Raw genomic sequence first — 71,879 nt, forward strand, 5'->3', positions numbered from 1 at the left:
GAAGGCAAAAAGTAAAATGATAGTGGCGAAAAGAATCTTGGCCAGGGGTGAGCAATTTCAGAAGTGAAAAATTGAATTCATTATATGCCTGTACAATTGCTAGCTTTATAAACAGGGTATGGGAGAGATGGTTTTAGATTGACTACCTTTTTATGATACAAAAAATGAATAATTTTAGCCGAGAAATTTTTCGTTGTAGAGCAGAAATCCAATGGAATGAAATTTAAAGATGTTCTTTTAAAAATAAAAACTCTGTTTACAGAACTCATAAAGGTCATTCAGAAATATTAGAGATTTGATTATACTTTACAAAATACCTAATGTATAACGGAGAGCTTTGAGAGAAAAGCAATCAACTAATGGTCACAAATATTAATGTAGAATAAATTATATTAAAATATTTTGTTCTTTTAATAAATAAGATATCGATATTTTACTCGAGTTCAGAAAAATATATTTCAATAGATTTTTAACAATGGATTGATGAAATAATTTTTAGTGTTATTTGTGTGTAATTTATAATGTTAAGTATTTGTTCTACTATAATTCGTTTAATCTTTCATTACTTGAGCTGCGTACTAGAGATTCATAGAGAATCATCGTAAGATTTTTAGTCCGTAAAGCTTGACTTCATGCTTACTTTTCATACATGTTTTAATACTGAGATTTTTGTTGTTTGATTTAATTTATTCAATTCCAAAAGGGCTCTGCGTTCATTGGCACTGAGCATATCGCCAAAAAGCATATATTTCGTCTGCAAATAAATTCCGCTCTCGTGTCCCAACCAGTGACACCGATAAATCCGCACAGCCCAAAAACCTGGTTGCGTAACCCTGGCACAGACTCCCGACTCGTAAAGCTCCGGAACGTGGCATATGGGACAGCCAGTTCGATGCTCGCCGGTGTTCAAATAATGGGCTACAAACATTCGGCCCAGGCAGCAAACACACACAAACACACACGAGCCCGGGAGCCGCCTCCGGGTGGGTTGCATTCGCCCGGATCGGCTAAAAAGCACAGAACGGGTAGTTTGGAAAAGTCTCTTAAAATATGTATTACATGCTTTCAGCGCGAACAGCCTCGCAAAACCCAGGCAACGGCGCTTCCAGGACGTCCACGGATCGGCTCACGTGCGGCGAGCGAAGTAAATGCGGCTGCACCTCCGCAACAATGGTTGCAACCAGCCCGGCAACTGCACTTTCGTGTAAGTGTGCGTGTATGTGTGTCTTTTCCTGCTTCTTCTGAGCGGGAGTTTCCATTTTGGGGCAGAACTGGCTTCGTTTTTGCCGGCACGCTGCAGCCTGAGGATGGACGATTCCTAGACTTCGGCATTTCCAATGGCTGGTGAGTTGGATCCTTGCTTTTTTTTTCGCTTCCTCGTGTGTTGCTTGCCAGGTTCCTGACTGGCAAATGGCTTGCGAGTGCAATGCCACGGCTTGGGGCAATACCTGGGAGGTCCGTCCCCCGTGGGTTGGGTACATTCGCCGTACTCCGACAGCTCGTACGTCGCCCCGGGTCAGGCTTGTTTGCTCATTCTCAGCTGGTTTGGCTCACGGGCAGGGCAGGCCTTCTTCCTATTGGCGTCATTAAAATGATATAAATGAGGTTCACGAGCGCCGGGCATAAAGCATTATTATTGCATCGCAAAAAAGTGGCGCTGGAGCAGGCGCGAAGCAAGCGTGTGTGCCAAACGTTCCGGGATATTCTGAAATGTATGTGGGGGTTTGCAAGATGAGGGAAGAAAAAACGTGGAAGATGTCCAACACGAGCCGGATCTGGCACTCAGAGGTATTCGCCTTTATGAAGCGGTGCATAGTTGGAGCTAAAATGTCAAAGCATTGGCTGGTTGGAGCTTCAACCCGTTGCAGTTTGAGCTGATGTAAGGGTATTACGAGATTCTGATGTCCACTTGAAGGTCAAATGTCAATTCTGCTGTTATCATCGTCTATTAGACCAGCATTTCGTTAGATCTAGCATTGCTCAGTCATAACCTATTGGAGGATAGCCATTCTGTCAAAGATCCAAGCGTTCCAGGAACTTCCAAGCTTCTGGAAGTTCCCCACTATGGAGCATTTTGTGGAATTGATACAATTTCCACTGTCATCAGTTCAATACAGCTAACATTGCTACTTTGATGCTACCCAACGTTCACCACCATAGGAATCCCATCTGTCACGACGCAACCGATGGCAAGACCTAACCGCTAATCCAATTGCCGGCCAAAGATTCGTCCCTTCCTGACGGCTCTCAGAGCTGCTGGTCGCGTGCGCGACACATTGCACATTATTTCGGTTTAATTAAGTTGCTACGTGGCGCATCGGGCCGATACTTCGCAATTAGCCACCACCAAACCCACGCTACCCGTGGCAACCCTCAGAAGAGACCAGACGAACGCAATGGAAATGGGCCATAAATCAAGGAAGCCCACGGTGGCGAAGCAAAACGGCATACTGGTCAGGGTGGCGTTCGGTTGCTCAGTAATTAATCAACCGCAAAGTGGTGCTAAAGGAGCCCACTGCCTTACACCGCTGGTGGGCTCGAAATTCCATAATTATATTCGTACGCGAAGGCTCTAATCAGCCGTGTTGTGCGGCTTGTAAAACATGCTTGCTGGAGCAGCAGCTCGCACCTGTGGTGCGGTATTGGCTATTATTAGGCGTCAACAATAGTGCTTAATGCTGCAAGGGTGCGTATTCGTCTCCAAGGTCCTGTAATTCCACACTTCAGTTGTTTTGTATGACAACCATCATTAGATTGATTCTCCGGTGACAGCTACGGCACAGAAACTCACGCGTTAAGGTTTCGTTTTATCGCCATTAGCTAATTCATGCTTACTGGTCTCCCATTATTATGAAGAAGCGCCGACACGCAATCTCGCCGTCTTCACCCTTAGAACACAATTTTGACGTCCTCAAGAGCACCCACACTTCCATAGTGCTTCAGGATCACCGCGAAACCGGCCGTTGCGTGCAAAATTAGAAGCCATAACGGCGCATTTGTATTCACGATTTCGCGCGCGACCATGAATGTTTAATTACATTTGCAATGCCGACATTGTTTGAGCTAATAATAATGGTCGCGTTGTTTACTCCCGGTCACACAAACATTCGCTCGACTTGATCCTGTAGCGCACGGGCTTCTTGTGTGCGTTGTCCTGCCGCAGGATCTAAAGAACCGAAGGACTAAACTCTTCGATAATGGTTCCTTCCATTGCCCGTTTGAAGTCAACCCTTTTTTGGTAGGAGTCACCCAACGATGCTCGCTAATTAATCGACAGGTGAAAAAATGCCCCACCAGAGGTCAAAAAGAAGCGTCTGCAGGATCTCATTACTTCAGCTGGGAGGTCCTGAGTTTTAATGCACCTCCTGATGCTCTCGCGGTGAACGTGGGTTTATTGAAAGTTGTTCAGTGTGATTTAGTTTTTACCCTTTTTAGTTGGGTCCTGGGATTTGGGAGATGTCCTAAAGCCGGACGAAGAGCCCCTCGATCCTTGCCCAATCGCCTCGCTGGTGAGCGGTCCATTTTCGGTTTCTAATTTATTTCCGCCACCGCCGAGCAATCATCGGTCAGCGGCAGCTTTCCACCGCTGGAGCGCGTGATTCTTATGAACACCGAGCGGAAGAGAGAGAGAGCGAGATAAAGAGGGATCGGTATGGTGGTACACGAAGGACGAAAAAAAGCGTACCCCCCCAGCGAACGGGCGCTTTTCCGCAAATGAAAATTTCGCCTCCCAAACCACGGAAACGTGGGGGAAAATGCGCCCTGAAAGCGGACGCCTCGCGCGGCACTTTGATCCGTAATCGGTTCAAATCAATAGCCAGGCATGTTGTCGCGACCATGGTGGGGAGTGGGGGATGGGAAAAGGGTGCTTGGGGGTGGTTTCCGGCCCTGCTCTCCCGCCGGTTTCGCTCGCAAAACCGCAAGCCATTTATGGGGCGCGACCAGCAATTGGCGAACCCGTGGACGTTGCGTTTCGAAATCACTTTCCCGGTGACGAGAGCCACGAGCGATACCGAGAGAAAGAGAGAGAGAGAGAGAGAGAGAGAGAGAGAGAGAGAGAGAGTGATAGAATCACCGGGAGAGTGACCGTGTTAGGTTACTTTCGTGCGGTTTTCGATCGGGTGTTGGAAATTGACCGTAGGATGAATAAAACATCGGCTCCACCTTTTCCGGATCTTGGTGAAATCCCCCCCCCCCTCCCATCCCGACCCTCGCTCAACCACCCTTCTTCAGAACGGACTCGGGAATTTCCAATCATCCGCCGGTCCGCCGGTGAGCTGGGGGCTTTCAGCTCCACTTTTCCCTCCGGGGTCGCGTCCTTCGCCAGCCTTTCGCTAACCCTTTTTCCCGGGCTTCATTTTGATGTCCCATCTGCCCTGGGACGGATTTTCCCGACTGCCCGCCACACCCCCCCGTTTTCCCTCCACCGAAGGGGGGTTAGTTTTTCCTTCGTTGTCGTTGCTCGAGCGTTTGTTATCGGTTTCCCGATTCCGAGGAAACGGGGCCGGGGCGAACCGAAATTGGGGGAAATCCTTTTTGGAAAAACGCAACCCCTATTCCGGCGGTGGTCAGCATTACGTTTTGGTGGAAATCTCGCGAGAAACCCCTCGTCACGTGGCGTATGACGAGAATGTGGTCCTTCGCTGCCTTCGTCCTTCGTGGCTTTTCCACTCTAAGTCGCGAATGGCACGAGTTCGCGGCTCGAACAAGTCAATAGCTGCATTCCAGCGCTCCCGAAGGGGCATACCGGTGTTGGTTGTAGCGAGCTTCACAGAAGCTGCAGAGAAGCAGGCGTTGCAGAATGGGACAAATTTTAATGGTTTGCTTCCACGGTTGGCCTCACCTCAGCGTCGCACGTCGTGGATTGCGCTTGGAAGGCGGCGATTTGAGCGGTTGGGTGGCTCCACCGAAAGGGTGGGGAGGGTGAGAAAACTAGAAAGGAAAACCAACCGTGAACGTGAAGTAAAAATGAAGCAGCCCACCAGCGACATCAAACTCCAACCCAACCACACTAGCTTAGCTAATGATCGAAAAAGGATCAAGCAGGACATGGGTGTAACAAACAAAAAAAAAAAAAAAAAGGGTGGGTAACTTTAGGGGTTGGGAAAGCGATGGACTCAAGCTCGCTGCCGGTTCGAAATGAAGCCATGCCGTGACAGCGATGCACCCGCTCGAGTAATCCTTGCCGACAGCGAACCCTTGCCCAAGCGCACCCGCCGGGATCCGAGGTTGAACGGCAAAATGTGCCAAATACATGTGGTGGAAGGGGGGGAGAGGGGGTGGTGTGCGGGTGGGGAAGAACGAGGAGCCCCACTAATCCTTTTGCCACGTCCCCAACGGCCAGCTGAAGCCAGAACGGTGCCGTAGGTCTCGCTCTTTCGTTGATTTCGGTTGAAGCGCTTTTTTTGCAATTGCTCCCCTGGCTTCAAGTTGTTTTCCGTACCACCCCTTCCGATGGGGTGGGTTGCGCGCCTGCCTATCAATGCGCGGCCGGATCTTACAACGGGTTAGCAGATCATCGACCAGTTCGGTGCACAACCCTCGTTTTTGCGCGCCTCCGAAAATTTATATGTATGAATTGCATTACGCCGTGACCCGTTAATAATTTCAAATAAATTGCATTTCCCCACCCTTATTCCCTTTCTCGCTCGCTTGCTCGCACCCTCTCTTTCTCTCTTCTTGCTGTGCCATCTCTAGCCACCCACGGATTGACTGAAAGCCACTTCCTCGTTGCGAAATCGCTTCGGCTGACTTTTGCTCGCTCGCTCGCTCACTCGCACTCGGGGTTTCACTCAAACTCTTGGCCCTTTTTGGCCCTCTTTCGAAACCCAGTATCCTGGTGACTTCGGGAAACCCTTTCGGTGCTGGTGGGTGTTTTTTTACCCCTCCCCCCCCCCCCCCAAACCACTATCCCCGCTTGCATCTTCGCGCGCCACGCCGTCTGTCGTTATTTTTCTATAATCGCCGTTCTCTTTCCCGTTTGTTCAATTTTCCCCCCTCCCCTCGGTGTTGTCGTTTTTCCGAGCCGGTCATGGTTGCACCGTGCCTCCCGGATCGCGAAGGGCTTTCGGTGTGCTTAGGCGTTTAAAAGTAAGCCCACACGGGAGCCCGGGGATGAGCCGACCGGTGTGGTTGTAAAAATTGATTTGACACAAATGGAAGGCGAAAGAAACAGGGAAAAGCGGCGACAGCGAGACGGGAAACTAGCACGGTGGAAAACATCCCCACCCCAACTCGATCGAGCCAGTTTTTGGGGTCGGGGGGGAGTTTGTATGGGCCGTTTTTCCCTGTTTTACCGAGAGCAACCGGAAAAATTCACACTCCCAACTGCGCAAGTTGTTCAGTCCATCGGAATGGAGGGTACTGTTATTGCTTTTAAATCCCTCCACGTGCAGACTCGTTTTCGTAATCGGACCATATTTGTTCGCGACCCGTGCAGGAGGCCGGAAAGAAATGGCAGGAGCGCAAAAAGCGAGGAATTGGTTGAAAAAGATCATAATTATAAACGTCATTACCATCAGCGATCGGATTTATTTCTCCGTAATCGGGGTGTTTTTCTTGCGTTTTCCACTCCATTGCAGCTTCCGTTAAATCTTGATATCCTGCTGGTGTTTAGAAAGCGTTGGATGTGAAGTTAGTTTAGTTTTTGAGCTATTTTATTCTCATTTTGTTCTTTATTGCTGCTAAAGGTTAAGCTCACAAATAACCCACTCTTCGATTGGAAAACGTAACATCCCTGTGTTATATCTCCGAAATGTTTTACAAATACAATTCATCCTTTTCGGGATTCAGTAAGCTCAAAGGGATTCAAATTGATTTTCTAGTTTGGACGCTTTTTTGATGTTTTTTTAATTTAAAATAATTATCTTTGAGCATGGAATAACTGACAAATTGAAGAAAAAAAAACTTGTTTGAAAGTATTATTATTCATCCTTTTTGTTTTATACTATTTTTTTCTCTCTCTTTTAGCCAAGACCATACTGATTGGAAGTAGCTCCAGCAGAGTAACCTGCTTAACATGCGAATCTTAGTACTAAATCTATCACAATCGAACCAGCGCACCGAGAACGCCAGCTCTGATCCTTGGAAACCCTCGCCGGCAATCGCTGGTTGCGCTCAATTCGCTCGAATCGCATGCTTCCTCCTGGTCCAACGACACCGGGAAAAACGCGTCCTGCCGCTGCACTTGCCGGGCGAAACGGTTTTATTGAAATGAGCCTTGCGGTTAGAGCCGGGCCGCCCCGAACGCTCGGTAGTAAAATATTTCACCGACCGCTCAATCTCACTCGCTCGCTCGTTCGGTTGCCATTTCAGGTGGAAAAACCCCCCCCCCCCCGGTGGCTGTTGGAGGAAAAACCGCGCGCGCCAGCCATTCCGAGCCGTGCCGTGCCGTAAAACCGGTCGGTCGATTAAGGAAATCCTTAATCGTTTTATAAATAATTTAAGACTCTAATCGAACAGGCCACCACCGGCGGGGCGATGTTAAAAGAAAAAATGGAACCACCGGTGTGCGAGGGATGCTGTTTTTTTTCTCTCTCTCTCTCTTCTGCCGAATGGGAAAAAAAAACCAGCACTTTGCTCGAAAAGGGGCATTATATAAAAGTGCCACCCTGCCCGGCCTTCCCCGGTGATGGGAATTCACTCCCGAAACGCCCTCCAGCCATCGAAACCCAAAACCGAACCAACGCAATAACGATAATCGATTAAATGAAATTGTTTCAATTGTGTGCGCGCCGCGATCCTCCCTCTCTCTCTCGGGGGGTGGGTTGGGCAAAAGGGCAATAAAATTTTCACACCTACCCGGCCACCGGCAAGCAACCAGGACGAACTGTGACACCGAAGGACGAAAGCACCGATTGGCCGATGAAACAATGCTCCTGGTGAGGGTGAGCATGGAAAAAAAGGGACAAAAAAGCAAAAAAACTGAAGCGAAATCGCCCCCTTCGAATTGCTTGGAGATCCGCAAGAGGGTGGCTTTCCACCCCCCCTCCCCTCCCCCTCCCCCGGGCTCCTCGGATGCGGGCAATTCCATTTTATTTCCTGGCCATCTTGGTTGGTGAAAAACCACGAGAAATTCCTCCGCAAAGGCCCCGGCCCCGGCACGGTGTCAAACGTTCGTGATCGCGATGAATAATAAACACGCTCACGTCAGCGCCGTACTGCATCAGGCTGCCGTGTGCTTTAGAACGGGCTCATAAGCCACACAGACTTTTCAGCGTCCCATCAAGCTGGGTTAGAGCCGCTAGCCGTCCCTTCGATGGCTTCAGTTGGTCTGCATTTCCTTTCGTTTGTGCCGCTCGTCGGTGGAGTTTTGCGGAAACACGCAGCAAAACAATCAAATTGCGGGTTTTGCGTGTGGTTGGGGTGCACGTGCGGGAGGTTTAAGGACATTTAAGGACAACGAAAGCAAGGCGAGCGAGCGAGCGCGTTTCGAGAAGTTGTCAACAATATTGTTGAAAAAAAAAAAGAAAACGAAGGGAAAATCCAACCCCTTTATGACAAGCAAGCGGTTGCATGTGTGTGTGTGTGTTGTTTTCTTCTATTTTGTTTTGTTTTTATCAACCCGTGTGGGTTTTGCGCGGAACTGCAATCCAACATGGCGTGGTTGGTTTCATCGTCACAATTCCCCACCGAAAACGAGCCGTTCTTTTTGTTTTCTCGAACCGTGCGTTTGATTCGCCTTTCGACGTCGTTTCTGACGTACGCTGCGTCAATCGACGCAGTTGACGGGCGTGATCGAGATCGCCAGAAGCGACCCTACGCGGACGTACAGACTCCCAGAACAAAAAAACGAGGAAAAAAGAAAAGAAAATGAACGCAGGGTTTAATGCGGATTAGATTCGCGTTTTGCGGGATCCAACGCGCACCGGAAATGCGGTCCCGGGCGGGTTTTATGACCCAGGCCGCAGGTGATTCGTCGACCAGAACCCGTCGGTGGAATGCTTCCGGGCACGGTGTGCACTTGCACTCCAAACCAGTGGCCAGGATTCGCCCGAAACCCAGCGGTTGGCCCCCCGAAGGTTGGTATATATTTGATTTTATTACTGCTATAAAATTGACTGCATTTCGCTTTCCGTCCCGCCGGTGTTCGGGGTTCAGGATGTTCTTTTTTTTGCTTCTCTTTCTCCTCCCAAAAAAGCTTCACAGAAGACGCTTCGGCGATTGCACCGACATTGCGTGGGGGAGGGAAACCGGCTGGACGGGGGAGGTTTTCCCAAACCCCAACGCGGCATAAAGTGGAAAATGGAACGCCTTTACGTGCGGCGGTTTTTGCCTGCTGGTTCGGCCCTAAAGGCTGGTAAGCGAACAATATGCCGGCACGCCGGTTGGGTGTGAATGATCCCGAGTCCTTGCAAGCGGAAAACCCCGCACAGGATCCTCAAGAGCGCAAAGGAGAGTGAGAGAGAGAGCGAGAGACACACACAAAAAAGGTGACAATGATGAAAATCGAGCGGAAATTGACGGGCAGTAACAATTTTTCGGAAATTACACTGTCAAATGGCGATAAAAGGCGGCTCGGTGGCGTGCTGTATTTAATGCGTTTAGCACCACCTTCCGTTTCGGGGGAGAAAAAGGAAGCGATGGGCGGAAATGGGGAGAGGGGATTAAATGGAGAGAGAGAGATTTTGATTTGGGGTGAAGCAAGGCGTCTGTTCCTTCGCCGGTTTCGTCGGGGGTGTACAAATGGGACATTACCGCGTTATGCGTGATGCGGCTCGATAGCAACGATCGTGGGATGAGATGGACCCGAAGAGGGAGATGGAGGGGGATGCAAATAAAAACAAAATGGCTGGAAGATCCGGTGCGCGTAGTACCGAAAATGGTGGAACGCTGTGCGATATAATGACGGTCGCAACACCTCGTATTGGATGGGGTTGCGTGATCGAAGTACGGAATTAGTGTGCGAAGTCGCATAGTGCGGTGTTGGTGGTCGAGAATAAATCCCTGTTTATGCTTGGTAGTTGCAAACTTGGCATGAGAACGCACGACGAGCGTGGAATCGCAATGGCCGTTATCAGCGGCTGTTTAGTTCCTCTGGAGGTACTCGGTAGTCTCAGAATGTGTGGTAACATTTTTGTGATGTTCATTCTTCTTTGGGTTGACTTTTTTTTGTGATTTATGGTCTAGCGGTGAGGGGTCACTTAACAACTTGGTGTCCTGAACGCAGCTGACGTATGACACTTGCTCGACGGGGAATCTTTTCTAGTATCTACAATAGTGATCATTTTTCTGATAAATGTTATAGAAAAACTGGCAAGCAGGTTGGGAAATGTAGACATTCCTGCTGAGGAGTGATACAAGGAAAAATATCCCATGGTCAAAGAATTTTATTTCAGAAGAAATATACAGCTCAACCTCTCTCATTCCAAGAGTAACTAGATTGGATAGGTTTTGGGCGTAATTAGTCACATAGGTACTCCGAATTGTTCTCAATTTGCTGAATATGTTCAAAAGCCTCCAAATATACTACTTGATTGAATTGACAACTGATGTTATTGAAAAAACAAACTCATTTCAGCGTAATTTAGCATTGAAAAAGCAAGAATTGATTTCTTAAAATTACCCGTTATTGCTGCCTCAAATTTCTACGTTCTACGCCAACGACACACAACACGCCAATTGACATGATAGTTATAATTGACGTGTAATTCACTGCAATAAGCTTTCGATTAAGCTCTCTCGATGGAAGGAACGTATTTGCTGACCACCAGGCGAGGTTTTCTTTCAGAGCTCAGCTTCAACGGTATAAATTACCAAAGTCGTTCAGCACGCGAAGCAGATACGAGCGCCAGCGGCATTGGTTATTTTGATAAAATCGAATGCCATGATGGATGACTTCTCAAATTAAATGGAAAGCAATAAATTAAATTATGCACCGTGCACAAAGGCGCCCAGTCTGGGAATGGTGCATGTCGCCTGGACAGTAGCCTGTGGGCAGTCGACCGAAATGGATCTGTTTCCAAGCATCAGGCATGGTTGGCATGAAAACGCATTTTAATTTGTTAACTGTTACAGCGGGGCTTCGATGTGCCACTGGCAAAGGGTGAATTACGATTTTTTTTAGTTCTCCGACGAAAGATATGCAACACGCACTGTAGTACAGAGCCGCGTATAAAAGGACACCTTTCCGATGAAGTGAACAAAATACAAACTGGTTTTTTCGTTTTTAAAAACATCATTTATTTTTAATTGTACCAAGAAATTCCATCGCTTTCCGCAGGGAAACAACACACGGGAAATAAATTCATTGCGCGCGTGCCATTACTATTATTACATTTGTACCAACTCATTAACAGACACGAGAAGAAACATAATATTCTCGCTCCCAGCCTGACGGCAAGCCCCGCCGAAACGCATCGACCAAATGATGCACAAAAGAACTCAAAAATCATAATTAAACTCCGGCAGCTGCATCACGCTCGGGATGGGATTCCGCACGTGCAATGAAACCGACACGATGCATCCATCGGTCCACGTTGCTCCACGGCAACAGACCGGCAATTGTTGGAAACTAGCTGCTTTTTTTTTATTCCACCCCAGTTCGAGATTTTCCCGCTTTTGTCTTCGCAATCGAAACTCAACACCACCGGTAAAAGATTCGATTGCGAGCCGTGGAAAATAAAAACGAGAACTGAATTCTGTCAGAGAGGACGAACAAAAAATCGCATTGCGTCCATCGAAGACTGGCGCGTGTAATTTGCCGTACCATGGTTACCATCGTTGGCATTTGGTGCGTTCGCCAATGGATGGATTTTTTAGTGCGTGCAATTAGCTGAGTCGTGTCTAATCGACGCTTGCCACCGAAACCGGTTAGGCTTCCGCATCGTAACGCACTAATGCCGGTGGAGGTCCTTTGCTGAGCCGGGGAAAGGATGCACGACCAAACGGACCATGGGCTGTGAAATGAGTGGGTTCGCTTTCGAAATCATACCGATTATTAATTGACAGGCTGTGTGGCTGCGAGTGCGCACTACTGCTGCTATACCGCATCAGAATGGGCCGTTCAATTGGCTGGTTTTGTCATCGAGTGCGCTGGGTGGATTCGTTTCTCCCAAGCGTGAAGTTAACCGAGGTGGATAAAGTACTGCTTTGCCGGGTTGGAGTGGCAAAAAATGGATTTAAATGAAATTGAAAAAGTTTTTTTTTCTTTAAAAATTTTTAACGTTTGATTGACTGGCCGGATGGACGTTAGCAGACGTTGTTGGCAGCTGAATGTGTTGTAACATTGGACATTCTAATAGGATGACTTGAAAATGTGACGTGCGTTGTATCCTTTTTGATGACTGCTGGAAAAAACCCGGTAATGCATCGCTTCAAAATGTAACAAAATCATCATATATCATAAAATCATTGAAATCTGCACGCATCTGACAGCCAACATGGAGTGTAGCTAGAAAGAAGCAGCATGCACTTTTACAGAGCAGATTACACGTTCGTTAAAAAGTTATGCGGGTGCTTCGTTCGCCGAACGGCAACTCCCATTAAACGTAAGGGTTAATTTCAGATCGTGAGCTCTTTTAATGCACCAAGTGCATTGTTGCCATGACGTTTTCAGCTTGTTACTGTCAGCTCGTTTCACCCGACGGTACATCGCACATGGTTAGTAGTGAATCATAATTCCTGTAAGCTGTTTATGGTGCAGATAAGGTTTTCCGAGATGCGAGAAACAGGTATCATATGAAAATTACATACCAGCAATTAATGAAGCAGATTTCTGTGTAATGCGTAATAATTGACTTTGTTTCCAGCGCTTGTAACATTTTATTATGCTTCAATCAATCAATATTATGAGTTGATGCGGTACATGGATGCTCCTTGATGGTTCGGTATAATTGGATTATTTTTGAACATTTTATTCAAATAAAAGAAACATTTTACTAATTTTCGCTTTGTTCCATGACTGTACTTGATCTTCTTTTCATTTTAATCATTTCTGCTCATCACTGTTTATAATGTACTGTTAAACAATTCCTATTAACATTCCTATTATTGTTTAAATAGCTCTCAAGGCTCTCGTTGACAAGGATAATTAAATTGCGTTATTTTCAAATGAAATGTTTAAACAATTATCCAAAAGATTCTGAGCTATAGTGTTTTGGATTTTCAAACAATACAATTTTATAACTTAATTTGGTCGAAAACCCAGCGATAATTTTATACAAACTTTCGATAATAACTTGAACATAGATTTCGGATACGAAAAATAATTCAATGGTTAACGTAGTTTTCATTACAATTATATGGCTACGATGTATTTTCCTTGTATGATGAGTATAAATAATTCTAAGTAGCTTTGTTTTATTTTTATATTAATTCAATTAAGTTGACCATGATAAATATTTTCCATTAGCTAGGATGTATAGGCCGATGGCTTTTCTGATAATTATATTTTATCTTTGTGATGTGGAATTATTTTTTTATTTTATTTGTTATCTCAAATAAGTTTTTTTGCAAGAAATACACAGCTTATTTGCTGCAGCTGTACATTACTGCTCGTTAACTAAGCTGCAAAGAGCCCTGAGTTTGACACATCAGCCCAACGGTTTCGTCACACATTATAAGCACTTCTCAGCGTGTTTGTCCACCAACCTTCCAAACAGCCACGCTCACAAATCCACACTGCATCTGTTGCACCCCAGCTCGCGATTCGAAAACCGAATCGAAAAGTTTCTGGCCCCTGCGGAGCGGTCATTTGGCACCGCGTAGCTGTGCATCATGAAGTCGATTAATTTAAACTTTCCGCGCGTTAAATCATCCCCATCGGCAGGGGCACACGGGGGCTCCATCCTGTCAGCGGGCCAACTGCAATCGATGCCCCGGGTTCTTCCCGGGTAGCCGTTTGGCCCTGTTTTTTCTTTTCTTTTTTTTTTTTGCCCGCCCGAAGCCTGGCAGTCAAGCAGCAAATCCCATGTTGCCGCTCAACGAAACGTGAGAATTTAATAACGCATGAAAACCGCAACCCAGCGGAACGCTTGCGGGGGGGGAGGGTGAGAGTCGAAGGGTGGAAGGGGTCACCGGAGGAGATCGGGGGGGGGTTTTGGAATTGAAAAATATGGTACACAAACAATTTTTCGCCATCCCCTTTTTTCCCTGACGTCATCGTGCTTCGGTGCTTCCGCTTCGTTATGCTGGCGCTGTCTGCCCTTCCCGTATTTATGTGTCAGGCCCCCGCGCGCCCTTCCCCACCACCCACAACCTCCCCCCCCCGCCACTGCCACACCCTCCCACCTCAGACAACGGTCTGAGGTTTTGCTTCGTGCTTAAAATATTTCATGCATCCTCTCGCCGAGGCTCCCTTTTCTGGGAGGGGCTGACGATTTTCCTTTTTCTTCTTCTTCTTCTTCTTCCTCCGCTGCGCCGGGAAGGGCTTTCTTGGCTCACCGAAGGGCCGCGTGGTAGCCGCGGCCCCCCTTTCTAATGAATGCCTTGGCTTGGTGAAGACGAATAAAGCAGGCGAGTTTATGAAGTTTGGCGGACACTCGACTAGCCGGTAGACTTGCGTGTGTGTGTGTGCGCGTTTTCTTTTTCACCCCCCGGATTGGGGAATCGAGCTGAAGTCTAATAACTGGCTGCATTGTTGAGGAAGCGCACGGGGGCGTGCGAAAAACGCTGGGTATAGTTGAAGAAACGAAAAAACAATCTCAAATTGCGAGAAGATGCGCCCGTGAGAAGACACCGTAGGTGAGCACAGGGTGACGCACGCAAGTGAGGTGTCAAAATTCCGGCACTTATCGTTCTCAAACGGCACCACGGGTGCCTCACGCAAGCACAACCTCCCAGCACGATGGGGCTTGTTAAAAAATTAAAATCGATTTAACTCGTCCACAAGCGCCGGGGCAAGAGAATCACCCGCACAGGGTGTTGCCGACAGACGGGTACTTTGTTTCAATAATTGACACATGACAGCTACAAATATGCACTCCACCCCCAACATGGCCGGCAGGCGATTCTTCGAAACCCGGCCGTTGTAAGCTGCCGGCTTGCAACGAAGCGGATGCGGAAGTTGTTTGGCCAATTTGCTGCCGGGAAATTCCGATGGATGCCGGGTGCAGCAGTTCCAGAGCAGAACCAGCAGAGGGTTGCACTCTTCGCCTGCCATGGCAGGTGGAGCGCCGTAGGCAATTTGTGTGAATACCATTCGGTGTTCCTGATTGGGTCGGACGGCATCTTGTGCAGGTTCTCCGTTTGACTTCTCAGCCTTGCGGTGTTGGATGCTGCAAGCGGACGCAGAGGCCTGTCTCCGGCAAGGCCGTCTTCGTTGCAAGGAGAAGCGATTGCAGCTTACGGAGCGGTCGGGCTGAAATGCGAACGAGCTCCAATGCCCACTTGGGCATTGTCCACGTTGGTGGCGTCGCAACAGGACGCCCAGGAACTGAGGCACGGGCGAATCGGAAAAAGCTTTCAAGAATCATCAGTTGATCAACTGGGGCTGGGATTTTTACGACTACACCTTGGGGGCGATGTTGCCTTCGTTTCGTGCCCAAGGTCGTCGTTGGGTGTTTTGGGCGAGTTGTCAGTACTCCTGGACGTTTAGCGTCCCGGGAAAGCGCTCTTTGATGTCGCGGACGTACGAGAACGTCGTCTTCCAGCTGCAGCCTGACGTCGGCTGCATTCAGCTAGCACCCGGGAGTAACTCCCACATGCTAGAACATCCAAACTTTAACGTTTTAACTCAGTGCGTGCCAAACCCCACCACAGGCTACTGTGGATCCTAGAAGTTGCGTTCGAGAGCACACAAAATGGACGATGTCTGAAGTCCCCCGGTCGCAAGGGCAAGTGGGGTTTTTGGTTTCGGAAATAAATTGGCCCTAGCAGGAGTTGGGTGGACCTGAGGTGTGACACACGCTCTCTTCTCTATTCGATCGAACGTTTTCAAGCGTTCGAGGTACGGAGAAGCACAAAAGTGGCCCATCGAATGCGTCGACCTCGCTGCAATTAGATTCGGTCGCCTTGAGCTGCATTTTGGGAGTCACTGTAGTCTGTTTTTTTTTTCGTGTGTGTGTTGGGACTTTAGTCCGCAGTCCTTTCACGTGTGGTTGTAAGAGCCGGTGGAAAAGTTTACCGACGCTTCATCGCTCCCGGTACGGTCGGGTTGGGCTTTGAGGATGAGTCTCGTGCCGTAAGATATGAACCGAGAGCCAGACATACAAAAAAACGAAATCGAAAGGACTCGCTCGTTTCCACACGGCCAGGCATACGTGAGGCAGGAACTCACTCACCCTCACCGGTGGATGACAAACACTGGGAGGTGTTCGGAACAAAAAGCAAAAAAAAAAAGAAACTCCCAACCTCAAGGATTCGGTGCGCAAACTATGACATCGCTTAGGCGTCCTTCGGTGGAGGAGTCACCACCACACGACCGGTGAGCAGGAAATTCGATAAGAAAATAACATAAATTTCCAATGCCAGTTGACTAGTCTAATGCATTACGACATCCATATTTTTTTGTCGCTCGCCTCCTCGCTGGCGTTTTTACTCCATTGGCTCCGATTACTGTCTCGCACCTCGCTGCCCGGCAGGTTCGACCTTTCCGCCGGTTGGTTCGCTGCCGTAACCAAGCCGTATCAGTGTGGTTCCTTCTCGTTCTGCTGGTGGCATCTTTCGCAACCCGGCGGCTTATCACGGAAGCCCACGAAATGCAACCCCCCCACCGGTGGTTGCTGAGGACGTTCTGGATCTCACTCCCACCGATCGGCTAAATACCAGCATCCGGGCTCTGTCAGCATGTCTGGTGAACACTTATCACCGGCCGCACCAGGACGGCGGCTTAATGGTTCTGCACTGGTTGCAGTTTGCGTCGTGGTTTGTAGCGCGTGTTGTAAAATTTATTGGCCACCGGAAACTCCGAAACTGAGCGTTCGTGTCCATTTGCAACATATTAACCGGCCGCGGATGGAAAGCGTGGCCATGCGTGCGCAGATAAGGAAATGGAGCGTCGGTCGATTTTCGTATCTTATCATGGAGTTGGAGGTTTTTGTAGACCTTTCGGGGCCTTTTTTTTAGGAGAGTCGTTAGCACTTTGTGGTCGCTTCCGGGAAGGCAGCTGTCAGCGGTCGATTGAAGATGGCTGCTTTTGTGCGGCGGCTGATGCATGTGTACGACGCTGGAGATCGAAATGTTTGATCGGCTGCAATGATCTGTGGGTTGGTTGAGGATGGGCTAGTTTGATCACATGATGGAGTGGCTGCAGTAATCGTTGTAGATATAGCTATATAATTTATTATTTTTCGTTAAATAATTTAAATCAGAAGGAAAAATCCGACTTCCTTATACGTTTTAGAAGTTTAGGATGAAGTATCTCTGCTTCTTCGGTTTTTTCAAGACTTAGTCGATATTAAAAAAAAACATTTGTTTGACTTGGTATTCGGAGATGGGTACATTGAACTAAAATGATAGTTTGTTTTGCCCAGTATAGTTTGTTTTATCTCAATAAAGTATTATTTGTAGTTTAACTACTTTTAAGGTAATCAGCATCGGTCATTTAAAGACATCATTTCATACCTGATGTAAAACTAACGATTCGTTATCACTACGCATATGTGAAAAAGATGGGCAAATGAGATTTATTTCATCTTTTAATAATACTTCAGATATGAAGTGTGTTGAATCGAAATTCATTCTGCACTGGTTTGTTCTCTTTTTTATCTCAATTTAATTATTTGGAAACTCCTCTTGGCTAGATATAATCACTGATTAGAGCAGGTGCATTCCAGATTTGACAAAATAGTTCAAAGAAGTCTTTTGTAGCTGTATTTCGAGACAATGCCATAATATCGTGATGATTCTTTATCACAGACGGCCCGTTGCATTCAATGTGTTTATTTAAATGATTTCTGGCAATAAAATTATAAATTTTATACTTGTTACTCTCAGAACATTATTTATTCCCTAGAACAGTCTCCACGGAACATTGCGGAGTTGTGAAAAATGTCGCACTTAAGAAGATCTTTTGTGAAAAGCGATTCACTTAGTGCATTGTGCACCAAAAAACAATTAGTATTTTTATTTACTCGTGTTCTATGGGAGAACAATTGATCATCGAAATAGCATGTTTTAGGCTGGCGTAATAGAGGTTAATATTGAGAAAAAGTTCATTTGCCCTGTAGTCTGTCAAGGTTGTAGAAAAAAACAGCATCAATTAAAAAATAAAATAAATTTTAAGTAGCGCTTCAAAAGCATTCTTCTAAATTTTCTGAGAGGAACGCTAACCTCAATATTCGAGAGTCTTGAAGCCGTTATTGGATCTGTCAAAAGTACACTACAAGCTATCTCAAGAGACGAACGAGTTCAAAAGAATTAAAATAAAACCATTCTTGGACCATACCTTAGAAAACACCGTCGACATGCTATCCAGCTCCACAGTCTCGCCGTTTCGAGGTGCCATTCGGCTCAATTATTCGCTCGTAAAAATAGGAGTGGCACATTTTTTCCATCAACCACCCGAAACCCATGTTTATCTACATACCCGCCACGGCACCCGGAGCGCGGAGAAAACAAATGGGCCACCATAAATCCTGTTGAAAAATATTTAATTGGATGATGAAGTAGCCCCGGCTTCCGAGCACCGTCACTTCGAAACGTAACGAAGTTGGACACGGTGGGTTTTGTTCGCTCGCGTGCTTATTTTTCGTCTGTTGCCAGTGAGCTGAAGCTCGCCTGCTTTGGCGAACCTGACCGTGAGACCCATTCGAGAGGTCTCAGAAGAATACCGAAATTTAGAGAAATGAAGCACGGCTAAGAGGTGCTCTGCGAGGTCGGAGACAAATCGTGTGAACATACCTCACGGACGTCAGTGCATTGTCCGGTTTTCATGTTTCATTCCCAGGCTGAGTCGTTATGACGTTTCAGTGGGAAGTTGTATGAGATCCTTACCTGTTATGTCAACATCTTTTACCGGGAGGGTGTGTTCTTGTATGATTGTTGCAGAATTTTAAGGGTTTTAAGGTTTTTTTTTAAAATCAAACGAACTTTCTTTTAGTAAAACGTCAAGTAATAGTTATTATTGATATGTCAAATTTGTCACATTGACAGACCAAAGGGTTGACACATTGACGTGAAGAAAAATGTATAAAAGAAATATTATTTACATGAATACTTGCACATGAGTTAGGAATTTCAGTGTGAAGAATGAAAATTGACTGCATACAACGGGAGTCGGCACGACGATTTTCCTCCGGCAGAGTGTTCAAAAGGACACATGGTAACCACTCCTTCACAGGATCGTCTTCTGCCGGTGGCACGCATCCGTCGCGGTCGTGATTGTCACGATTGTGACGGCAACCTTCGTGTCGGAAATGAACCGTTCTCGTCCTTGCTCGAGCTACCCCTTCATATAACTTCTCGTTGGAAGGTGAAAACCGTTAGAAAAAAAAAAGAGAAACCCCCCACGGCTGACACGCACACACGGGAAGCCGATGATAAATGTCCACCAGTCGCTCCCCTCCCCGGCATCAATCATGGGAGGAAAATTTCATCATTATTTCCCACCCCCCACGAGTCCCGTACGATGGGTGAGTGGCCCATTTCCGTTCCGTTTCCGGTTCCGTGGCACCCGGTGGGTGGAAATTTCTCACTCTAACGAACTCCCGTTTCCGGTGATCTCATTTTATTTCATTTTCACCACCAAGCCCTCGAGCTGCCGCACCCTGAAGGTGTTGTCGGTGTGACGTGAGGACGAGTTCACTCGTGGCAGGGCTCGAAATCAACGCACTTGAGCGTCAGGTTTTGCCATGGAAACGGAAAGAAATCGGATAGTCGCGATGAAGCGTCGGTTCAATACTCACCTTCTCGGGTAGGGAGCGAGTCCTTCTTTCCTTTTTTTTTGTTGCTACCCTCTTCCCGGAAACCAATCGGGCAGTGTGACCGCGTCGTCGAGGCCGTTTTAGTGCCGACCTTTTCCGTGTTTGGGTCGCCTTTGTTGCCTTAATTAAAATTGACTTATGACAAGGGTCAGGGTAATTAATTTTCTCCCCTCACTTTCGGGAGGCGTTGATCATGTTCTGTCAAGTAGCTGTCGGGATGTTGTGCAACTTTCCGACCTCCGCGTCCTTGCGCCGGTGCTGGTCGCGCATGGGCAACTTCTGCCGAAGGTCCTGCCGTGGTGGAGCGCGTTTATTAATGTGTTCGGGTGTGCATGTGTGTGGCTGGGGTGTTCCTGGAAGTGCTGCAACACCGCCCAACATCCCCACGCTCGTGCGCTTAATCCGAAAAGGACCTGAACGGAGGGACGTTTTCCCGCGGAACGCGCGAGTTCGGAAGCGCACCGAAAGGATCATTATTACGATTATCAACTTTCACACCTCGCTGCACTTGGCAGCACTGGCGAACTTCTGTTTGCCGGCGCACATATCTTCTGCTGCCCCCTGGGAACCGGAAAAAGGCGCACAAGGAAAGGCTCCTGACGCCAGTCGCGACGGAATGCGATTTTCCTCCCGCTCGGGTGGCTCGCTCCGGTTTAAGGAGCAAGATTTAGTCCGAGATTTCCGCGAGGTTTCCGCGCCGATGACCAACCGTGTCGATGGTGTCTACACCGTTGCGCTGAAGTAGGCCTGGAAGCGTTCCAAATGTCCTCCACCGCTCCCTTCTCCTAGGGTTGGTTCCACCTCCACTCCACCCCGCTCTCCACCACGGACCATCGAGCGTCACCGTCGCACGAGAAAATGCGGCGAGGCTGGCAGCCAAAAATGCGCCGAACCGGTCAACCGTGACGAATGGAGAAATTTACGATGCAAATAAATCGCCGATGCGACCGAGGGCTGCCGATGGGTTCGGCCTTTTTTTGCGTCCTACCCGCCTTGGAGGCCGTCGGGAAGTCTGGCGTGCATGGTGGGGGGGCGATTTTTACGACCCCTTTTTTCTCCCGGGGCCGTACACGGGAAATGAGGGAAAGCCCTCCCAAAACCGGACCCGAGCAGCTTAATTGCGACCGTCAAACGGAGCGGCTCTGAACCATGATAGGCCGCGACAGTCGAGGTGGTCTTACGCAAGACCTGGTTTTTACTTCACTCGCAGCCTTCTGGAAGTTGGAAGGTCCGTTTCGCGGGTCCAGTAACTTCTATGCAGACGACGCTGAGAGAGAGAGAGAGAGAGAGAGAGCTAGTGAAAGAGCGCGATGGGCTAGCACACCTGTACCTGTCAAGGAGGCATTTTCAATTTACGACGCTTGCCCGTGGGCACTGGCGTTTACTTTGGCTCAATTAAAATGCGGTAAAACTTCACCACACAACCGGAAGCGGAAGCGTACAGCCCTCGAGCGGGATGCATAGTGCACGAGCGCGAGAGCTGGATGAAAGAAAGAGACACAAAAAAGTCGTCGTCGTCGTCGTGCAGTGGAAGGGATAATCGTGACGAATAGGGGAAGAAAACATTCGTGGAAAATCACACCCCCAAGGGTGTGACAATCACTTCACCGTTTCGTCCTCGTTCAGGTGGTCGAGGTCCTTCATCTATCCTGCGATACACAAACCCACCTGCCTGCTGCTCGCCAGGTAGCTTGAGTGGAAGTAGTTTTCACGGAATTAATCTCCGCCTCGCTCCATTTCGCTCCACCGCCGCCATTTGCCGATGTGGATAATAAATTCTGCCCGCATGATGGATGCGCGCCCGCCGGGTTTATAGTGCCTGGTTCGCGCGTGCTAAGATCGATATGGAGATGAAAGGCGCTGCCGCTGGGAAATGCGTCCATTTCCCGGGCTGCAAGGTAGCCGGCACGAGAGCGTTGTATCGATAATGGAAATATTTGCTTCTGTGGTGGGGTGCGGTCAGTGCGTCGTCGAGGTGTTGAGCCACGGGGTTCTTTAGGGAAATTGTTGAGAAGGACTGTTCGGCCACTCCTTCGTGGTTGCTGCTGGCGGCAAGAAGGGTGCTTTGGAGTTGAATCTGGCTGCACTCGATCGGCGGAGAGATTGCAAAGCTTATCGGAAGCAGCTGAGTATGCTTTGGTCAGAAAGATGTAAACGGAATCAATACATTTCCAGCTACTATCAGAGTTGAAAGCATAAATTATGTTGGTGCATTGATTCGAAAACCACTTTACATTAGTGACTGGAAGTAATATTTTTCTCGTGGTTATAAATTCGATTGCTCTCAATATTATGCAACGAGATTATTCAACATCATTTCTTTTCATAGCTTTGTTTGGTGGACTGCTTCGTTCTTGATAGATTTAGATTTTATAGCAGATTCTTGGAGATATTAGCTTGAGTGGTATACTAGATAGAGAAGGCTGTTGAAATCTGATTATCCAACAATTTATCTGTAACATTAGCTTTAGTTATGGTTTTACGTTGAGTAACGAGGATATTTTTGCGTTGAGTTCTTGATTGATATTAAAATCTTTGTTTAGAAATAATTTACAGATGTGAGATCTAATTAACAGTTTATCCAAAACTTCATCTTTTCTTGATTGTTGCTCTTTGCTGCAAAATACCCATAAATTCGGTTAAAAAGGTTGTTAAAATTTGGTCTTGGTGTTTCCAGACAAAATGAAAAAAATAATGGTTTGAAAAGTTCTTCAACTCACACGAGTATCTTCGCACCCCGCGACAAACCTACTCCACTTCAAGGTGTCGTGTTATCCCGTGCATTCGACTATCGGTGATTCGGTGTAATCCAATTTCGATTATTTTCCCTCACGTCCTTAGCACGGCCCTTATCTCCACAACTCCTTCACCACCGGCAATCGATTGTTTTCTTTTTCCGGCGACATATTCGTGGGCTATATTTTTGCCTCACTTCGGTTCGTCACCCCTGGTTGCGAAAATCAACACCGGCCTGGTGGCTCCTGCGCGTGGCGGAAGCTGTTGTTGTTTTGTGGCGTAACCGTCTGCCATCACCGTGAATTGGGAGACAAAAATCTAGACCAGTTGAGCGTCGTGCCGGCGCGTAACGCCACGGCATAACGTCAATTTATTGTCGATAAAGTAAACGCGTACGATGTTGGCGTCGTAAGGGCGCTCACCGGTCGGTTCCGTTTAGATGCTACGTTGACTTTTGTTTTTGCTGGTGATGGGAAAATTGCATCGCTCTCTCGTGCGTACGGAAAACAGACACTTATAGGGGTTTGTATCAGGCGGTGTCCTTCGCATGTCCTTCAGGTTAAGCGCGACTTTTGGCGCGCAAACCTTGCACGGTTTGTTTAGTTTGGTGATCACTGTTTTGGTTCTTGAGCATTCTGCTTCTGATGTATGAGATGGTTAAAATAAATCTATGTTGCCGGAGACTAGTTTTAATCAAAATCATTTGTAATACATTGAAACATCCTACTTTTATTTACAGTACATTAAATACCGTATATTACAGTTTGTCAAGACTAATATTTATAAAATACATTCTAGAAAGAGATTCTATTCTTCATCTTTACATGACGTTCATATGAGATAGTTTTTGTTTTTTTAAGTCACATCATTGGTGTTGATTTTCTGCATCACTCATATTTTTCCGATAAGATAAAAAGAATCGTTTCTATCTATAAAGAAGCACTTTTTGAAATATACAAAATTAAAGTAAAAATTGAACCTTTTTTGTGGGTTATATTACTCAGATAACTTTGGAAGCTTGTAAAGAAAGTTGTGCTGTATTATGTAATCGAAAAAAACACATATTGACAAAGGAATATTGTATACTAAAGATTGTAACGCTTCATGAGGAGTAACCGACTTTGTAGTAATGTCTGTCAGTTTGTATTGGTGCCACCGGTTTATTAAATCAGATAAAAAAAACTGATGCCCAACTTTGCATCGTAGTTAAACATTTTCCATTCTCCTACTCCACCCAACATCTTCAAGTTCACAAACGTCTCCCGACCTTGACGTCCCGGAACCTCCCGAAGTGTCCGAGCAGGATTGGCTTAGCAAGTGCGTAAGTTAAGCTTTCGCGAGTAGGAAGCGGTCATCCGCGAGAGGACACTCGGCGTTTCAAGTGTTTCGCCCACGCCTTCGCCTCGTAATAGTTGTAACGGAAGCCTGCCCGTGGTTGCCCGCACGGTCCCTGGGTATCTCAGCGGTGACATCGTCCGCCTGTCAAACATTCCGGCCTTGTATCTGAGTGCCGTAAAGTGCGCCCCCACGAGGATCCAAACCACGGTTACTGATCGTCCCCCCATTCCGAGCACTCAATCCTGCCGATCCTGGTCGTGTTGGTTTTTCTGTTATTATCCAACGGCGTTTAGTAGAGCGAGCAGGCAAACCATCAGTAAGCTCGTGCTTTCTCGTCCGTCGATGACAGATGAGCTACTGAGAGGTTCGGTGAGTGGCAAAAGCCCCAAGATGGGGATAAATCGGCCCCAGCAGCAGCATCCGGGAGGCACTCGTTGGTCCGATTCGGGTGGCGTTCGGGAGCCAGCTTCGGGTGCGGTGTGCGTGCTCGGGTTCGGGCGGAAGCTGTACCGAGATGGGCTTGTCGTAGTTGTCAGGCTTCAGTTTGCACCGAATCCTGCCAGTGTAAGGACACGCGGCGCGTACGGTTTTTTTTCCTTCCAACCCCGTGTAGCGCTGGCCGTACTCCTGCCAGAGAGCTCGTCGCCGCAACGTCTGTTCGCATCCAGCAGCAACCTCTCGTGGTAGCTGGTGCGTTTGTGGAACAACTACGGCTTCTTTGTGAGGTGTGTGATACGAGCCTATCAAGGGTGATGAGTGTGTATGTGTGCGGGTTTGTGTGTTGTTGCGTGTAAAGTGACCGGAAAGCGAAGGCTAGTGGGTGGTTGGACAGTAAAACGCCTACAAAAACGAAATAAAAGAACGAGATCCTCGTTCCTAGCAGGCACGAAGCCCACTAGGGATGATCTCTTCATCCCATCGCAAGGGAAACCACACTCTTGCCAGCCACGTCCGAAGATCTCGAGTGCAGATACCGCTCGCTAGGGCTCATAGGGACTAGGATCTGAGTTTTTTGTCTTGTGGCAGCAGTAATTCCAGCAACATTGCGCCCAATGGTACAATTTGGGGTAATGGTTTCGTCCAGGTCAATGGCGTCAGCATGACTTGGAACTGCTTATATCTTGAGCAGCTCATGTACTGCTGCCAAAGTAATTAAGTTTTGAACCACGGAAGATGCGTCAAACAGATGTTCGAGTAGGGATCGATTGGTTTCAAATGGTGGACTTGAAATGGTATGCCAACACCGGTGACCTTCGCTTGCAAAACACGATCGAGTCGACTTTCTACTTCATTTTCATGAAGCAGGTACCTGATACCCACTGCAGCGTTAAGTCTGCTATTGCGCCATCTACATGTATTAAGTCCACCTCAGGTGTTTCACTTAGAGACGACCGAAAGTTCCCAAACCCCGTAACCGGTTATCGGTTGGCACGTTGCAAGGGATTTTCCCAGCCGTGCTGTGGGTTTTCCACCGTGGGAAGGAAAAGTGAGATTGCGAGTGTCGTGTACGGTTGGTTGGGAGGATGCCTGAAACATAACCTAACAAACACAGTGACCCATTATGATGGTAGAGCATCGAGATGATGAGACATTAACAACGGTTGAAAATTGAAAGGAAAAAGAAGGTGTGCTTATGAACGAACGAGAGAGAGAAAGAAAGAGAGAGAGAGAGAGATAACGTGAGCATGGAGCCATAAAATGTACAGTGCCCGCCAAGAGAAAGCCACCGAGCGAAAGCGAAAAGCTGCAAGAAAGCAGAACGGTGAGCGGCACGAGCTTACAAACAAAAAAAGGACAACGCAGGCTCGGCCACATAAAACCAACAACGCAATGAATGTCGTTGTCAGTGGCAGGATGACAGTTGTCGGCAAAAAAGCGAACCCTCGGGTGGGCTGTCAGTGGCGCGTTTTGGGGATGGTAGGTGAGGGGCAAACAAAGAAACAACAGCAAACCTTCCCGTTTCGCAAAACAAGGGGAAAAAAGCACAAAAAGGCACGAGAAACACGCAACGAGTGAAGACAAAAAAAAAGGAAGCGTACAAATTCAAGCCAAAAAATGAAAAGGCCACGGACCACTTTTCGCCGTTCATGCGCCCGAGGGTGGTCGGAAAATCGGGGTCGTAGGACGTCCCGGGCAGATGTCCGGCAGGTCTCAAGAGTGCACGGGACGGCGAACCACTCGAATCCAAGCAACGCCTCTACAATCAAACCTGAACCAGAACCTTGGATCTGTCACATCGCGAAGTGCTTCAAAAAGCCTCGAAAAGCCTCGACGATTTCAGTCTCCCGTTAAGTCTTGTGTAGGTGTACCTCCAGGATCTTCCAGACTTGATGTGGTTTGGGGTTTAAACGTCCATTTTGTGCTCAGCGTCCAGCCTCCAGTCGTGGGAGTCGACAACACGCTGATTCGACAAGGCAACGCACGTTTTGGGATCCCTGTGATGCCCCAGGGAGAAATGTGGATGTTGGAGGTGAAGAACAAGGGCTGAGTGAGCAAAACATGGCGGCCAACTGACAGCCCACGGAGTCGACCAGGCTTGGGGCTACTAATTAGCGGCTCCAGTTGGAATGGTTTGAGCTCCCAAACACGGCTTTTTGGACCATTTATTTAGGGTTGTCCACTCAGAATAGGCGAAATTATTTCGATGTGGAAAATAAAAGAGAGAAAAAAATAAGCCTGACGTTAGTAAAACGTTCTCCAATGCAGTGGAGTGTTGGGAAGTCTGCACAAACGTCAAAGTGTGTTGTTTAGGTCAGGTCAAAGAAGAATTCCTGCTAGCTTCAAGCTTCATTGGCCTGCACGGAGCATTGTTTCAAGCAGCTCCATCCAGTCGCCCATTTATTCTCTTTCCACTACCCTTCTTCCCTATCCCCACCCATCTCCCCTCCTCTCTCCACTCCTTGAGCTAGAGCGTGCCTTGGGATATTAATTCCAACGACCGCAAGAGATTAGAATTTTAGCTTCGGATAATGATTATGCATTGAGTGCGGCTAAAGTTCTCGTCCGTGGGGTGTTTTATCTGGAAAAAGTTTGCCTAATACCCCAACCGTATCGTATCGCCCCATCTCGCTCGTGTTGGGGCTGTTGTTTTCTCTCTTTCTCTCCAGCAACCGACACTTGAAGTGTGAGAAACCGAGGAAAAGCAAAAAAGAAATCCCCACTGTAGCTCGCAGTGAACGAATCCCCTCGGCCCTTTTCGAAGGGGGAAGGGCGCGCAAAATTCCCGTAGTGAGCCTCAAAAAACCAAGGAGCGTGCCAGTGAATGAAGTAGTGTGCCCTTTTTCCTGGAGTGTGCTTTAAGGACCTCATTGCAGCGAGCAAAACCAACGATGAGCACCAGACTGGACCGTGGTAACGAGTGACACGAAACGAACGCGCACCTGTTCGCCCTTTTTAGGGCTGCCCTAGTGCCGGTTTACGCCCTGTGTTACGAGTGCTGAGTGGTCGTATCCTCGCAACCTTTCGAACCTTCGACGTAGTCCGCGGTTTTCGGCAGCAACACGACGCGATGGGACGCACGTTGCGCCTGAATGGTAGGCTAACCGCAGCCGTTCTGTTACTGCAGGGTAAGTGCATGCCGACCAGGGGGCCCCCTTGCAGGGCCCTTTCCCGCTCCCCTTTCGTTCCTGCTCGAGCGCCCTCTACAGGTGATTGATTGGAAATAACCGATTTGATTGATATTGACGTTCTGCTTCACCGCGCACGGTGCAGGAGGCTGATTGTGCGGCCGTTCAATTTAGGCTCGGTAAACAAGGACCCCGCGAAGGTGGGGTGGGTGGGTGGAAGAGGGGTGAAATGATCGCGAAATTAAGTGGAATCGCTTCTGCCGCCGCGCGGAAAGCTCGCTTGAAGGTGTCATAAATCAAAATTACATTCTGTCTCAATGCACTCACTCGTGCACTCTCTCCATCTCTCTTTCTCACCACGTATAGGTGCTTTATGGTGATAAAATTAAACCAGATGAGCAAATTTGTCAACCCCAACATTCGGCAATCAGGTGTGAATTCACACCACCAGCCCAACGTTGAGCGAAAAGCTCACCTGCGCGCTAAAGGGGGGCAATTATTTTGCCAAACACCCTCTGCGGGTAGCCCGCTAATGTTTCACTTCACGCCAGAAAAAAAAAGGATAAGCGTGTTTTGTGTGCCCTTCCTAAGTGGTAGTTCATAAATCCATCCGGACCTCATTTACATGAGCTGTGGGCCGAGACGGTCCTTGGCGCAATTCTACCGACGTAAACGTTTCATAAACCGAAAGATGAGCAGCTCGTTTGGAGGGCTTTCATAATTATTTCCCTCCCGCACTGCTCTGGGGGCGCCTCGCTGAATGGGAATGCGAGTGAGTGGCTTGAAGTGATGCGATTTCCAACCTTCCCGCATCCAAACAACCCCTAAATTCCACCCCCAGCGAGCGCTTTCCTGTCGGTGGGTTTTAGGTTGAAACAAACGCGTTCCCTCAACGGTGTGGCTCAAATTTGAAAGGGGCGACCAAACAACACCGACAAAGGTTCATGGGAGCTGGGAGAGAGAGAGAGAGAGAACGAGAAGGAGAGGGAGAGGCAAAAAAAAAATGAAGGCAAAAACAACATGTCTGCGCTCGCTAGCGCTTTCCACGTGGCTCACACGCCCGAGCCACTTGAAATTAGTCCCCACTCGAGAGAAGGTAGCACATTCAGAGCATAAAGTAAGCAGATAACAGATCTTCTCATGGAGGGGTCGCGCACCACCAACTTCCACCCCTCCCCCCCTCACCCCTCTCAAGGGTGGGCGCGTTTTTGGGAAAAACCAACCCCAACTAGTGGCGATGAGCGACGGCCACTTAGCCAGTTGGCATCATTTCTGCTCACAATCCCGCCAGTACCTGAGCTGCGTAGGGCGCTCAGTTTGCGGCCATTAGCGGAATCTTTTTAGCGTTGGTTTTTTTTATTATGCTGCGATTTTTTTTCTTTCCCTTTTTTTGTGATTTGCCCTTGGTGTAACTTCCCCAATTTGCCTGCTTGTGGTGGAGGTTTTGGGCTCTCAATTTTAGTTTTTCTCATTCAAGCTGACCGCTTTTGCTCTTTTTTCATTTTTTCTCTTCTTAAGGGTTTTCCACTCCTTACTGCTGACAGAGAGGTTGTGTGTGTATGTGTGGGGGTACTTTTTTCGACGTCCTCTCACGTCTCTTTCTCCCTCGAGTCGCAACTGCCGGCGTGCCATAAATCATGCTAACAAATTACTGAGTGACAGTTTTATTTTCCTGTCGCAATTAGCAAAAATATCTTCAAGATGGCCGACCACGGGGAAGCTTTGCCACCGACAAGGGGGGTTTGAAAAGCGTGTTTCCCGTCACCGGGAAAACCTGCGTTCCGTAGCGCGCGTACCAACGGCAGGAAGTGCACCAGTGAGTGATTTATCTTGGCACCATGTGTGGGCGCGCGTTGTCTGTGTCGTGGGGTGGGTTTTTGTTTGTCTGTATGCGGAACGTGACATGGCGCGTGGCGCGTTTCGTGGAGGGCATGAATTGAATCATCAGAATGGACTGCCGAACGATTAACGCACGTGGGAGGGTGAATGTTTGCGGGCGAGTTATTTCAAGCAACGTACAAGCTAATGGTGGAGTCGAGCAATATATCATGCCGCTCTTGGTGTGGGTGAGGATTTGCACATTTCTAAATTAAAAAGGATTTTAATAAAATCCGTGACAACGAAAAGTGGAAAATGCTTTGCCTTTCTGTGGTGTAGAATCGTTGTAAGGAAGAATGAAAAAAAAAAAACTCCACTATACGTAGGAAAAACTCACCCAACCTAGAGCCATTTTTCGAACCTCAACTAATCGCGTCCGCGCGACGAAATGAGTTCCAAGCGATGAATCAAATTAATTGTCAAAGTTTTGCCTATTTTTGTCCAACCGTGCGGCATGTTTATCCTCTCTTTCGTGCGGCTTTAACCTCCCCGGAATGTGAGGCGCGAAAAACGCCACCGAAAGCCAGCGCGTGTCATCGGGCGGGATGGCGTCGAGGAAATTGATTTCATTTTTCGCCATACCGCTATCGTGCGGAACCGTTGTCGAGGTGCCATTTCGAAGCTGCTGCACTACGGGGTAAGCGTGGTTTTCGGGTCGGTTTTTGGGTGAAAAGCAAAGGCTCAGGCGCAAGGTTAGAGAGCATCGCGCGCGCGACAAAATGATCACCAACGGCGGGAATATGTCGATGATTGATGGTCGCCACGCTGCTGGGTTAACGAGAGAGTGAAAGAGAGAGAGAGAGAGAGAGAGAGAGAGAGGGGGATGAAAAATACGAAAGAGAGCACTGAAGGAGCATTTTAATGGAATAAGGAAAAAAAAACGGAACTGATCCGGTGCTGGTTTGCGAACCGTTCGACGCGACTACGCTGCCATTCGAATTTTATTTGCAGCTCGTGTCTGTGTGAGTGTGTCACGTGCTTGTTTTTGTGTTGAGTTGCACAACGGTGAGGCTTAATTTGTCTACTCGCACAACCCGGTCGGTGGTGCAGGCTCGGTTTCACAAATTTTAAAATGCACCCAACAGCGCCCAAACCAGCAATGGAGGCGCCCAGTCGCTCGTTCGCCACATCTGGCTGCGTTTCTGATCGGTACTGCCTTTTGTTTTATCCCATCGCGCTCGTTTTACCCACCCAATGGCACCCTTCACCCCTCTCCCCTCCCTTTCCTCCCTCCTCCCCTCCCCATCCCACCCATCCTGTCGCAATCGATTGTTTATTCTCGTTGCTTTCGCTCGCGTTATTTTCGCTCCCTTTTCCCGCGGATTTGCTTCTTCATTTAAATCCGCACACCGCGGCGCGGGTGGATGGAATTGTGTTTTGTTTACTTATTTTCCGAGCCCTGTGAGGCGCTTGCCGCGCCCGGCGAAGGGCTGCGGCCAAATCCGCGCCCCCGGTGCGCCTCCCATTGGCATTGCAAATTGCAAATTCAGTGCCCGAAAATCGAATGTTAATGGCATTTTGGCATGCGGCGAAGGAAACCGCCCCGCTTATGTAGCTGGAAGCGGCCAGCTGTGACCTCGGATTGAGAGCTGCCGGTGGGGTGAGCGTGCGGGAGGGGAAAATTCGTTCGCACGCCCGTACGAAAAGCTCGGTCAAATAAATTCCGGCCAGCAGTTGAAGAGCGCCACCAAAACGAGACGAACCCAAACGGTTTTTTGGGACGCAAGAAATTTTAGGGGGGATGTTTTGTTGCCTCTAAAAAAGAAACCGAACGCCGAGGGGAAAAGTACAAGAAAACGGCTTTGGAATTATAAACGCGAGCGTTAGTGGGTGAAGGAGCAAAAGGAAAAAGCACAAAAAATCGCAACAAACTTGATGTTGGAAAAACAAAATGAAAAAAAAAACCGGTGGAATATATCTCTTCGACCGTACATCATCGGCACGTGTGAGGTGATTGAACAATAAAAAAAGCGCACCCTCGCTGGTTCACACCAGCGGTGTTTCATTCCCTTCTTTTTCACACCCCCATCGCTTCATCCCTCGACGCGGGGTTCAACGGACACTCGCACATTCGAGCAAATTGGATTAATATGTTTTCCAGTCTGTTGCACGCGGGGTTGTTGTTCGAATTCGATTTTTAAGGATTATTGTAGAGTCAACGCTCAAGTTAGCTCGATCGTGGGTGTCCTGAGAAGGACGAAAAACGGAGAAATACTTGTTGTTTCTTTTTCTTCGGTTTCTCGCCCGGTTTCGGTGGCTACCACCGCAAAGGGATTGGGCTAGCCGTGGGAATTCGTTGCTCTAAAGGGCATGAGCGAGATGCGTTGTTGGAGAGTTTTTTTTCTTCATTTTCTCCCCTAGATTTTCTCTTGATTTGTTACAACCAGTGGAAAGTCTTAAGTTTTTTCCTGTTCTCCCAAACCCGTTTGAGTGTAATCTTGTGAGTTTAGAGCATCGATTCAACTGCTGATCCAATTTGAGTGTTTAAAATCGAGCACAAGCGCGTTAGATCACCCGCAATACGCAATCCCTACACTAGAATAACCACCCCCCCCCGGACCAATTTCCAATGATGAATGTGAGCTAATCCACTGCTTTTACCGCCCAATTGCAGCACTCACCCTAGCCCGGTGCCTGCAGCTGACGGAAATCACCGTCCCGGAAATGGTGGACGTTCGGGACACGGTCACACTCTCCTGCAGCTACGACATGGGCACGCACAAGCTCAACTCCGTCAAATGGTACAAGGACGAGCGGGAGTTCTTCAGGTGAGTGTGCCGGGCACCGGGGGTATGTTTGCTTCATTTTTACGTAATGGTGCCATTTTTCTCCACTCTCCGGTGTGCTCTGGCACAATCCCCCCCCCCTTTCCCCGGACAGGTACTCGCCGCTGATGCCCAAGAGCCTGATGTTCTTCGACGTGGAGGGCGTGACGGTGCTGCAAAACTCGACGGTGCAGATATGCAACCAGTTCATGTGCAGCATCCAGCTGCACAAGCTCAACATCCGCTCGAGCGGTTCGTACCGGTGCGAGATCTCTGGCGACGCGCCAGAGTTCAAGCTGGCACACGGCGTTGGCAACATGACGGTGGCTGGTGAGTTGATGGTGTGCGAGAGAGTGTGTGAGTGAGCGAGAGTGGGGTTGGGTTAATTTAACGCTATGACAGCGAAGTAGCCGAGGAACGGTGAAAGGACATCTGCGTTTGGGTCGCCATGTTTACTGCGTGTTCTTTTTTTTATTATGCAAGTATACGTTCTGTAGCATGTTTAAAGCTCAAAGTTGTTGGGAACAGCAGAATGGGTTAGGTTATTGGTACTCTATTTGCATAAAAAACCTTGCTTATCGATGACAATTTCATCTGCAACAAATACTGATAAAAATGGCTTTTCTACACGTTAACGTCTTCAACCAAACTCAATAGTATAGTTTTATGTTGCTTGAAATATTAAATAAATCAAACTAGTTATGTTAATTTCATTCACTTGTTGGTGACCTGAAAAATAAATGGCTTAAAACATTATTATATAACGTTTAGATTGCCCTTAGAAAAGATGTTTGAGTAAAATCCGCATAACAGCGTGTATTTACTATGATTTTGAAGCAAGTAAGTTTCATCCACATACACTTATAGTCGCTGTATAAAAAGCAAAAGCATTTCCTCTTGCAAACTGACCATTTTATCCTCAACACACTACTGTGAGCTTAGATCCGTTACTTGACAGCTGTCAGTGGTCAAATCCATCTCAATCCAGCAAACATGTTTAGTCTTTCTGGATTATTTTTCTACAAACCGATACATTTTTACGGTATTACACGTGCATTAGTGCGCTCTTTACAAGTTGTGGTATCTCTTTGGTCGACTTATTACTTTGCTCGTGACGGAAAAACGTCGAGAACTCTCCTAGACACAGCTACGAGATGGCACGATACCCCGAATGGAAACAATTTAAAACCCGCATATAAAATTCACCCTCCATCTCTCGGTGCACCCCGAACTGCTGGTGTTTTCGTGCCTCTTCCCAGCACCACACCACCTCACACCTGACCAGCTTCCCATCGCAATGATTTTATTACTTCCCCAAGCCCAACCACCACAGTAGATTAAAGCTAAGCATTCGAGCTCGTTACTCGCACTCCCCGGGCGCGGTTTTCCAAACGCCAGCCAAACCGAGAGACTCTACCCAACCCGAGCCGCTATCCGGACGCCGATCTCCCAAATCCCAGTAAGGCAATAGATTATCGCCTCAATGACATGTGTTGAACCGTTTTTCATTCGGCTGCGGCATTGCGTGCCACTATTTACAGGCGCTCTGGGGGCCAGAGACCGGGCTCCGTAATCCCAGCTCTAATGCATAGCTGGGCAGGCAATTTGCTGCGTCCAGGCTCAGGATGAGCTCGAGAGCTCGAGGGGTAAGGCGACCGCTTCTTGCCTGCGAGCCCGAGAACCTCGGGGCCAGGTTCAAGTGCGCCTGTAAGCCGATAATTCGCACTGCAATGGAATTGTGGGGATCGTCGGTTGGGTTGCATCCGGTTCTCGGGTGCTTACGGTGGTATAATGCTAGCGTAAAAGAACGGACACAGATAGCGTGTGGTCGCCATCCTTTTGGCTCGAATTTTCCCTCCTCATTCAGGTGAGCTAATCAGCGTCGCTCGCGAGGGGTCGCATTTTCATCGTGAGAGCGGTTTTTCGCCGTTATTTTCCCTTTCTGCGACTAATAAAATTAAAATGAATGATTTCTCAATGGGCGAGTGGTAACAAACGAAAGAAAAAGAAAAACACTCTCGAAACCATCACGAACGAGCTTATGGAGATTAATTTGTTCCCGAAAAAACAGGCACGGAAAAACCACCCCCCAAAAAAACCACCCCACCGTTACAGCATCAAAAGAAGCGACTTTTTGCGGGCGCCTTCCTTGGTTCGGGCTTTTGTTTTCGATTCGTTGGCAGCCGCCGGTGGCTGCTGGTGGCGGAAGCAGGCAGTCCATTAATTATTGAAAATGATACGCTGGAGCCTTCTTTTTTTTTTCTCTCTCTCCCGTTCGCCCCTTGCTGGGAACCGCCACCGCCGGGTTCGACACCGCAGCGCATTCTTCGCGTGACCGACATTCGGTGAACGGTGGGAAAATGGATGGTTTGGAAATGGGCGGTGAGGGAAACCTTATGGCTGGAGCTGGTGCGGAAAAGTTGTGCGTCACACCAGAGCCGTCGTTGGATGGGTGAGCTGTGGGTGGCGCGTTGGTGGCCCGCTGTCATCTGCATGTTCGTTTGCCATGGGAGCCGGTGATGGGTTTTCTTGGAAAGTGCGGCAAAATTCCATTCATCGTTGTTGAGCGCACTGTGCTTGGGGATTGCCAAGCTGCTTGGCACGAATGTTGCCGTAGATTCAAGGAAATAACAAAGCTCTTGTGCTTATGTGCATTAATACCATAAAATTGCAGTTCTTACGCAATCCAGGAAAATGGGCACAAAGATTCAGATGGGAAACGCAACGGCTGCTTGGGAAACGTTTAAGTACTCTGACGATTAGTCAGGAAGAAGCCTAGTTAAATAAGCATCTAGAGAGACAATTTCATCAAAAGCGAGCTCTCCTTATTTACATTAATTTAATAAATCCAACAGAACACTCCCAACCAGTGAACCTGCATAAACGTTCAGCGCTTTAAAAAGAGCTTTAAACAAAGCCTTCTCACCCAAACGAACGGATCGGCATCGGCCGGAACGCAACACAAATAAAACACATCATTGCATCCGGGGCCGCTGTTATGGGTTTTTTCCTTTTTTCGTCCTGCACTGTAACAACCCTTCCGGGTGTTTGGAATTTATATACAGCGTTGCTTTCGCTTCACTTTCGGCAACCAGCGGGAAGCGCGTGTACGATAACCACTTTGCAGGCCATTTACCGAGCTCCCAGGCAAACCGGGCGAACCCGTAAGGTCCTGCGTCCTGTGTGCAGTAGTTTTGTACCTTTCCGTTCGGTTGGTATGCAGCCAGGCCGCAGCGTCCTGGCTCGAGATGCGAACGCGCAACAAAACACACAATAGCGTCGCGCGCGCGCGAAACGAAATCGAAACGAGCGCAAGGAAGTGACAACGCGACCAAAAGCGGAGCCAATATGCTGGTTTGGCCGGAGGGTAAAATATGCTTTACGATTCCGGGCTCGCGTGCCGGCGGGGCCGAAATTTGGCCGATCGGCGCAAAAGAAGAAAAAAAAAAAACGGACACAAACAAAGTAACAATAAAGTGTGCCGGCATGGACCGTGGACCGAGCGAGAAAGGGAAAACGATTTAGAATGGCGAACGGGCGGGGGGGAAACGGGCAGGAGATGGGTGGTGGGGGGGGGGGTGCAGCCGGGAAAACGGATTTCAATGGGAATCGTTTGAATCGGCCAGGAAGCCGACAAATGCGAAGGCATCCGATGAGGGAGAAGTGAAAGAGACAGCGCAAGTGAAGCGAGCAGACGTGGAAAAGCCGAGGCTGGAAAAGCGAAATGCAGGACGACGGTGGGGAGGATAATTTTAAATCTTCGAATTATTCCATAACACTCCGCTGAAAGGCACGGCCACGGTGGGTGGAAGCGAGACACAAAAATGTCCTTGCGAATCGACAGCGAATCCTTAAAAGATCACCATCGATGGTCGAGCTTTTTTTCTTCTCTCTCTCTCTCTCTCCCGGTTCTAGTTTCACCCCCACGGCAGGGGCAAGCGACAGCGTCGTCCTTCGGCACGAATGGGACGCAACGAGCAGGCAGGATGCATGTCCTGAATGGTCGTTGAATGTTTGGCGAGCGAGGCTTTTTAGCATTTGATGATCCCCGTGGAGCTCGGGAGCCGTGGCTGGCTTCGGGATGAGATTTGATTATTATTATCACATTCTCGAGACCCACCCAGTGCCAGATTGAGCCAGATTTCCTGCATTCTCACGACCGCCCGAAGGGGGCTTGATCTTCCCTTCCCTTCCCCCCCCCCCGCGCTCTCCGAGTGTCCATCCTTCGTCATGCGCCTTTATGGTCGTGCTTTTTATGGCCTGAAGCCTTGGCTCGGCTCGTGGAAACATTAAGGCCACAATGGGGCCACCCCGGGGTGGGCCGAATCGCTTCCTTCCTCCCTGTGCCCTCCCACCCCCCCACCACCACCATGCAAAAAAAAGAGGGGGAGGGGGGTTGTTCTCCTCTTCGAAGGATACGACTTGGCGAAGGATTCGTCTCGCGGCACTCCAGCGTCTGGCGGAACGTCGCTCCGGGGGATCACCGCCATTTCAGGGCGCCCAGCTCGTTTCGTCCCGCTTTTCTCCTCCCGCCACCCCTCACCTGCGCCTCCTCACCAAACCCTGTACGCTGGGTGGAATCTTTTATCATTCGAAAGCTTAATGTAGTGGAAAATTTATTGTTTCTTTACGGTGACAAGGCAGATTTTGGATTTGGCAGGAAAATCACTTTTTCCTCGGTTAATTTCATTTCGCTACGCCAATCGTTTCATTTGCCTCCCACCCGCTCGCCCGTGCGGGTAAATGTCCCACCCTCGCTGCTCGCTCGCTTTGCTTTCCTCATTTTTCCCTCCTGGCAATCGAATCAATCCAGCTATCCAGCGCTCATTTGGGTGGTCGCGTGCACACCATCGCTGCGGCCTTCAACGATTGTTGTCAGGAAGGGAGAGAGCGAGTGGGTGACCAGAAGAGAGGGGGAAATTTTCTGCTCCCTCACCAGGCTCATCTTTAATTTCATCAATTCATCATTTCTTATTATATTCCGGCACACGGTTCGGTTCCGTTTCGCTTTCGTGCCGTCTGCTTTTTGACGCTTCGATCGGGTTCTAGCTTAGATTTGGGCGGAAAATCTAATGCGATGCGCATTTTCCGGGCATGTGCCACTTTCTACCAGAGGTGTTCGGGGGTGTGTGGGGATGGTATCAAAATTTTCTCCCCTCTTACGGGTAAAGAAAAAAAAATACACAAGCCGGGAAAATTACGCCCGAAGCTTAATTAACGCCCCGGGCCATTTGGGGCCGCTTTTCCGAAGCAAAATACTTTCCGAAGTGGGAATTAACGGCGGCTGCGGTTCGGTTTTTCGGGACGGCCCGCCAAAGATTGCACGCCTCCGTTTGCAGTGTAATAAAAAGGAAATTAATCAGCGAGATGGGGCTGGAAGACGAGCTTCTGGGCAATTTCGATTCGCGTGACAAGCTGGTGGCGATGACGAGGGAATTCAACGCGCACCGCTAATAAATGCCACCAAACATTGGAGCTGTTTTTCCGGGAATATTTTTCTATAAAGTGCTTAGGGAAATGTTTCCCACGCCATGGGTGGTTGAGTGATGAAACGAATGTATTGTTATTTCAGTGCATCAGAAAGGTTGAGCTGTTTTTCGGAAATCACATCAAACAGGAATGCTGCATAAAATCTCATCATGATTTAAGTCCGACCTACATTAACACCAATATTTTTGATGAGATTAATAAAAATAACCTTCTTTATGGATCCGATTAAGAAGAAAAAATATTGCGTATTGTTTTCAAATAGTTTATCTAACCATTATATGTCGTGCGTATAGTTTTATCTTTTATTTCACCTTATTAAACCTTTTATAAAATTTTGGGATGTTATACGCCTGTTTTTAAATTGTTTTTGGTTTAAATTTATCGCACCACCACGTGATGTTCGTTATGCACTCCTCCATCAATTCCTCTAAGTGTTGTGTCACTTACAGGCTTGGAAGTTTTCCACCATTTTCCTCATCGGAAAAAAGTTCTGCCTATCTTTTTGAAACTTCCATTGATTCGATCCATTTTCCGGTTACAGCTATTGCATCCCCTAAGCTTAAGCCTATTTTATAAACCCCCTTTCGAACAGGCTTCAGAAAACCCTTCGGAGCCAAGAGAATTCCACCCACCCAGCTGCTTAGATCCTCGTGACATGGCTCAAGATTTATCCTGCCAAGCAGCCGCACAATAAAACCCCAATCGCCTTAAACTGCACGCGCCCCTGTTCCCCTTCGCAACCCGATCGATTTTCCATCCGCATCGCGTGTTCCGTGTCACTTTCACTCTTCTTCACTCTTTCGCTTCACCTACACCCTACACCGGGCGTGATTTATAGATGTGTGAAACAATTCCGGAACCCTCCAGGATCGGCCATCGAGAAGGCCCTCTCAAGTGTCCAGCTGGGGAGGGAAACTTGGGAAACCGGGAAAATGCCGGCAGCGTTAGCGGAAAATCCGATTCCGGCACCACGCGCAATAACTCCACCGCTCTGTCACGGGTGTCGACGCGTGGTGGAAAATTTATGGTGCCGAAAATTCCCCCGAACCCGGAATCGGGGTGAAAATGGGTCGGAAACCGGCTGCTAGTGGGGCTTAATAAAGCCAGTTGGAAAGGCCGCTCCTCACCAGCATTGCTCCTCCACCCGGTCTCTCATCAACCACAAATCGTGTGTAATCTAAAGATTGATTTAAAGTGAATTTCAATAATTTATCGCATTATCATACGGAACGCAGCCGGTGCGCTTGTTTTGAAGTGAAGAGAACAAGCGAGAGAGAGAGAGAGAGAGTGAGAGAAAAACTCCAACAACTGGCATCCTGCGGGATGGGACGGAGTTGGGAAAAAAAGCAAAAAAAAAAGCGAAAACTATTAATAAATCAACGAAACGGGCTCCCGGGCTGGTTGAAATCAAATTAACTGCCACGGGCTGGCCGTCGATTTGTTTGGAGTATTATCCATCCAATATGGGGCTGGTTTGAATTAATTAGCATGCGTAATTCACTCCCGCCTGCTGCCGCGGTGATCCTCGCTGGTGCAGTGTAATTGGTGGATGTTAAATAAATTCCGCAACACACGCACCATCGCGCCAACTAGCTGGAGTTTTTCTTCGCACCCGCTGTTTGCTCAACTATGTTGCGGATGGTGCCGGCTAACTGTTAGCGAACGAATTATGTTTGTCACGTAGAGTCGCGAGCATAAATAGAGAGCAAATAGGGATGAGTGGCTGGTGGCAGATTTTGCGCGCTGTAGCGGGATGAAAAGAGGAACGGCTGTTTGATCGCTGCAGAGTTGTTATGCTGTCAACATCTGCTCGAAAAAATGCACCATATAGTTCTTTCTATTGCAAAAATGATATGAAATGTCTATTGTAGTTTAAAGTTAAATGTAAAAATGAAGAATAAAAATTCTAAATCATTCAGATGAATTTTGAATGTTCCTATGTAATCTTGTATGATTTAGATGAAATAATGTGACTCAATTTTATTTAAGAAAAATACTTTAAAATATTAGCTGCATGTACAAAATTAGCCATACGCCATGACCTTACAATGATATTGTAATATTTCCAGAGTTATGTACTGTTTAAATAATTTAAAAAGGTGGGAATGAGGCATGTTTTAATACTGGCTTTGATAAATGTTAAATATTCGATTTTAGTCACCTTTTTATAGCACAAGCAATTCAGGCTGGAGTGGGAATAAAGAGGGGTAGAATTTTTGATTTTCTTTGTAGTTTACGAAAATATAAACGTTTTGGGCTTATTTTCGAATCGGTTAAAAGGCATGCTGCAATGTAAAGCGTCTATTTTAAACGGTGATATGAGATGTCTTGATAAAGAATAATAGTAATCTCTTGCATTGGGTGTTTAAAAAATTAAAATTTCCCTACTGCTAGTCTATTGGTAAAATACAAAAAATGCATACAAAATGTGAATTTTCCAACACCACATTTGAACCAAAAAACACACCAATACAAGCACAGTTACGGCAAAGATGCGAAATTGTTATCGTGTGACAAATTGACTAAATTCGTCCCCATTTCCCGAACTGCCTGAACTCCTACTGGTCACCTAATAAACTGCCCACAGCTCAATCAGGCTCAAAGGGGCGACATTTGGTTCCTCGGGGCCTATCGAAACCATTCCTCAAAATCAGAACGCACCCCGCCAAGTAATCCTCGTCACGAACACACCAATACCAGGGCTTCACGTTCGCTTTCGGGAGCGCTCTAGGGGCGAACTAGCGTGCTCTAAACTAATGAACGCCATACATCAATGCCCATATCCGATCCACGGATTCGCCTTTCGATATCACGAGCGCTTACGCACGCCCGAAAGTCACGTTTTCGAGCTCGTTTCGTCCGGAAATCGGCCACCAGCCCGAATTGGTGTGCCTTCAACGAACGCTCGGCTCACTTTTTCCCTCGGAAAAGAAAAATTAGTCATTGTTGAGCGATTCATTATCCGCAGCGCTCTCGAAACGTGGCGGAAGGTGCTGTCATCCGATGGCCGCTTCCCGATGGGCACCACCCGGATGTAGCTGATAAGTTTTCACCCACCACCACCCCACCTTCTCCCATCACGGGTAAACAAAGGAAGCCCCGGGAAAGTTTGTCTTGAAAACCCGAAACCCAACGCAAGCGGGTTGCCTGCCGGCGGGCGTACTTTGTGGGTGGAAAACACCGTTGGAAAAAGAACATACCGGTGCTGGTGAGCTGGCGAGAGTGTCGGAAACGACGAGGAAAGTTCTTTCGCACTTAGCTGAAGGAACGCCCAGGAAACCGGAAACGCAACCTGATCGAAAGCCACGCTAGAAACGGCCAACGTTTCCACCCACGTTCCCAAAACCACGGCTTTTCCAGCTGGTTCGCGTTTTATTTCACGCCACGAACGCTCGCGGGCATCACCATCGCCCGTTGCTTGGCTTTCGAACACCGATGGGTGAAACTAAACCCACTCCCTTTCCCTTATTTTACACCCTACCAACCCCCACCGAAAGGGCGCGTTGTAAGCGAGACGATGGCCAACCGGAGGGTGCGAGATAATTATGAAAAATTAGAAACTTTCCGGCGTATTCTTAATTACGCCAAAAGCAACATTAATTAGCCATCAATTTGCACTTTTATCGCAACCCCCTCCCGGCAAGTGGTTTCCTTTTCTTTTTTTTTCGGGGGTGCGTTTTCTTTCGCAGAGATAGTGCCCCACTATCCCGACCGGGTGGCTGCTAATAGTTGTAACAGAATCGCTCCGGCAGCGGCTAATTGGCGGACTTAAGGCACCCTGGTGCACGTGCCGCTCGATCCTTGCGGATTCCGGAGCAATTCACGAACACCGTGGCACGTCCTTGGCGATCGAGCAGCAAGGTTTTCGACTTAATTCGATCCATTAGGGTGCCACAAACGGCAGGTGTTCGGTTAGCGAGGGCGTTCCATCCACCTGGGGGTCGGTTGCGTTCGGAGTCGTTGCCCCATTAGCAAAATGGGTGAGATTAATTGGCGCCCGAGAACAGCTGAGACTCGGCTGCTTTTAGATGGAGGGGTGGAAAAAAGACAGAGAGCGCGACAGGACGTAGACGCGGCTTGATTGATCTGAGCCGTGCTCCATTAGCTCTATCGCCGCGGAAACATTCCGCGCCATTAATTAATAATCGTAATCAATTTGCGCTCGCTCGTGCGCAGGCACGTCCTGCTGTCTTTGCGAGTCCTAGCACCGGAAGGATCTCCAGCATTAATTAGTCTACCATTCTTTATCTCACCAACAGTCTATCCACAGTTCGATCCCATCATTAACGGGTTGCAGCTGAACGGTGTCTTGCATAACTACGCCCTCGGTGACTTCGTGGTTGCGAACTGTACGTCCGATATGTCGAGTCCACCAGCTCGACTCTACTGGTTCATCAACGATCGCAACGTGAGTATGATGACTACAGATCTCAAACGGGTTACTTCTATCTCACGATCCTCTGATCCCTATCGCTTTTCTCTCCAACTCAGGTCCCTTCAGAATATCTGCAGCCGCAGTATGAATCGGAGGTTGAAAATGATGGGTTTAACCTGCGGTGTCGCACGCTCGAGATCCGGTTCTACATCGACGAGAAGCGGCTCGGTAAGCTGAAGGGTAAGCTGGTGCTGAAGTGCCTCGCCCGGATTGACTCCATCCCACAGGCGACACGCGAGTCGACGCAGATCATCTACATCCCGACGACGGATGAGTTGCGCAACCAGAAGTTGATCAACTGGCGTGGATCTGATGGTGAGTGACGGCTCGGGACAGGGATATAAACCTATAAGGGGAAGCCTTTTTTGTGCAGGGGTACTTTGACTTCTTTTTCCCGAAATGATAGGCAATCATATACAGCTCTGGCTCGCTTTCCTTCCCTTTCAGCCGCTAACCGCACAATCAACCCACCGTCCATCAATTTTACGCTCGAGTACGCGGATTGGCCCGCCTACGATGACCGCCTACCTTGAAGCGGTTTGAGCTGAAGAAGGAGTGGGTGTTGTGTAGGAGTGGCACCCTCTCCGTTCGCGGCGAGGGAGTCAGATATAGAGACTTTACTTGTGAGCTTTTGTGCAGATCTATAAGAGCACCAGGATAAGCCTCAAAGTTTGATTTAGCATTTTGAAGATTCTTGGGAGATGTTGGGAATGTCAACTGCCATCATAAATGTCAAATAGATGATGTTGAGGTTCTTGTCATAAGAAATGACTGCAAATATACTCATACGATGCAAGATCTTGAAAGTATATACGTCTTATGACTACTTCTACTGAGTAGATAAAGCCATTTTAATGGTTTTAAGCATCAAAAGACCTATCAGAAAAATAATGTTCTTTTGTCGTAATTTCCAAATGCGAATGTTTGTATTTTTCAAGAAAGTCCCCAAACCACGTGATGAATTCTTGCCGATGAAGCAATAACGCAACACAACCTTACAATCTTCTTACAGCATCGTCACCTCATCATCCCGAGATGGGCCTGTGCAGTAGGATCCTTGCCGTGCTCTGCATCGCTCTCACCGTCGCCATAGCTCGGTTAGCATAAGCCTCGCGTCCACCCGGAAAGCAAGTGATGCCAGCGAATGTAAGTTACACAAACCACAAACACTGTCAGCCATCCGAAACGGGGTTGGCACCGCAGAATGGGAAAGGGGGTTTTCGCGAGCGGTGATCAGTTCCAAAAAAAGGGAGCCTGAATTAGGGCTGACAAACAGCGGCAAAGAAGAGTAACATTAACATCAAACCAACTATGATTAAGCATACACACAAATACAAAAACCGGAACATTCCTAATCCTGTTAGTACGTTACGTCTCAGTTGTTGAGTGATCGTTGAGTTTCGATAAGTTGTGCCAACTGTACCACTGAAGGTCGCCACGTACTGCTAGGGACAGCTACGAGGCGATTGGCCCTAGAAGTCAGTGGATTCAATGCTCAAAGCAGATTAGTGTAACGAACCCCGCGTGAAGAGGTGAATGTGGCAATGTAAATACTTATTTCGCTCCGGTTTGAGCAATCGAACCGCTGGCGTAAACGGGGGATGCTTGTGGATTGCTTAAAAAACTCCTTTCCCTTCGAGGCGAGCTTGGGAAAAGCGTCGAGGAATCGATAAGTGTGGAAATGAAGAAGAGAGAGAAAAACACTCATACTCATCAAAATCCGAACATCAAATTACACACAAACCCGACCGTTCGCTTTGCACACTTAAGCAGGCAAAAAGGGGAGAAATAAGCGATTGCAAAAAATCAAGTATTAACACACCTCAGTTTTCTGAAACCAGATGGAACAGGGGGAAAAATCAAAAAAAGGAAAGTAAAACAGAAAAATGATATATTACAAACCAGTCCGAAATCAAAACCAAGTGTGGTGGGGATGTCTGCAAAAAAAAGAAACACCTACACAAAGGACAAGCAAACAAGATAACGAAACGAGAAAGCGAACAGCTTGCTTCCTGTGAACGTTCCAGGATGAAGCGTTACGCTCACATGCACGAACACCGCCACGGGCGTGAGCAAGCTACTAGACAAATTGATCAAATATACGAAACCGGTGTTAGATAGTTTTCATAGATATTTTTCTACAGTTTAGTTAATGACAAATGTTGACGGTTAGGTTAGGCGAGCGAGCCCATTTGCCCGGTGTGGCTGCTCATAAAACAAAATGGTGCATCGGAGGCCCGCGCCGACGAGATAAAAATCACCCATAGCCTTTTTTTTGTTCCGTTTCCGTTTCCGTCCCGGGCGCTTAGAGCTGCGCTCGATGTTCGGAAGGTTCGATCGCCCGCGGGCTGTGCAATGGCGGCGATTCTGAAATATGGCTCCACAATGATGGATGGGTAGATGTGGCTTTCGGGTGCTTTGGAGCTGCATTGGGTATTGTGTTTGTTTTTGCTCTAGTGTGGGTTTGGTCGCGATCATTAGTCGCGTGTGAGAATGGGGATGTTTGGAAGTTGTGGAAGTTTTAGAGGAAAAAAGAAGCCTCACAGCTCGAGATGCAGCATTGGTGGTGAGCCGGTAAATGATCTATCGCTTTGGAATTGTTGAATCCTGGAGTCAATGCGTTTCATGAACCGTTGCAAGCGTTAGCGACAGAGCAAGCCGGAAGCTCAGCTCGCCAAAGGTTGACGTAGCCCCAGGGAGGAAAAGAGTAGCCCATTTCGGTGGCTAGTGTTTTGTAAAAAAAAGGAAAACGCACAAACGAGCACACAACGTCGAGCGGCACGGTTCTCGGTGCACGAAACGGCACGAAATGTCACTGGCAGAACCGACCGGTTCACTTGTCGGCAGCTGTCAACGTGTCAGCGTGTTCACTCCCTCCGGGCGGAAACGGCAGCAGGCGTCACACCAAATGCGACCGAAAATGGCCGGGGAAATGAGTCCCGGTGCCGGTTCTGCGGCTCGTGCGAGTGTGCGGCCACCTTTCCAGTCCCGTTTTGACAAGTGGAACCCGCCCAATGCCGCTCGCTCGTTCTTTCATTGCGCCGAGCGTCCGAGCGGCGAAACTGGGGTGGTAAACGAGTTTTATTTACGCAACCACGACACGGCGCACCGGGGAGGATTTCGGAATGTCGGGCCGCATCCTACCATGCGGGCTCCCCGGTGTGCCACTGGGAGCTGCCAGGTCGGCTTCTAGATGAGACGTCACCAGGCCGTGCAGCCGGGCAGATCAAAGCTCGAGTTATGAATATTAAATTGCCAGTGTTGGGACGACCGAGGCCAGGCTCGGTTCGAGGGTGTTGCTTGGGTTTAAAGCCGATGGGTCTTTTGGAGGCTGGGCGATGACTGCTTGGCTGATTGAGCGCCCAGGTAGCTAGTATTCCTACGCATAGTTCCGCCAAAATCACGGGTCACTTGCGCTTTAGACGCCCTAAGAGGACGCGGACACGCACCGGGCGGGCACGTTCGCGAAACGCACTACTACTGATGGAACGGAGAATGGTGCACATGGTGGTTCAGGAAGAGGAATACGAGGCCTTATAATTTGTATATTTAGTACGACACACTGTGAACACCCTGGAGCAGAACGCACCACCAGCTGCACCGTATTATGGCTCTGACCGCACTGGATGCAGTCTTTGGGGTGAAATGGCACCCTTGAGTCGGTTCAACTGGTCCAGCCGGGTGTAGTTAACTGGGCAAAAAAAGAGAAGTAGCGAGACGGTGACAAAACATAACGTAACAACGTGAGAAGACAGAAGAAGGACGATGAAAATGAAGTAAAAAAGCCAAAAACCCTTCGTGCAAAATATGTCAAATTAACATTTTCATTGCTAAGTATCTACCGCGGTTTGTATCGGAAAAGCTAGGGGGTCGGTGTGGAAGTGGCACCGGAAGGAGGAGTATGATAGGAGAGAAGAGCGCATTTGGAGGATGTTTTCTTATACTAATAAGCAATGCTACTTTATCAAATACCTAAACCTAATGAAGCTGGCACAGCGATGGCGAAGCAAAAGATAAAAAAAAACAAAACAAAAAAACAAAAAACGCTAATAAGCACAGGATGTTGATTAATTAAGATAAACATTAAAGGAAAACAAATATGAAATGAAAGTGGGATGGAATATCGTGTAAGCTAAAATAAAAGCGAGAGGAGAAAACAGAGAAGCAAACCGAACGCAACACAGAAGGGAAAACTGAAAAACCATGCAGCATCCTCATGATAAACCAAATGCGAAAAAAAAAACGTTTAGTGCACAGGTATAAAGGATTTTGTAATATAGTGTTAAATGACGTAAAATTGCGAAGCAAACAAAAAAATGGAGAAGAATTCGGAGCGAATGGAACTAAATCAAACAAACACATACAGACACATGAAATCACACCACAAAAACACACGTACGCCCACAAAAGCGAATTGTAAACGAACAAACAAGAGAAAACAGTCAACGTGTTATCATCTAACAAGTAAGTACCAGCTGAATGTAAATCTTAACGTATCGTAAAATGGCGACGCGCAGCATTATACATTAAAATTAAACTTCGAGTGAGTGTAGCCGGCGATCGCTCATTTGTGTGATGGGGAATGAAATTGGTAGTATTAAAAACCGCTCGACTTCTAGGGATGGAGATAAAGTGTGAAAGCGTGTGCAAGAGGGAAAGAAAGAGAGAGAGAGAGAAAAGGATGAATTCGATGCCATAGCTCTCTTCCAGCTGCTTTGAAGCTGCTACGCTGACGGGTTATTGCCTCGCAGTTCTAGAGGAACGATCGGCTCGAGGAACGTACGGATCCTTCCCCCATATCCCTATCCCAGCACTCCTCGCTCCCCCCCACAAAATGGCTCCGGGCGCCTCGCGAACGGAACCGGGCGAGCTATATTATCTGTAAATGTAATTAAACATATCACTGGTCGCAGCGAGCTAGCCAGCGATGCGGGGATTGAGCATCGTTCGGACGGGTGTAGCGTGCGCTGCGGTTGTCTCCGTACGGTCGTCCTTTTTGGCGGTGGTTGTTGGCAGGGAACGAGGGTCCTTTGCGGGGGAATGGTTTGATTGTTTGACATTTTCGAGGCACTTCACGGGTGTTTTTTTCCCCCCCCGTGGTTTTTGATGACTTTTTTTCGGGCATTATTTTCGCCTCACTTTTGAAAGCTCCAACCATTTTGTGCTGCCATTTTGTGCTTTATGGTTTCCGCCCACCATGCGGAAGGTCGGTGACAGAGGGAGGGGGGGGCAAGGGGGGGGGGGGGGAAGCGGAAGCGGAAAAGTCCTTCCGCATCTCGTCTGCCACCGTTACCGTGCGTTTTAATTCTCTTGTTTGCATTTAAGCCCCTTTTCCGGTTCCGGCCATCCTTCATACGTCCTAGCGACCACGCGTCCTTTTTTTATCTTTCTCGCTCCCTCTCTTTCTCTTCTCTGTCTTTATCGCTCTCTCTCGCTTTCTCTCTTTTCCTCTCATTTTATCTCGTCGAGCCGACGTATCGGAACGCGACATGATGGCATTAATGGATACCGATAGTGCTGCGCTTTCACGTGTTTCTTCCGTCCGGCGCTTGGGATGCATTTCACTGCAACCCGATGCGAAACCTGCGTTTGGTTGCATTTTTTTCTTCCACTGCACCCGCTCCGGTGGCTGGCTGCAGCTCTGTCATTAGTTTTGATGGGGCGTTATTTAAATTCTTCACCGCATTTTTGCGCTCCCTCGCGGTTCGGCGTTTATTCCCTTCATTTCTCTCACTCCGGGGCCGGCCGAGTGGCATTAAGCGCACACGCAGGGCCGCTAGCCGATAAGGTTTGGTTTAATTGTATTTAAACGCGCGCGTGACTCGTGTGATTTGGCTGTTTTTATTTCACTCGTTTTGATGCGCCGCGATCGCTGGTTCTTAATTTAATCACCGATTTAATTGAATCGGAAAACCACCACCGGAAGGGCGCAGTGTAACGCGTAAAGGGTTCGAGGCGGCTAGTGTGGTGTGGAGGTGTTGAACGGAGGGCGATCGCTTTGCGGGATTTCATTTTGCACGCCATTCCCGACACGTCATCATCACCCCGAGTGTCCTTTTTCCCTCACATTGCCATCGGAATCGACTTCAGCCGTCGTGCGGAAGCCCACACGGTGGTGTTGAGCAATTTCGCGCCAGGAGTATGAGCAGTGGATATGAGATAGCAAACAACAAAACTGAACACGAAGAAACGCTAACAAAATGCTCGAGAATCAGTATAATATAAATCACCAAAACCAGCAAAAATTAAAATATAAAAAAGAAGTGACTTGATGCAGCCAGTAAGCCGCTTATGGTAAAACGGACACCAAAAATTACGAGAAGATAAAGCAAAAGTAAAATGCGTCACATGGGAGGGAAATGAAATGAAAAACAAGGTTTTATGCAAGCATAACGCAAACAAAGGAATAAAAAAAAACGATAATTCGTAAATGACAAAACAAGAAAAAAAAAACAATAAAAAACATGATAAGAACAGAAAAATATACACGATAAAGAAAAAAAAAATACAAAGCTACAGGGCGGCAACATAACCGCGAACAATTACAGATGGAAAAGCGAACACGAAACTAAACTGCGCAGTAGGAGAAGCAAAAAAAATAGAAGCACGAACGTAAACCTGGAAAAATGAACAAACCCCTGAATAAAACAACAACCAAACGCACACGAAATTACATTCAAACCAGAAACGACAAAACAACACCTGCTGGAAGCATAACAAAGCACGAACCGAAGCAGACGATTTGAGGGCGTTAATAAATAATGAATCATGATAATTAAAAAAAATAATTGTAATAAAAACAGATATATTTTACAGTGAATGCGTTTTAAATTGCGTTGCCTTCATTGTGGGTTTGGTGGGCGCGTCCTGGCGCGCATCCGTTGTCCGTCCTTTTCTCACAATGCATTCGCTCGTTTCTGTTGCAGTTCCACAAAGCCACAATGATATACGGGTGAGTTCCTGTGGCGATGGGTAGCGATGTCATTGTGAAATAATAAAAAAACAGACACCCTGACACGCTTATGGAAATCAACGACCAGTACCGCACGGGTGTCGGGAAATGAAAGAAAACACATTCCTGTGCGATGTTTTCATCGTTTAATCATTCTTATTCGATGGTAGCACAGCAGTTTGGCTTCATTTTTGGGTCGCTATTTTTGGCCATGGTTTTTACAGACCTCGCGCGTAAAACTTTGGCGACGTCAATAAGTGAAGGGTGTCCGAAAATAAAACGCTGCAACTTCTTTGGTATTCATGTCTTTTCTTTTTTCATACCCTATTGTGGGCTAATTAATTCAAACATCTTTGTAAAAAAGGGGTTCACACAAAAGTTAGCGTTACATTAAACCTCCAGCGGTGGCACGAAAGCTTCACCGAAATGTTTATGGCGGCCCATAATTTACCGGTGCATATTTAAAAATATAATCCCATTGAAAAGCACATGCCACCAGCGGCCGAGCCGCGAGCAGCCCAACTGGTTTGCACGGATGGGCGATGCGAATTTAAAAAAAAAGACACGCATTAAACAAAATAAAATACGGATATTATACAAAAGCCAGCAGCATAAAGCGCGCTCCGGCGCGGCGAGATAGGGTTGGTGAAATAAAACGATTAATTTAAAATCATTATGCGCGCGAAACAAAAGCGAAAGCCCTCACGACCCGTTCGCGGTCGGGTGCGTTAAGCCGGCGGCGGCTGCTTCCCGCTGTTTAAAGAGTAATCATGTTAATTTCTGCACTTATCCGCGCACGCCTGATTGATGGCCGATCGGTGTCGGTGAAATTGGTGCGCTCGAGGTGCCGTATGATGGCCTCGTTCCTGTGTTTTTTTGCTGTTGCTTCCCCCTTTGGGGTTGGTGTGTTTTTCTTTTGTGATTCGTGGGTGTCCCGCCAGCGGACCGCTGTGTCCAGTGGGCATTAAAGCTGCCACCGATGCGATGATATGATGGGCCCCTGGGAGCGTGGAATATCCGCAGCGCTTAACTCAGGTTCAGTTTTTTTGTTGTTCTAGAGCCAGATGGGCGCATCAGGAGATCGAACGTCAGGTCACACCGCGGGAGTCGGTGCGTCGATAAAGCATTATAGCACCATTTAGCCGATGATGCAAGCGCGATGGAACAGCTTCTGTTCGCAGTTTGTGGTGCATCGAGCGGGAAATGTGTTTCACTGATATTGAGGGGTAAATTTTTATTTGTACGTGACGATAAATTCTCACAAACATCGAACAAAAGGTGATCTATCCTAACCTCAAATGAACTTGACAGCTGTTTCAGAAACAGAAGTTTATACAATTGAGTTTAGGAATTTGGCAGTGAAATCTTTGTCCAACTTATCTATTTCTTTAGCAAGACTCATCAGTAGTTAAGTGAAATAACTTTTCTTACAAATAATGGTTCATCTGAATGAATTTTCAATCTATCTAACAAAAAATTGTGGTTGTCTGGGAAAACATTACAAATGTCCATTTGATACACTATAAAACTTGTAAAAAATACATTTTAAAAGAAAGATGAAGTGTCGCTAAAACCAAGCAAATTTCACGCTGTAAATCTTCTCAAGAAGCATTAATAGTAGCTTATTAAACATTCAATACACCCCTTTACAATGCAACAAAACAAGGACGTTAAAACCTTCCCTCATTCCTTGGGAAAAGTCCAGCGAACAATTAACGATTCAACAACAAACTTCAATCCCGTGACGTGCGCGTTCGCCATCCGGATGCGTTTTCGTGTGGTTCTCCTGGGAAATCGCTTGACTTTCCCGCACTGCACGACCTGCCAACCGGTTAATGAGTCCATGATAAATGAGCCCTCGTATAGCCAACTCGGCAGCCGTTGCTTTTGTTTGCATAGCCGGACGTTTCGCTCTGAAACTTCACCCGGGAGGTGCAACGGCTAATAAGCGCCAGTGACTTCTCGTGTGGAAAAAGCACCCTAAAAAACACAACCCCAACGTCATGCCGGAGAGCTGGCCTGGTTGGGCAGAGGGTAGTTTAAATTTGATAAACTTTCATCAAACCAAACGTGACCCCATGTCCTGAGCGAATCCGGAGCGTGTCCTGAGCGAACCATTGTCCCTGGGTGCCGAATGTCGACCGATTGCAATAACGTAATCTCGTTAGCCATCGGCAGTTCCCGGGTGGGTCCGCTTTTTCCCCTTGCAAACGAACGGGCAGCAAATTAAAGAGTAAGATTACACCGGCTTACACGAGGGCGTAGTGAAAACGCTCCCCAGTCTCGGAAGGCGACCATCCCGGGTACGTATATAAATAATGGTGTCGGTTTATTTTCTTTTTCTCCTGCCCAAGCCCGTCTTTGGACGATGGCCGAAGGCTCGTTGCCCGCTTTGGGCTGGTTTTGGCTACGGGAATGCCACCATTGGGATGCTTGCCATTCGGAAGGTGATTCTCGGACCTTTGCCGACGACGACGATGGGCTTTTGCGACCACGAGCGCTCGCGAAGGGCTCGCTGGAGCAAATTAAAACAAGCCTCCCGCACGGTTTTCGCGGTGAACCTTCCAGCTGCGAGCGTTAGGCTCGAGCTAAGCGGTGGGCTTTTTGATATTTGAATTTTTCACAAAGCCACGGTGAAAGCGCACGGGTGTTCCGGGTGTAAGGTACACGGCTGCCCTCGCACGGTGGAGCTGTAATCCCTGCCCGGAATCCTGCCGACCCAATAAACTTGGTCATGTCTCGTGTCGGAGCCACCGATTTACAGGAGGGATTTTGCGCAAACTTTTCCCTCCGGTTTAATATCCGGCCGGGTCTCCGGATCTTCGTGACATCCGAGCTTGGGTTGCAGCCGTTCGGCCGATGCCAGGTCCGGTAGGTACGGTTGGTCTGTTTTGGCAGCCGCCCTTGTTATAGTTTTTGGTGTTTTGCTGCCTTTTTGGGGGCCACACAATAGCCTCGCTCACGAGCATGAGCTGGTGCACCTGCACTAGGAGGGTTTTTGTTTGTGAGGTTCCGCAAAAGGGCTGCTAAAGATGCCACGCAGTAGCACCTTCGTACAATGATCGTCGTATATTAATCTGCTGTGCAGTGGTATTGTGTTTTTGGGAGTTTGCTGACCTACCGAAACGTCCACAGGTTACTTAGGTTATCTGGTACACGAAGAATCTGTGGATTGTAAAATCTCCGATGACGATTTAGAGAGCATCTAGAGTAGCTAGAGCTCATGTGCCGTTTAGTAAAATGCAATCAAACATGGCGCTACACTCGGCCCCTTGCACGATCTGGTCACCTTCTGCAAATGAAGCCGTTCTCGTTGTGTGACAGGCTCATTCTACAGTGGAAGATAAGAAGAACACACCCAGCAAAGCGCTTCCCCATCGATGGTGAGGTTGAGTGGTGTTTGTTGAGGTGACAAAACAGTGACAAATTCTTCGCCACGTCACGGCGATGTTCGGGCCCGTGGCCGGGCGCGCCCGAAAGGTAGGCACACCGCTTGGCACCGTGGCAGAAAACCGGTCAACCCGAGCAAAGCACCGAAGCGCTACCGCGCGTACGTGACTTGATGCAGTTAGAAAAATTTAAATTTTATGCAAATACTCACTTCCGAGCGGTGGAGCTGCTGCTTGGTGTGCCGATAGCAGCCAACCTTGGCTGGCTTTCTCACAAACGCTTGAGAGACAAACCACACGCAAGCACACGTACAAACACGCACACCCACTAGCGTCTCGTGATTTCTCAACGCGTGCCACAATCCACCCCTGTGTGGGTTCGCTCGCCTCGCTCGAAGGATGGCAACATGACGTAGTAGTGATGTGCTTGCCGTCCTTTCGCAGGATCCAGAACCCAGAGCTCAGGCTGGAGGTGACGGCAAAAATCTGTCCCTGCTCGCAGGTGCGAGAGTGATGGCGGTGTGCTGTCTCTCTTTCTCACTCTCACTCACATTCACGAGTGGCTCCCTCACTCCCAGGGGGTCCTAACGTCGAAGGAGCGCTGCGCAAGACGCCCGGCTCCCGGATAGTGATAGTGATTTATGGATTTTAATCTTCACGATATTGCTCGAAGGTGCTGTGCTTGAATAATTTATTCTTTGTAAATAGTTGCGGCGCTGGCGCACGGCTAAGTAGAAGCCCGGCCGAGCATCCCCTAGAGAGCGGGCGAGACCAGCGGTTGCCGTCCCTTGAGGGGTGCGCTGGGTGGGCGGGGTAGATTGCTTTCTTCTTTGGCGCTCGCCTTTCCCTGGGGGTGGTGGGCGAAAGCAGTCTCGGTGCGATGGTCCCGGCGATGGTGATTATTATTACGATTATTATGCTAGCAAATGGCTCACAGGTATATCCGATGGATGTGAGCTGAATTCAAATGAGAGAAGCCCGAGACAGGGCTCGAGGGAAGTGCGATGGCAAGGAAAGAAGCAAGAAGAAGAGGTTCTGAGCCTCTCAAACTCCCGAGACCCACACCCATCCACCGAGCTGAAGCTACAATAATCTAATGGGTTTGATAGTTTGTAAATCTTTGATGAATTTTTTTCATGTGGTAACCCACAAACGGCCTGAGAATCGAGCTCAGGGTTTGTGTGGGCTATCAAGCTGATATCGGCAGGTGAGCGCAGCGACAGCGAAGAATGCACATGCCCGTGTATTGGTGAAGCGATTTCAACTGTTTGACAGCCAATGTTAGACTTGCAGCTTAAGTGTCACTTTGTACAGTGCGAGAACCGACGACGATTGTGATGTGAAGAGGTCGATTCTTGCGGATTACTTTTCAACCATGCGCTGACCTTTGATCGAGAACTCACCGAGTGACGTTTATCTGTTTTGATTTTGTCAGTCCCCGAAGCATCCTGTTGATAGTGATGCGATTATCAGACGTAATATGGTGGGTTTCTTTTAAAAAACTGGTGAAAGTTGAACTCTATTACAATGTGCTGACGAAACTCCTTGTCTAGCTAGCTGCATCTTCTTATGTGAATAAATCTATTGACCTTTCGAGAACATCAATTCCAAATAATTATAGACATAAATTCCAAAATCGCTTACGAATCAATCGCTTAGTTGGTGCCCTTTTTCCCAAATTGATAGCTCACAAATTCCAAGTTTACTGACGACTGTTTAGTGTGCTGTATTATGTTAATTGACCACCCAATTTTTCATCCCCTAAACAGAGCCCCAACCACACATCATCCAATGGGTGTCATCATAAACAGATGATTGGCCCGACGAGTCTAATGGCCATGATATACGATCCCGACACACCTGCACCCGAAACCAGCGCACCAAACCGATTGGCCTGGCAGTGTTTGCCTTTTATTGGCCCCCCTTCCCACCCCAAAAAAGATGTACACCAGCTACTTCCGATTTACCTGCACACAAGGGGGTAGATCTGTCGCCCTTTCGAAACGCCTTGTCTTCGCCATCGCATCCGGTCGTTGCTGGGTGTTTCTGGGTGCTAATATCTGCCGTTTCTTCGGGACAACGATCGCGCCCAACCCCCGCCAAATGGGAGACGAAAAGTTGTAAAGGTAGAACGAAACTCCCCACCCTCCCCCTCCCCCTCTTCCCTTCCTCCTCAAAATACGGGTGGTTGGGGAAGTTTTCAACAACCGCGCGAGTCGCCCCGAACGAGGAAGCACATTTTGCAGACTCATAAAAACCAGAAGCGCGCCTCCTGATAGTGCCTCACCTTCGCCGCGTGTGGCTGCAACGTGGCGTAGAGCGAACTCCAACATCCTGCCACACTTCCGGCCACACTCTCCACCTCCACCCGCGGTCCCCTTTTCATCCCTACGAGCCGACACCGGTTTTGCGGTAGTGCGAGAATCCATTTCATTGCTGTCGGGTGCTCGACTTTTTCGCCTCGCTCTCTTTTTCCACGATGCCGTTCGCACCGGGTGGGGGTGGTGCAAGGGAGGCCCTACACACACACACACACTCACACACTTACCTCAACTGTTCACCGACATTCCACTGCTGGCATGGAGGCGCCTGGTGTCGTTTGCTGTGATGTGTGAAATTTAATAATCAGATAATACCCGCTCCCGACGTTCGGTGCGATTTTCCGTTGTCCTTTCCACGGGAAAAGCCCGGAAGTCGGCTCACGGACGAAGCTGGGCCCCGTTGGGTGAGCGCACGAGGCGTTATTGGGGGAGGAAATTGGGTACGATATAAATTTAAGCCAATTTGCTTCAAAACATCTAATGATCCCGAGCACAATGGTGGGCCGTTGGGAGGTGCCACGTAGCCCTCCTTTTTTCTGGGTGTGTGAGTGTGTGTGTGTGTGTGTGTGTGTGAGTGCGCCATGTTTTCGGTTGTAACCGTCACCAGGTAGGCCGGCAACAAGCCCGTGCGACACCGGATGGGTGGAGACAGAAATTAGATTTATCCCAATATAAATCACATCACACATCCGGCCGAGGCACACGCTCCTGCGCTTGCTTGAGTAGCTACGGTGGCTCTTTGGGCTTAGCCTCTTCTCAAGCTCATTGGAAGGAATGGCTCGAACAATGGCAGCGGTGCCGTTGTGGGCCCAACTTTAAGGCGTTGGTCGTGCGTGGCGTGAAGGTGGCATGAATATTGAAGATCATAATTAGGGCAAACAGACCGAGTGCGTCCGAGATTCGGAGGGGTAATCAACCTGCTGGAATGTTATCCGGGGCGAGTAAGACAGTTCGCTTACTGGTGGTGACTTCAACATGCTTCGGACTTTGGTTGCGTTTTGAGCTCGTTTTCTTTAAAGTCGTTCAGCATAATTACATGCGACGGTGTGGCACAGAAAATTCAACCTATCGTTGACAGATGTGTGTTGAATTTAAGATTTAAATGAGCGTAAAAATGAGAAAAAAAATAAGCTAGAACAAAAATGTTCCCGTTCCTCTTATGATGTTGAAAAAAGGATGTCATTTATGATGAATGAAAAATGTAATATAATTCCATTCGTGGTATTTGCCACAACAATGTCTCAATATCATTTTCAACAATACAAATAAGCATCCGGAAAATCAATCCACATGCTAGCTTTCCTCACAGATGTTTTTCATTCATCATTGACTATGGAGGTTGTCGAATCGATTGAAGGGTAACATCGATTTAACACACGGAAAAACCCTCATATTTTCCGAGGCAGGACCCACTCTCTACGCAAGAAGCAATCCACAAGAAAAGCACCAAAAGCGAGGGAAAACGGCACGGAAATTCAAAATCTTCACCACCGAAGTGAGTGATTCCCGACACCCCACTGGCTGGGTTTGTGAGATGAAAAATAGAAAATCATGAAATGAAACATTAGTCAGGCGGGGTGAACGTAATTTGTCAAAAGGTAACGAGCCCACCTCCTTCCAATCCATCCGCGGGTGGGGGTAAAGGTACGCGAGTGTGTGCGTGATTGCGTGTGCGAGATTCTCGCTCCAGATGTGCGTGTCGCCCGAACGAGAGGATCCGCAAATTTGAATCATTTCCGTGATGGTGGGGGTTGGAAAAAAGTAAATAACGGAACCAGCAGTCTGTGAGGTAAAGCCGGGGTGGAAACTCCTTCTCCGGGGTGGTAGGGAAGAAGAAGAACATGAAGGAGAAAAACACCCCAGAAAGCTCGTGAAGGAAGGAAAATGCTTTTCAACGATGCGAAAGGGGGTTTGGGAAAAAGGAAAACCCAGCGCCAGTTTCGCGAGCGCGTGATAAATAGGCCCCAAAGACGGGAAAAGCGAGAAGATTGGCCGTGGGAAAAGAGTGGCTGATTCGAGAGACAAAGTGGGACGAGCGAAGGAAAAGAAAAGCGAAAGAAAAAATACGCAGGAAAATTGTAACACGCCCCGACTTCGAGCCACAATCGCCCCGTCCAAAGGCGGAGATGTAACGTTTGTCATTTTAACATCCCATCCCTTCCGGAGCAACCGGGACCGGGACCAAACATGCCGTTTTCTTCGTGACCCCGCTTTACGCTTTCCTTCGTTGGTCGGTGCTGGAAAACTAACCACAAACGGACGTCACGCGGACCGCAGGAATAATACGACGCCACCGGTTCCGGGGGTTTGCCGTTTCGCATTTGCCTCATGTTCTTTCGTTAGTAGTTTTTTTTTTCTTTATTTAAACCCCGCCAGGCGAACCCAGACACACCGGGGATATGGAGCCATCAATTCTTTCATTTACTCCACCCGCCATCACACAACATCCTAGGGTTCGTTTCGCTCGAACGGTGGAATGCTTTATTGCCGGCCATTGCGATTTGGCCATTCTTGCATGCATTTGTGATGTCATTTTTTTTTTCTCTCTCCTACCGCTCACTGGAAGTGAATAATGCGGCTGGTTGGATTGCGAAACGCTGCACTACTGCTATGAAATACTATCGATGAGTTTTGGTGGTGTCATTTTAAACACAAGCCGGCTCTAATCGGTTGGAGTGTGGTGTTGAGGCTAATATTAAATTCCGTCCTTTGCTGGAAAGAACTAAAAAACTTTTCCGTGCGCAAACATTTCAGGTATGCACGGAAATAAGCTCCAAATGGTGAAGAATGTAATTAATTTGCGGCATTTTTCTCACACGAAGGCTCTAAAATGGGGATCGCATTAATTAATATTTCAAAAGGCATCGTTTCATTCCACTTAATGGAATTCGTTTCGTGAAAGTTTGTTTTTTTGGCATTTAAATGTTTTTTTTATGTCAAAAATTGCATTTCGAAGTATGATTTATTCTTAATACAACGTGTAAGCGCATCAGATGCTTTAATGTTAAGGAAAGCATGCAGGAAGAGTGAAATAAAGCGAAACCAGTGTGTTGCTTACATTCACCCATATAAAGTACATGCATTTCCTCACACACCGTAACATTTCAAAGCTCCATGCTCGATACGTGCCCAATTTCGGCTGGTAATATTCCCGCAATAGTTCGTCCTTCCCACCCACACACACTACCATCCGCATGGAGGGTGTGTAAAAACAGCCACCGGTGGTGGAAAACTACTGGCGCTGCGAAATATCCGCTGACAGTTTCCACCTGGACAAGTTCGCGCAATTGCGCTTCAGCGACGTGGCAACAGCGGCAAGAAGCTAGCGGAAGCTTTGCTTTAAAGACTTTGCCGAAGAAAAAGTTCTGCTGCCTTTCCGGTGAGGCTTCGCGCGTTTGTTTTTTTTTTTGCTCTTCTCCTTTTGAGCTTCCAAATTCACCGAGCCGCTTGCAACTGCTGCAGCAGGGATTAAGGGTTGGAAGTTGGCGCAACAAGAAACATGTAATGCATGCTAACTGGGCGCGTTGCTGAGCGAGTGTCCTGGTACAAGGTGAGAAGTTGTGCAGTCCCTTTAGCTGCAGGCTGCCGGGTATGAGCTTATAACCGAACCTCGAACAGCGCACGATGCTCATTTCCTGGGCCCCTTCGTTGCCGTGGGGATGAAAATTGAAATTTTAACTTGAACTCAGTGCCGGGTGCAGCTGGTGTGTGCGTGTGGGGTTTTTTTTAAATGCTTTTAAGCCCAAAGATCGTAGCGTGGAAGTTTGTCTGCAGGCTGACTCATAAGCCGGTGTAGCCAGTTTCGTTGAGTCACAAGCCATTATTTGGCGAGAAATCGCAATTATTTTTGCACCATTTTACGGGTTCATTCCTTAAAAAACCAACACTACGTCGCTTCAATCGTTCAAACGGAAAGATAAAACACCCACGAGCTTTCGTTCGAACCTTCTCGCTTGCCCAATCCGAGCTTTCGCTGTGTGTTTGTGTACGTGCGCTTTTTTTTTCTGCTCAGCTTCCCTGTCCCCAACCGTAACCGTGCCACCCTTAAGAACCGGGCGGAAGCAATTTTCGACCCCACACCCTACCCGAACTCACCGCCGGTTCGCTTTCGTCCCTCCCAGCGTGGAGGAAAATTAACTTTCACCGGTGACTAACAACCATGATTATCCATCAAGCAGTGCGCGCTAATAAAAGTTTGATAAAAATTTATTGCACACACGACCCTCGGCGCCATTTTGGGGGTGGGTTGTGCTCGAGCTGGCAACACCACGAGGGAGTAGGTTCCTTCCGTGACAAAGAATGGTGGCTCTCTTCTTTTTTTCTTTTCGGGCAGGATGGGGAAAATTGTTGGGGGTGAGTTTGGTTGGGTGCAAATGGTGCTAACTTTGTTTTCTCGAGTCGCCCCAAACGCAACCCCCTCCCTGTGTGGGTGTATGTGTGCGTGCGTCTTCAGATGCTGCCGGCTTCACGAAGGGCTGCTGGTAGGGAGCTGTGGAATATTCATCGCGCGGAAGCAGGTCTTCGCTGGTCCACCCTCGGGTGGAGGTGTTCTGGCCAAAGTTTGAACCTTTTAACATTGACGAAATGATTACGGCCACGGGAACGAGCAGAAACAAAACACATACAGAAAAAAAGCACTCTTCCCGTGGGTCGCACAGGAAGGACTAGGAAGGGTGGTGGGATGTGGGGAAAAAGGAGCTGGGCGCTATGGAGCCATTTCTTAATATCGCTTCTCCTTTCGGAAGGCGCCTTTGGCGCGTCATCGCGTCAGCAACGTCAAATTGCACCGCCTCCGGGAAATCATTAACTGTTGTCCGGATCCAGTGGAGGGATTTGGGAAACGGTTGGTGGGGAATTGTAAGAGAGAAAGAGAGAGAGCGAGAGAGAGAGAGAGAAGGGACAAGTTGGATAAAAAGTTTCTCCTCCGCTTGCCCGGGTAGCTGTTAGCGCTCGCTTGTTCGCTCGTTCATTTCCTTTCATCGCGCGAAACCAGATGCAGAAGCCCTTTTTGCCCAGCTTTTCCGAGCCCCGGGATGCAGCGCCGGCAGGTTGCTGATAATAATGTGTTTTTGTTTTCACTCGATCCTAAGGTGTCGGTACCGGGGCGATGCGCACTATACGCTGCATAAATTGCTTTCTACATCTCCCATCACGGGTAAAGGAGCAGCTGTTAGTAGACGGAGCTCGTTTGACTATCGTAGCGGAAATTGCGCGGCTCCTTTGTTTTTCTTTTTCGCTTAAGCGCGATGTTTGGCGCGGGTATGTGACTACACAGCGTGCGGGATTTTTGCTGATCGATCAGGTGATCGAATAAATATTTTGTGTAGAAAGTTGGTGTTAAAAACTCTGCCAGATGACGTTCGGTAATGGATACTTAAACGTTGACAGTTCGCTCATGTGTCACCTTCATAGTTGACATTTAAAAAATAAATAAAGTGATTATCTTACTTTCCACATAAATATTTTATTTTGAAGGTTTCTAATGCTTGAAGAAAGAAAACTTCAACATTCTTTCTCTTTGCAAGATATAAACGTCAAATTACTGTAATTGTTAGTTCAATGACGGATAGTTTATTTTCAAAAGCATTTCAATAAGGCAGCTCATTGATACCATCGTAAACAGCGCAATGTTCGCTGACGACAAAAGTCTCTTATATCTCCCATCACTTCGGCACCGCTTATTTTGTTTCAATTTTCCGGCCCAACTTACCTTCGCTCAGCAACCAAAACACGACCCATCGCGCTCGAGTACCAAAGAAGCTCCGCAAATACGGCTGCCAAAAAAAAAAGCCGCTCAGCACGCGGAAAAGAAAAACACAAAATGTACATACTCTCGATTTTCTTTCTTTTCTCACTTTCGAAGGGGAAAAAAATCCCACGAAGTGAAATTAAGACTGCGAAAAGACGATCAAAAACTTTGAACTGCACAGGCTTCGGTCCTTTGGAAATCCGTTCACGGCCGTGCGCGCCCTCGCTGCTTGGAGGGGTCTCTGTTTCGGAGCATTTAATTCCACTTTCCACCCGTCTGGCGTTTTACCGCCCCCCCCGTTTTTCTTCGCTTTTCCACCCACGCGCGCAAGGTGAAGCGAAACAAGCGCCCCGCGAAACGACTGTTAAAAATATAACGCCGAACGAACGAAAAGGAAACCTGTAATTGGAAGGGATTAAATTGGACCTAGCAGCAGCTTTAGCACTAAATTGTGTGAGCATTCTAAATTAATTGTTAATAGAAAAAGTTTTGCACTTCGGACCCACCGGTGGGGTGGGGTGTGGCGCACGAGCCGAGGGGTGGCACCGACATCCGCCTCCACCGGAAACCCGGAAAGCGCATCCCACACTCACTCGATGAGTGTGGTAGTGTCTTCGGCTCGTGTAAAAGCGTGATCTCATTTAACGCCCTCTTCTACACCGACTCCCCCAAACGCACCGCAAAGTGGCCACCCACCCGATGGAGGCGCCCGGTCACTCATCGGCCCGTCACCGTTTTGGGTGGGAAAACTCGACCCGCGAGGGGTGGTGCCCTGGTGCGGTGTTCAATTTTATTCTCCAGCCCAAGGTGCGCTGTATCAGCCGGTACTTGACGTTCGGATGGTTGGAAAATGGTGAACCGGTGAAAAAGGGAAAGTATAATGTGTCTCGCTTACCTGCAAACACACACACACACACACACACGGGCAAGCGAGCAGCCATTTAAAAAAGCTCACTTTCACGCTTCAAGGTACCGAGGCGCGTCTTCAGGACGTGCGGCGAAATAATAAAAAATAATCCAACTGAATTTTGGATGAACGAAAGAATATAAATGTAATACCCGCGTGGCGCGCACCCCGAGGGCGGGTCTGGTGGAGCCTTTCGTGGTGGAGAAGAGATGGTGATGGGGGTTGGGGGGATATCTTAGCGTTACTGGGGCTTTTGCTTTGCACGATGTAAGGCGCACGATAAAAAAAGGCTTACGGCGAGGTGGTTATAAAAAAATGGGCGCCTGTCCGAAAGTAAAGTGGAAATGCGGGGTTTGGGTGGGTAATGAGGAGGACGTGAGGGGGGAAAGAAAAAGAAAAAGGAGAGTTGGAAGGAAACTGCCTTAAAGGTAGAAAAAAAAAGCGAAGCATCATAAAGACAAGAATCAAGACGAGAAAAACCACAGAACGTCAAACCCAAGCGTAGCGAAAGACAGAGAAGAAAAAGGAAAAATGAAAGCAAAAGAGAGAAAGAGAGATAACTGAAAACACCGAAAAGGAAAACAAAAACCTCGTAAGAGTCAAACCGGACACCTTCCTAGCGGGCTGGACATCGCCTGAGGTTGCCACTCTCTTTCTGCCGTCATGACGAAGTGACTCCGCTAAGGAGCGACTTTTCATTTTTCCACCAGCCCTTCGGGGGGGGGGGGGGGAGGGCTTCCATTTTGCTGCTCCTTTCTTCCAACATCCCCGCCTCGTTTGGGCGTCTCGTTACGCGTTTTTCCTCGAGCACGTTTTTTTTTCTCCTTCTTTCTCCACTGCCTATCGTTTTTCTGTCCCACCGCTCGCTTCTGGGGACTCTGCTCGCCCCGGGAAAATGGGGAGGGGTTTTCCTTTAATCGCACCCCCACACGAAACCCTTTCGGAACCGAAAACGATCCGCAATTTTCCACCGTGTCACATCGACATGCGTACCGGTGGTGGGCGATGTCTCAGGTCCCGAGGTTCGATCGAATCCGTCGCTATTTCGTCTCTTCCCTGCTTAGCCGCTCAACTACCCCATTCCGATCCACCAGGCTAAGCTGCACACGCTCGCTTGTGTGCGTGTGTGACTGTGTGCGTCATGTATTTGTTCGTTCATCCCGCTTTGAGCCCTAAATCATACATATGCCGTTTCGGTTCGTTTCGGGAGCTGCGGGCATATGTCTCCTGGATTCGGTTCCATTTTCCTCCGTTTTTTTCCCACCCCAACCCCCCCCAACCCCCTTGCTCGCCTTTACCCCGTACCAACAACCCAATCGTGCGCGAACCGATCTCGCAGCACATAAAGAACGGCAAACTTCTTCGGAGCGGAGAACAAAGATTCTTTTTAATTACTTTCAAGATTATTAAAAAACTTTTCTCTCCGCTTCACGCGCCCACCGACACCGGCAGCGTGGAAGGGGTGGACACGGGCGGCCGAAGGGTGCGAAGTAAATCTCGGCAAACTCGGGGCCCCGCGGCTCCGATGGAAAATGGCTCGATGGGAACAAAAGGGCGACAAACCCGTGGGCCGCCGAAAAAAGAGGGCGCCCCCGACAAAACCGGATGCGGAAGTCAAAACCGAGGAAAGTGATTTCGGTTCTGCCGGTTGTTGTTGTTGTTGTTTACTGCTGCTACGAGCCAACCGGGATTGCTGGGAGGGGTGTGTGGGGGTTGGGGGAGAGAGAAGGGGGAGGTGAGAGAAAAATAATATTAATACAAAACAAAAGGAAAAACCTTCCCCCTTTTGTCCTGGCCAGCGGAACCGCAAGTAATGTTTTCGCAACGGGCGAAAAGGACACTCGCGCGGCATTTGACACACCAACCGGCCTTCCGTTCGCCCCTTCCTCGCCCTTTTCAGCTCCCTTCCTTTTCACCCCCTCCTTTTTCCCCCTTCCAGCCACCGTGATTGACGCTTGACGGTCGCGCTGTGGACTCCCATTTCTCATTATCTCACATTAACTTCCGGTCGAAGTCGCCGCCATTGATAGGTGCCTGCGTTTTCCCGCGAGAAAGAGAAAGAAAGAGCTTCTGCTTCGTTTCTGCTGCGCTTCCATCACCCCGGGAAGGTGTGGCACCGTTTGGCCGCAAATCGAATTGGAATTAAGCGAAAACTTTTCGCGGCGATTTTCCAAGGCGCCACTAAATAATAATGATCACACTTTTGGGGCGGTTTCGGTTGAGCAGCAGGGGGGGGGAGGGCGAAGGTGAGGGGTTAAAAGGGGGCCGGGTGGTTGCGTAATTGCAGCTAGCTTGAACCGGTGATCGGGAAGCGACCCGATTGGGGCTTTCAGTGAAATTGATTATTACGTGCTTTTTCGGTTGGTAATTAACTTTTGCCAGCTCGGTGGTGGGTGTGATTTTTGACGATAATGTTTTGTACAAAAAATGGTGCATTATTCCTTCGCGGGAAGGGATGAAATAAATAATTGAGGGAAAATAGGAAACCCTGCTGCTAGCTCGCTATCCTCGCGGCGAGTACTTGGCGGCGAGCTACGCCACGGGTGTTAATAAATCCGCTTTGCATATGTTTGCCATTTATTGCAACCAGCATTTGCGAAAGCCCCACGTACAAGATGGACCATGGTGAGGCTGCTCAGGCAACAAAGTAATCCTTAAATACCGTTCGCTCCCCACCGACTCCGAAATCGTAGCTGCACAGTTTTTTAATCCATTGGTTAATCCGATTTGTGATGGGGTTTTTTTTTGTTGCCGTGTGCCCTTTTTTGGGAAGTGCGCCATTTTGAGGAACACTTTTCAGCCTTCGGCGGGGTTGGTTTGATGAGGTGACTTTTGGAAATAAAGTACCGCACTTTGTAGCGATAGGAAGCGGTTATTCAGGGGCTCATGATTGCGCTCGTGAGTGTTAAATAAGATTGATGTGACTGATTTGTTGCCGCAGGAAATCTTTTGTTGATTCGATTCTTATATTGTTGCCTATATGTAATTATTTTCGTGAAAGGTTTTAAATTTTATGTTGCCAATCCAATGATAAAGAAATGATTTTTTAATGATAAAGAAAAAACACATTTAATAGTCTTTTATAGGGTAATTAAACATTAAATTTAGAAATGACACAACAATTCTTAAACATAATTGGGCAAAATTATGTTAATGCTTTTCAATGTTTAAAATCTAAATTTTAAACATAAATTCAATTAGATATTATTGTTAGAAATGTTTGAATATTAAATCCATTAAAATGACATAAATTAAAACTCTAATTTCATCTTCTTACTTTGCGCATAAGTTATTTTTGGTATCAATTTCGCTTGATAATTTTATTTAGAGTTAAAAGCCTATGTTTGGATAAATCAAGCTTTTAAAGAAACTCATAAAACAAAACTAGGCAGTATAAAGTAAAGCATTGCCAGGGTATGTTTTAAACTTTCATAATAACAATAAAAATTACTCTCAAAAAAGTACCGCTAAAGTCTCAACTAACGATATTTCCAGTAAGGTGTTTGTTGTGATGAAACTTACATCTTAAAAACGCTTTATTATGTTAAAAAAAGTTTTTTTTCTTGAACCTTTTGTAGATAGAATTGTAGAAAATAAGTTTCAGCTATACAAGCAACAAAGCCTACGAGTAAATATTACAAACGAGTATGTTGTAAATTTTTAACTTTTTCATCAATATTCCTCTCGGATTTTATTAACCCTTTCCGAGTAATACTAATGACTTTCTAGAGATTCTTCCAGACGTCCATGCACTTAATGCACCATAAAATGACGTGTAATTCTCAAGAATGGTCAATAATGGACCCAAGAAGCTGTTCTTTCTCGTTAAACATGTGCATTCTCAGCTCCGAATAGCACCCTAGCATTTGCTTCCTTTATTGCTTCACATCTCCGATCACATCTTCATCGTCGGCAACACGTGCTCCTTAATAGAGTCTCCATTTTTTTCCTCCTACTCATTGACTCCACAGATAAACGCGATCGATTGAGCTTTTTTTCACATATTCGCACAGCTCGTGAATAAACGCTCAAGGCGTGTAGATTGCAGTTTCGTAAAGGCCGAAGCACACACGGTCACTAAAGGTTCGAATCCTACCGACGTTACCACAAAAGCACTCCAGAAAGCTTCCCGACTCACGTTACGATGCGAATCAAAATAATTCCTACGTTTAATGACGCCAGTAGATGGTCCAAACTCACCCCAACCGACGACAACGAACACCCTTAAAAGTTGGGTGCATTTTTCACAGCTTCTTACAATTGCAAGGTATTCACAGGACCGCTCAAAGATCCTGCCAGCGTCCTGTCAGTGCCACAGCTGATTAGCAGTCTGGCAGCGACAAAACCCCGTAGCCAGCAGCACGCTCCGGTTTTGCAATCACACTGCGAATGACATTCCCATGCTTGCAGCTGTGCGCTTTCCCATTTTGCTCTTATTTAATCGTTTTATCATCGATTCGGGACGCCTTGGGGTTTGGAAGTGCACCTCCAGCGAGCGCGCCAATGTGCCACTTACTTGGCTGGGAGCTAACGAGTGGATATGTGCCATTGATAGCAAACGCCGGAAATCGACGCTCGTGCCCGGGAAAAGGATGCCAGCGCGATAGCCGGTGCAGCGAACAGCTCAAAGCAGCTGCAATTAGAACGGAGACGAAACCAGCGCCCGGGAGACAAATGGCGTCGGTTTCGGTGAAAGTTTACAGCTGGCAAACCTTGAGCGTGTATTGGTGTGTGTGTGTGGTGAAATAATAACCACCCAGTGGCTCAAACCAGCTCTTGTTTCTTAGTGTGCGTTGTGAAGGAAGCGCGATCAGGTCCTTCGAGTTGAATACAGCGAATCCGTGTGTTATTGTTTCTAGATCGCTTTCCTATCAAATGCATCAAACGGAGCAAACTTGCAAGGGCTCTTGGGAAGGGAGTGAATCTTCCGGAAGCTCTATTTGATTGTTAACTTTCGCTTCAGTATGATGACTTCATGCTAGGATCTAGCAGGACCTTCAAAGTTCGTTCGTTTATAGCTACGAATGGGAGTAATATTAATATCTTCTCGCTACTTCCAGTACTTCCGCGTGCCAAACAAGCAACCCCATTGACAGCATGCATTCTTCTCTCTATTTTGCTCTCTTTCTACCATCATCCCACTCTCTTTCTCACGCTCATTCTCACCCGCAAAAGCACGATTCCTGCGCGCGAAGTAACAAACGAAACAATCTTAATTCCGCTCGAAACGTGCCCGATTTCGGTGTAGCTTCCGATCGAAAGGCACACCGAAGGGCTCGATTGCCCTGGGCCCTTAATTGGGCCGAAAAACGAAACCGGGGGGGGGGGGGGGTGCGGAAAAACCCTCCACAAAGTCCGCGCGCACTCACGCGCACGTTCGCGCAATGAAACCTGCACCGTTGGGTTGTGGGAAAAAAAAATGAAGACGCTAAGCCGCAGCTGAGGCGCGCCCGCGAGTAGCTTCTGGTGCCTGCGAACCTTTCGCCTTTCAGGGGAAAGTCTCGCAGGCGAGCGTTTGCTTGCGTTTCCCAAACGAAAAGCGAGCGCCAAGCTAAAGCTGGTGGAAATCTGCAACTCAATCAACCGAATCGGGCGCCGAATGTGTGGTGGGTGGATGTTTTGGTGAGGTTGTAAGGTGGCGAGGAGGAGGAGGAGGAGGAGGAGGAGGGGGAGGGGATGAGGGAAGAAAGGGAAAGGGGGGGGGGGAAACACATAATCTGCAGAGGGTCATCGCTGGCAGCTCGCGCTGGTCAGGCGCTGGCCACTTTTAACGCCTGATTGATCAATTTCCTTACGGACAATTAAACCGAACGTGCTCGCACTCTGCCCCCTCTTCCTGCTTAGTGGTGATGGAAGGAAGGGGGGGGGAGAAATCTCTTCCATTTTCTCGCCCCCCCCCACCCCCACCACCACCAGCCCGCTCCCGCCATTGAGCCGCTTCCCGCAAAGTGATTAATGAAATGAAACGCGCTCATGAAAATGGGGCCACTTCAGCGCCCACCATCTTGAGATGGGTTAGAGAGGGTGGGTCTCTTCTGTGAAAGCCCCTCCCCCTCCCCCCCCCCTCCCTCCTCAGCCCCTCTAGGCACTTGAGCTCATTCTACCAACTCATTTCCGTTCGCATCGGGGCCAAACGGAAGCGCGCGCTCGCCGAACAACGCTGGCCGCCATCATTTTCAGGACACCCTTTGCACCGTGGTGGTCAACCGCGCATGCAGCCAGCCTTTTCGTCGTTTAGTATTTTTTTCTCTCTCTCTCTCTTGCACACGCCAGGAACCTTCCCGGGAGCAAACGGAGCGCAGGCGAACGATAATTATTTATAAATCCGGCTGTAATCACCCGAGGCCTTCCGAGGTGTTGGACGTTTGCATCGCGCGGCCTAACTTTAGGCGCACCAGAGAGCTACCGGGGAAGGCTTGTTGGTGAGGGGGTGGAAGAAGGGGGTCAGGAACGCAGGGGTAGATGAGTCATTAAGCCAGCAGAGTCGGGGCTATTCATTTGACCCGGGCACGTGGGAAAGCGAGATTACATGCCGCGCTATCGCTTCATAAATCGCCCTTAGTGAAGGGCTCAAGGGGGTGTGTGGGGGAGAAAACCATCCCCCTTTCAACCCCTACAGCACGAGATTGAGTGATAACACCCTGTTGGAAGGCGGTAACAGAGCTCGTCGAAATGGCGTGCAATAAATGCCAAAAAAAAACATAACAGAGCGAGGAAAATCCCGCTCCCTGTCGCCACCACCCGTGGGTATTTCCACCACCCCTTTAGTGTGGTTTTTGGCACGTTCGGATGTCAAATTCCGGCCGCTTACCACCTGACCACTGATCAGCCAGCAGCAGAAACACAACCAGCAGGCAGTATGTGTTAATCTTACCGATGATTTGCAGTATCGCCTTTCGTGCTGCGCGTGGATGCGATTTAGAGCCCTCCCTGCCCGGGTCAAACGATGGGATTAGAATGCGCAAGTGTTTGGCCAGAGCACGGCAAAAGTCCCCCCTTGCCCTGTCCCTTCACCAGGCCACCTCCTGCCACCGCCGTAAGCACGTAAGCGAACAACATTAATAATGGCTGTATCTAATTTATCCTCAGCTCCTAAGCCTGGCGCGTGTGAGGTTGCACGGTGTGGCGAACCGGGGGATGGTGCTGCAGTAACGGTAACAGCGCAACAGAGGAACAGCGTGCTGGAAAGCAAGAACAAGACCAAACAAAAAAAAAAGCGGGCAAAGAAAAGCGAAACAAACCCTCGCAGGAAGAGTTCACGCGGGCAAGCTAGAAATATCACACCGTATAAAGCAGTGAGCCGAAAGGTACATTTTTCATGCTATTATTTATACACACGGCACGATCCGTCCATCCTGGCCCCTTCCACCCTCCACAGCCCCCGCCCCTCCCTCTCTTTCACCCCCTTGGTGGCGCTCGAGCCGCCAGGACACGCTTCCTTGTTGGTAGTCCCGACACGACACGGCGCGGCACCTTTTAACGGGTGGAACCGAGTGTCCGGGATGGCAACCCCCTACTCCACCGGGCTGGGGGTGGGAAAAGCCAACGCAGGATAGTAGGAAAAGTGGAGGGGGGGGGGAGGGGATAGGTGGGTGCTGTTTTATTTCCTTTCCTTTTTTTCTTCTTCTACTCCCATTGCGAACTGCTCATCGCCGTGTGGCGGGGGCCAACAGTTCGTGGCGCCAAACAAACAGCCCCATTTTCTCGTTTTCCCCCTCCCCCCACCCCCCCGATTTTCCTTTCGTTGGTTCGTCGGCCGGATGCCGGGCCACGTGGCTGGACGAACCGCGAACTGGTGCGTATGGCAGAGAAGAGGTCTTAAATCATCATTATTTTGATTGCCATCGTGGGGGTGGTGCGAGAGGGACTTAAGCAACTAAGAGGACGAGAAAGAGAGGGAGAGAGAAAAGGAGAGTGGTGGCAAAACGTAGCAAAAAGAGAAAAAGATAGTGGGAAAGGAGCAAAAATGAACTGAAATGAACCGGCGGGAAAGATAAATGGGGCCGCCTAGATCGGAAGGCCAAGGTGCGTGTGTGTGTGTGTGTCAGAGCGAGTGAGAGAGAGAGAGAGAGAAGGTGGCCACCAGGAGGTAAAGACAATGTCACGGCCCCAACATACCGCTAGTTCGACAACCGCCCGCCAGGGGCAAAGATAGACACGATTTTCGACAAGATTTGTTACCGTTTGTTTCCCTGGGCGGGTGCCGCCGGTAGGGGGCTTCAAATGAGGGGTGATAAAATAAAGAGGGAAAAATGCACCCCTCTCCCCCCTCTCGAACCTCCCTCCTGCCCCCCCCATCAGCTCCTCCTATGCCACCGAGTGTAATAATGCTCCCCCGGAGCTGGCTGGGAAACGAACCACCGGGTGGCGGGTGGCGGTGGAAAGCAATGTGCCAAATCCTTTTCACTAACCCCCATCACCCGCGTCCGCCTCCTGAGTCCCCGTTTTGCCCATTTCCCGCGGAGTTGGGGCGAGGAATTTCAAACACCAGCCCAAAAACGAACGATCCAAACGGCTCTAAAACGATCCCACGAGCCATTACGACTCGTTGGGGGGGGGATGAGGGGGCGGGCGGGTAGGCGTGTAATACTACGACCTGCTCGTCCCCGCTGGAGTAGGTCATCAACGCACCGGAGCTTTGGCGAACACCTTCCGGTTGCTGCTTCCGCACGGAATACCGATTGTTGTTTGGGGAGCCAGGAAAGGGAATGAGGGTATGGTATGAGGACGATAACTTTCTCACAAACTCTCTCTCTCTCCCTATCTCTCATACACGAGAGAAAGATACCCCGGCACGAACCCAGGCACAGCACATTAATTCTGCAATGGTATAAATTGACTTACGACTTCATAATAATGCCGAGTGCGCGTCATTTAGGGCGTTCCAGGAGGGTGGTGCGGAAGAAGTGAGAAAGAGAGAGAGAGAGAGGAAGTGCACGAGCGAGAGGTCAGACAGGTGACGGCATCTGGTGTCGTGTGCTGCCTGCTGGTTTGGAAGGAAACCCGCGCGAAGGACTCCCATCTGCTTCGAAGCCGCCATTAAATGGGACCCACGGTAGGGTGGTGGGTGGGATCATGAAGAGGGAGAGGGGGGGGGGGAAGCGGGGGAAGTGGAACGGTGGTGTGGCTCCTCGCGACAGTGCCGGCGGTGGCTGATGGCCTTTGATTCAATTGTCCGCTAAAAGGAAAGTAAATTTATCATAATTTTGATCAAACATTTATTCCACCGTCGCACGCGGAGCTTCACTTCAGCGAGCTTTTCCGGGTGGGAAGTGCTCCGGGTGGGAAGGAGCAGTGAAGGTGGAAGGGTGGAGTGAAGGAAAACATTGAGGGGCTGGGGTTAATATGCGATTCCGATGACAAACGGTTACCGGGGGCCTTGGGTGGATCAAAGTTGCGTTTATTTATTTACAAATATCTTCCTCAGGGTTTTCCTTCGGTTTTTCCTCAGGTTTTCCTTCGGTTTTTCCACCGGCCCGGCCCCGGGAAGGGCGAGATGCGCGATTTATTGGTGACGGGTCGGGGTTTTGATGGCGTTTCGAGCTGGTGCGCGATTCAATTGTTCGGCTCGGGAGATTATCTAATTTCGGACGATTGATGCCCCCGATGGCGCTGTTGGAAGCCTATCGAAGGTACTTTGTAACCTGCGTGATGGGTATGAAGGTGAAAAGCACATTTTCCCTTCGCAAACCATGAATGGGTATATGAGTATATCAACATCGGGCTCGATTCGTGGCGGTGTGTCACCATTTATTGGAGTTTTATTTGTTTCAATCCAATAAAAGCGTGCCCGGGTGCTTTCGTGAATCTTTTGTCATAAAGTCGCCGTAATAATTTAGCTTCTTTGGAATTCTACTCATGCTTTCATGTATGGGTTTGGGAGGCCAATGTATCTAACATCCGGGGTGATAGATGTGAAATATAAATCTCTATCATAACCCATGCATATTTAGGACGTTTAAGTTAATTTATAGACAAGGCGTCATGCTGATCAAAATTCTATTATTTATTCAATCTTTAGTTTTCAAACAAAATTAATTATCGAATTATTTCAAAACCTTGAGAACATACTTAAGGAATTTCACTGAAAAGAAACCTGATGTTTCATAACATTAAAATACTGCATAAACGAAACAGAAAGGAGAAAAAGATAAGATCAAAAAGTATTATCAAATCGAACCAAATTTTTATTCCTTGATTGATGATATTTCTTAGCCTATTTCTGATTTACTTTTTTCCTTAAGTAATTTACTTATTTACTGGTTTAATGGATTGATTTTTCAAAACATTGATCAAAAATGTATAACAATCATGATAAATAAATTTTGAATTATAATGTTAAATACACTTTTGTTTCATAGGTTCAAATTGTGAAATTTGAATAGCGCTTGGCAAATGTTGCACTTGATCTATCAAAAATTCGTTACCATGCAGCTCATTTCTTCGACCTTAGTTTTCCGCATCCACCTCTCAAGTTTATCAACTCGACCGATCCGGAAATGAGTCCTTTTAACCCACAGTACACGCATCGCGACGCGATTCAAAATTGGA

At 48.1% G+C, this 71,879-nt stretch overlaps 1 protein-coding gene across 1 annotated transcript; it reads left to right on the forward strand.

Annotated features, from left to right (window-relative positions):
- Positions 1-27,384: 27,384 nt before the first annotated feature.
- On the forward strand, positions 27,385-42,543 carry LOC128728894 (uncharacterized). The gene is made up of 6 exons (XM_053822544.1): positions 27,385-27,442; positions 31,935-32,088; positions 32,201-32,415; positions 41,835-41,983; positions 42,067-42,325; positions 42,458-42,543. The coding sequence occupies exons 1-6, from the start codon at positions 27,385-27,387 to the stop codon at positions 42,541-42,543; spliced, it is 921 nt and encodes a 306-aa protein (XP_053678519.1).
- Positions 42,544-71,879: the final 29,336 nt, after the last annotated feature.

This window comes from Anopheles nili, chromosome X (assembly GCF_943737925.1).
Source record: "Anopheles nili chromosome X, idAnoNiliSN_F5_01, whole genome shotgun sequence".
NCBI classification, from domain to species: Eukaryota; Metazoa; Arthropoda; class Insecta; order Diptera; family Culicidae; genus Anopheles; species Anopheles nili.

Bases quoted from the DNA above. Each gene is read 5' to 3' on its own strand.
- LOC128728894 (XM_053822544.1), top strand. From the start codon at position 27,385: ATGGGACGCACGTTGCGCCTGAATGGTAGGCTAACCGCAGCCGTTCTG. The intron at 32,416-41,834 runs GTGAGTTGATGG...TCTCACCAACAG, and splicing joins TGGCAACATGACGGTGGCTG to TCTATCCACAGTTCGATCCC. The intron at 41,984-42,066 runs GTGAGTATGATG...TCTCCAACTCAG, and splicing joins GGTTCATCAACGATCGCAAC to GTCCCTTCAGAATATCTGCA.